Source organism: Pinus tabuliformis, chromosome 1_1 (genome assembly GCF_031772625.1).
Source record: "Pinus tabuliformis cultivar Carrire ecotype Pingquan chromosome 1_1, CPIR1, whole genome shotgun sequence".
Lineage (NCBI taxonomy): Eukaryota > Viridiplantae > Streptophyta > Pinopsida > Pinales > Pinaceae > Pinus > Pinus tabuliformis.
The window spans coordinates 889,359,945-889,432,033 of NC_142297.1; positions in this window are offsets into that span (position 1 = coordinate 889,359,945).

Here is a 72,089-nt window from a genome sequence, read left to right on the forward strand (position 1 = left end):
CCCACATCACGTGGTAATTCAATCTCATAAGCATTTGCAGAGAATCTCCATAGTATTCTGCACGGTCCAATTTTCTTGGATTTTAACTTATTATACTCCCCCTTTGGAAATCTCTCCTTTATGAGATGTGCTAAAACCAAATTCCCAACTTCAAAGTTTACCTCTCTTCTCCTCATATCTGCTCTGGTTTTGTACTTTATGTTGCTATCCTGCAGCTGTTGTTTCACTTGTTCATGTATCACTTGCATTCTTGAAGCAAAGTCTTCACCCTCTGCACTTCTCATTTCTTCTTTTCCCAAATTCCTTAATTCAGATATTCCTCTAGGATGCATTCCATAAAAAATATGGAATGGGCTCTGTCCTGTGCTCCTGTTCAGTGAGTCGTTATATGTATACTCAACTTGTGCTAACACTTGATCCCATTGCTTTGGATGTTCTGCAATAAGGCTCCTCAAAAGATTGCCTAAACTTATGTTCACAACTTCAGTATGTCCATCAGTTTGTGGATGATAGGTAGAACTGAAACTTAATTTAGTCCCCAGCTTCTTCCATAGTGTTCTCCTGAAATGTCCATTGAATTTTGAATCCCTGTCTGAGACAATGCTTTTGGGAAACCCATGCAATCTTACAATCTCTTTAAAAAACAAATTAGCAATGTGAGAAGCATCACTAGTTTTATAACATGGAATAAAGTGTGCCATTTTTGAAAATCTATCCACTACAACAAAAATTTAATCATAACCTCTTTGAGTCTTTGGTAATCCCAGCACAAAATCCATACTTACCATATCCCAAGGCCTATCTGGAATTGGCAATGGAATATACAACCTTGTGTTCTGGCTCCTTCCTTTTGCATATTGGCAGACTTTACAATTTCTTACGTACTTCTCTACTTCAGATTTCATCCTTGGCCAGAAATAAAATCTGTTGAGTTGTTCAAAGGTCTTCTCTACACCAAAATGTCCTGCAAGTCCTCCACTATGTTTCTCTTTGATTAAATTCTCTCTCATTGAACAGTTTGGTATGCACAGCTGATTTTTCTTAAATAACAGTCCATCTTGTAGGAAGTAGTCCAGCCACTTGCTCCTATCCGCCAAGACAGGATTTTTACAAGCCTCAAATGCCTCTTTAAAATCTGAATCGGTCTCATATAATTCCTTAAGAAAATCAAAACCCAACACTTGGATTTGACTTTCCTGAAGCAATACATTTCTCCTACTTAAGGCATCTGCAACTTTGTTTGACTGCCCAGTTATATGCTTCAACACAAAATGGAAACCTTGAAGATATTCTACCCATTTAGCATGTTTCTGGCTGAGCTTTGGCTGCTGCATTATAAACTGTAATGCATGGTTATCTGAATAAAGAATAAATTCTTTTGACATTAAATAATGCCTCCATTTCTTTAATGACTGTACAACTGCGTAGAACTCCTTATCATAAGAAGAATACTTCCTTTTTGCATCATTTAGCCTTTCACTGAAATAAGCTATTGGTCTATCTTCTTGGCTTAAGACTCCTCCAATTGCTTCTGCGCTGGCATCACACTTTACTTGAAAAGGTTTGTTAAAATCAGGAAGAACCAAAACAGGCTTTTCAGTGATTTTCTTCTTTAACAGCTGAAAATTTTTCTCTACTTCAGCAGTCCATTTAAATGGTTGTTTATCCTTCTTTATGGTCTCAATAATAGGTGCATTAATCTTACTAAAATTCTTAATGAATTCCTTGTAAAAATGAGCAAGACCATGAAAACTCCTTACCTCAAAAACACTCTTTGGTGAAGGCCACTCCATAATTTCCTTGATCTTCTCTGGATCCATCTTCAACCCTTCAGCAGAAATAACAAATCCCAAGTACACCAGCTCCTCTTTCATGAATGAACACTTCTTCAGATTCAGCAATAGTTTTTCTTGCTGTAGCTTCTGTAAGACATAATTTAAATGCCTCAAGTGCTCCTCCTTGGACCTGCTATAAACTAATATATCGTCCAAATATACTATTACAAATTTACCAATGAACTCTTTAAGAACTTCATTCATGAGTCTCATGAATGTACTTGGTGCATTTGACAACCCAAAAGGCATCACTCTCCATTCATATAGTCCTTCATTGGTCTTAAAAGCGGTTTTCCACTCATCCCCCTCTCTTATCCTTATCTGATGATACCCACTTTTAAGATCTAGTTTTGAAAAATATTTTGCTCCAAACAAGCAATCCTTTAAATCTTCAATCCTAGGTAACAGAAATCTGTACCTGATTGTGATTTTATTGATGGCTCTTGAATCTGTACACATTCTCTAGCCTCCATCTTTCTTTGGGCTCAGTACTGTTGGCACTGCGCAAGGACTCAAGCTTTCTCTGATCAGCCCCTTGTCAAGCAATTCTTGCACCTGTTTCTTAACTTCTTCATTTTTTGTAGGAGTCATTCTATATGCTACTTTGTTAGGTAGGCTTGCTCCAGGAATCAAATCTATATGATGACTGATTCTTCGAATGGGTGGTAATTCATTAGGCAAATCATCAATAATAATATCACAATATTTCTCCAGCATTTCTTGAATTTCAATGGGTAAATCAGAAACTTTAGTAGAAGTCATTATTACCTTGGGCTTGAAAATTATAGAAAAATTTACCTCATTTTCTTCAATCTGCTTCAGGTATTCCTTTCCTCCAAGTAACAGAGTTTTTGGATCAGTCTTCTGTCCCAGTACATCTTCTTCCTGCAGAGGTAGTAAAGTATGGTTGACACCATCCTTTCCAAACTTGTATGTGTTTCTTTTTCCATCATGTGTGGCTCCTCTGTCATATTGCCAAGGTCTTCCAAGCAATATGACACACATACATAGGCATCACATCACAAATAATTTTATCTTTATACTTGCCCACTTGAAATTCCACTTCACACTGTTCATTTACTAACAGTTGATGCCCCTTTTGCAACCATGACACTTTATAAGGTGTTGGATGCTTCATTGTCTTCAGGTTCAATTTCTCCACTACTTCTGTAAAGACCAAATTATCAGTGCTGCCACTATCAATGATCATCTGGAAACATTTCCCTTGAACTTTACACACTGTCCTGAATAAAGTCTTCCTTTGTGGTGGTTCAACCACCTCATTTGCTCGCTTAAGTAGGACTTTATTAACTACCAAGGATTCTCCTCTTTCTGGTGTATTTTCTTCTTCTACTACTGCTACCACTGGTGCTTCTCCCTCAACTGGAGCAACAATTTCATTCCTCTACTTTGTTTCTACATTCTCTGGGCACTCAAAAGCTCTGTCTCCCAGCTTGTTACATCTGTAACATCTTATTTCTCTACCTCTTCCTCTACCTCCTCTTCCTCTAGAAAAACTCCCTCTGCCTCTTGCATCACCTCCTATGGGTGCATGCTGGGTTGAGCTACTGCTAGCTCCATCTTTAGGTGCTGTAGATCTTCCTCTACCACCTTGACTTCCTTTTCCTCTGAAAGTCCCTCTCCCTCTGGCAGACTGCTTCCTCATGAGTTTTTCTTCAGCTTTCAGTGCTATCTGATAAACTTCCTCTACTGTTTTTGGAGACAACAGACTTATCTCGTCTTGAATGTCCACCCTGAGGCCATTCATATATCTAGCCACCTTCTCATCTGTATCTTGGGATTCTCCAGCTCTTATGCTCACCTTATAGAACTCTTCTATGTATTCTTTTACTGTCAAAGATCTCTGTCTAAGATTTTGCATTTGTCTAAACAATGTTTGCTGATAATTACTTGGCAAAAACTTACCTCTTAACTTTGTTACCATCCTGCTCCAATTCTTGATTGGTTGCTTACCAAGTCTCTTCCTTTCTGCCTGCACACCATCCCACCAGAGCGTTGCATGCCCTTTTAACTTGGTGACAGCAAACTTCACTTTCTTCTCATCTTCCGTTTCTTCATAATCAAAGAATTTCTCCATGCTATTAATCCAGTCTATCAATTCTTCTGGATTCAGTCCTCCTTGGTATACCAGTACCTTGGTCTTTGGCCTGGCTGTGGATCTCAACACTGACTGAAAGAACCTCATCTCAGGAGTAACCTGTACAGCTTCCTCCTCTGTAGCTTCAACCTCAGGTTCGCTAACATCTCCATCATCTATGTTTCTATCTGAAGTTAATGCATCCAATCTAGCTTGCAGGTGTTGCACTGTTTCCATTATTTCCGCATTTGCAACAGGCCGTCCTCTTCCACCACGTCCTCATCCTCTTCCAAATCTAAAAGCCATCCTTCTCCTGCTTCTGAGATTCAATTCAATGTCAGTTGACGGCTCTGATACCACTAATGATGGCGTGGGTGTAGGCGTTAGGGATAACCTTCCAAATCTGGCAGTAATTTCTTCTATGTCAGGGTCAACTTCCCTTTCCCTTTCTATATGCGTATCAGTCATTAAACTGATAGCTTCATCTTTTTTCCCCGAACCCCATAAACCTTGCTAATTGATAGAAATAGGGGCTTTATTCCTATCGGGCAGTAATTCTAAACGAATTACTTTATAACACTATCGACAATTTAAAGAGGAATAACACTATCGGTGGCTTTATGCTATCGGGCTGTAATTCTGAAATAATTATTTTAAATACAATTGGTGCTTTATGTTTCCCCTTGCCCTTTTCCCCGATGCGATATCGAAAATCGCTATCGGCGGACTCTATGGTACCAATGCCTCCAATATGCGATGCGAACACCCCGCGGACCTGACGCACCTTATGCTCCCTTCTATATATAGATTTCGGGTCCGGAATATCGGCGGTCCTTATCGGCGGGTTTGTAATCCGACGCCCCTTTATGCTCCGCTCTATAATGTTTCGGATCTGGGTGTCCGCACAGTTCCAAAGGCCCTTGCAGACCCGACGACCTTTTATACTGCGATTTATATTACTTCGACTCTAGGATATCGGAGCGCACACATTCCACAGTTATAAAGGCCCTCTCCGATGCGATATTGGTTTCGGACCGATAAGGGTAAGAACCAATATTGATAAAGCTTCACGTCCGCCCACTGTTCCGCTTAAGAGAAATATCGTAATTACTCTGTGTAAACGGAGTTCTCCTCTGACTTTATAAAAAAGAATTTAAAGAGTCGGCAGCCGCCAAAATGAAAAGAAAACGACCCAAAATTCTTAAATACACAGTAAATGCATCATGCGGGGAACAGTAAGGCAATTCAACACTTTCAATACATAGTGAAATAAGCTATGCATACATATTAACATAAACCATTGATTTAGAAACGCCGAGAGAAAAGTTTTCAATAATAATGCTTCCGGCACCGCTCCTCTCTCCCATGCGAGTCTCGGTTGCCTCTTTATTTATAATTAAAGGATAGGTCTTCTCGAACCTTATCCGTTACAAAAGCATGCGTTACAGGAATGATTTAAAGTGTAATAGCTTTATTACAGCTTATCCATCTGTGATATAAATAGCATTTTTTATTCTCTATTTTATCCTATCTTGAACTAAAAACATGGAAATTGTAGGCTAAAGGACCCCACTCTCTTTCCTATAGATTTTTCTTGGATTTTTTGGAATATGTTGGAAGACTTTTTCCCTCTGAGTCACATGCTCCTGCATCAGTTTATAATATTGAGTTTATTGTATTATGGTTTAATATATTTGGTTTTATAATGTTATTCTTTGATATTAGGGCTTAATAATGTGACATTGGAATGGTATAAAAATCTTTCCCACATCACATTGTGACAAATATTATCTCAATACAAAAATCAATCTGATAATCATTGTTTCAATATTATGTTAGATTGCAAGTTATTCAATGTTGCATTATTACATTACAAAATTGGTGCTTAATATTAGGTTTATAGTATTAGGGATTCTAAATATTTGGTTTTTAATATCATGATTTAGCATTGGGTTTACAATTTATAATATTGTGGTTTTTATGAGGGTTTATAATATTAATTTTAGATATTATAATATCGACCATAGGGTTTAATATCATTTGTAGGGTTTATAATATTAATCAATCTAACAATCATTGTCACAATGTTTATAATCCCTTAAGTTTATAACATTAATCCTTTGGATTTATTAATCCATTCTATTTATAATATTAATCGCTTGCATTTATAATATTAATATTAATCCATTTGTTTTATAATATTAATAACAGGGTTTATAATATTAATCAATCTAACAATCATTCTCAAAATGTTTATAGTTCCTTGGGTTTACAATATTAATATTAGGTATGATATATTAATCTTAGAGTTTATAATATTAATCCTAGGGTTTACTATTAGTCCTACCATTTATAATCCCAAGGAATTAATATTATAGACCCAACATTTTAATATTATAAAACCAAGGTATAAATGTGGTTGACTATGTTAGGATTTATATTATTTATACATTAAGAGATGTTGACTATGATTGATTATTGTTGACATTGTCAACTGATGGCGGGGGTGCAGGCGTTAGGGACAATCTCCCTAATCTGCCAACAAGCTCTTCAACGTCTTCGTCAAATTCCTTTTCTTCAGGCCTGAGCGCATCAGTCATCAAACTTATATTTCATTTCAAACCGTGGCTTTTGAGGGAATTCTTAAAAGAGATACCCCATTGGAGGACCTATGCGCACAACATATATATATCCACTTTATACATATATGTCCACGGCATGTTTATTATTAATAAAGACTCGTGTATATATATTACACCGACCTTACTATAGGCAAGACTCACGCCATACATATATCCCCTGTTCTCTTTACCACTCTCGGTCAGTATACACGTATACAGTGCTTTATATATATCGCACCTCAATTGGGGTTGGCCAATGTATACCAATTCTGCATCGCCTTATATAATTCCGCACTTAATTTGTGCTTGGCCGATGTATAATCGAACCGGCGATCGATCAACCATGGGCTTCTACTTCCGGACCCGATCCACCTATAATCAATGTTTAAGACTTCGACAGTTCCGTTGTTCGCAATCACTCCAGTGATGGTCTTCCGCTCCTTCGGACCCAATACTATTATATGCAATGTTTTAATACTTCGGCGGCTCCACTATTCGGTGGTTGTCTTACTTAACAATTGTTCCACCTCCGAATGTTGGACCTGGCGATACATTGAATGGAAATTTATGTTAATTCGCTTTCGATTCCAGAATTCGTCCCTATCACGCCAAGGCTCCCCTTGAATCGAACCGAAAGACTTCGTAACAGTCTCAATTGACCTCCAACGCCGATATGCTTACGTGGATAAAGTTTGAAATGCAATACGGCCACTCATGAGAAATTTGCAAGAATACTTATGATATCAAATCAAAACCGCGTGAAACTTGTAAATACATTATGTTCCGTTAATAAAGCCACAAGAACTCTTGGTATAGATAAAGGCATATGCGCAATCGGAGTTCAAGCCTATAACAACATAAAAGGAAAGGAAAATTGATTTCTATAATTAATATAAAGTATTGCAGCGTGAGGAAATCTAGTCACCCATTCAATCATATAAAGGCGCCACACCATAATCTACGCATGCATTTTACAGAGTCATGAAATGAGAGACATCAAGAGAACAAAATTTCCAAAGTAAAACTAAGGCACTCGCCCCTCTCCTCTGTCTGATGAGAGCTTTGCTGCCATTTTATTTATAATTAAGGATAGGCCCTCTCGTCCTTATCCAATACAAGAAAAGCATGCTTTACAGGTGATTTAAAGCTTGAAAGCTCTGTTACAAATAGCATGATTTATTGCTAGAATTTATTCTAATTTTAACTAAAAAAGCCTAGAAATTGCAGGCTAAAGGACCCCACTCCCTTGCCTGTAAATTTTTTTGGATTTTTGGAATAATTTGGAAGATTCTTCCCCTCTGAGTCACATGCTCCTGCATCAGACTCCTGAGGACAAAATTCTTCATGGGCTCCTGTCCATGAGCTCATCTACAGATTTGCCCAATTTCTGTAGAATGTCTTCTGTAACCCAAGTAGCTTCAGTAATCGGCTGTCCCTTCCATTTTACCAGATACTGGAGATATTCTCGTGCTCTTGTCTTCTTATACAATTTCCTGTCCAGAATTCTTTCTGTCTGTAAATTCTTGGCTGTGGGTAACTGTTTTACCCAGTCAATCTCCAGAGTCTCTTGATCCTGTGCTATACCATCTGCAGCTTCATTCTCATACTTGTACAGGTCTGCAACATTAAAAATTGGTGATATTCCCACACCAGATGGTAATTCAATCTCATAAGCATTTGCTGAGAATTTCCTCAGTATCCTACATGGTCCAATTTTCTTGGATTTTAATTTATTATACTCTCCCTTTGGAAATCTCTCTTTTCTGAGGTGTGCTAAAACCAAGTCTCCAACTTCAAAATTCATTTCTCTTCTCCTCATGTCTGCTCTGGTTTTATATTTGATGTTGCTGTCTTGTAGCTGTTGTTTCACCTGCTCATGTATTGCCTGCATTCTTGAAGCAAAGTCTTCACCTTCTGCACTTCTTATTTCTTCTTTTCCCAGATTTCTTAATTCAAATATTCCCCTTCGGTGCATTCCATAAACAATATGGAATGGGCTCTGTCCTGTGCTCCTGTTTGGTGAATCATTATATGCATATTCAACTTGTGGTAACACTTGATCCCACTGCTTTGGATGCTCTGCAGTAAAGCTCCTCAAAAGATTACCTAAACTTCTATTCACAACCTCAGTCTGTTCATCAGTTTGTGGATGATAGGCAGAACTGAAATTTAATTTAGTTCCTAGCTTCTTCCATAGTGTTCTCCAGAAATGTCCAACGAACTTTGAATCCCTGTCTGACACAATACTTTTGGGAAATCCATGTAATCTTACAATTTCTTTAAAAAACAAGTTAGCAATATGAGAAGCATCACTAGTTTTATAACATGGAATAAAGTGTGCCATTTTTGAAAATCTGTCCACTAACACAAAAATTGAATCATAGCCTCTTTGAGTCTTTGGCAATCCTAGCACAAAATCCATACTTACCATATCCCAAGGCCTATCTGGAATTGGCAATAGAATGTACAACCCTGTGTTCTGGCTCCTTCCTTTTGCATACTGACAGACTTTACAATTTATGACATACTTTTCTACTTCAGATTTCATTTTCGGCCAGAAGTAGAATCTGTTGAGCTGTTCAAAGGTCTTTTCTCTACCAAAATGTCCTGCAAGTCCTCCACTATGCTTCTCTTTGATTAAATTTTCTCTCATTGAACAGTTGGGTATGCACAGCTGATTTTTCTTAAATAACAGTCCATCTTGTATAAAATAATCTAGCCACTTGCTCCTATCCGCCAAAACAGGATTCTTACAAGCCTCATATGCCTCCTTAAAATCTGAATCGGTCTCATATAATTCCTTAAGAAAATCAAAACCCAATACTTGGATTTGACTTTCTTGCAGCAATATATTCCTCCTACTTAAGGCATCTGCAGCTTTGTTTGACTGTCCAGTTATATGTTTCAACACAAAATGAAAGCCTTGAAGATATTCTACCCATTTGGCATGTCTCTGGCTGAGTTTTGGCTGCTGCATTATAAACTGCAATGCATGATTATCTGAGTAAAGAATAAATTCCTTTGACATTAAATAATGCCTCTAGTTCTTTAGTGCCTGTACAACTGCATAAAACTCTTTATCATAAGAAGAATACTTTTTTTTTGCCTCATTTAGCTTTTCACTGAAGTAAGTTATTGGTCTATCTTCTTGGCTCAAAACTCCTCCAATTTCTTCTGCGCTGGCATCACACTTAACTTGAAAAGTCTTGTTAAAATCAGGAAGAACCAAAACAGGCTTTTCAGTTATTTCCCTCTTTAACAGCTGAAAATTTCTCTCTGCTTCAGCAGTCCACTTGAATGGCTGTTTATCTTTCTTTATGGTCTCAATAATAGGTGCATTAATCTTACTGAAATTCTTAATGAATTTTCTGTAAAAACTAGCAAGACCGTGAAAACTCCTTACCTCAAAAATACTCTTGGGTGAAGGCCACTCCACAATTGCTTTGATCTTTTCTGGATCCATCTTCAATCCTTCAGCTGAGATAACAAATCCCATGTACACCAGCTCTTCTTTCATAAATAAACACTTCTTCAGATTCAACAATAATTTTTCTTGCTGCAGCTTCAGTAGAACATAATTTAAATGCCTCAAGTGTTCCTCCTTGGATCTGCTATAGAATAATATATCATCCAGATATACTATTACAAATTTACCAATGAATTCTTTAAGGACTTCATTCATGAGCCTCATGAATGTACTTGGTGCATTGGACAGCCCAAAAGGCATTACTCTCCATTCATATAATCCCTCATTGGTCTTAAAAGCGGTTTTCCATTCATCCCCTTCTCTTATCCTTATCTTATGATAACCACTCTTAAGATCTAACTTTGAAAAATATTTTGCGCCAGATAAACAATCCAGTAAACCTTCAATTCTAGGTAATGGAAATATGTACCTGATTGTAATCTTATTAATGGCTCTTGAATCTGTACACATTCTCCATCCTCCATCTTTCTTCGGGCTCAGCACTGTTGGCACCGCACAAGGACTCAGGCTTTCTTTAATCAACCCCTTGTCAAGCAATTCTTGCACCTGTTTCTTAACTTCCTCATTTTCTACAGGAGTCATTCTATGCGCTGCTTTGTTAGGTAGACTTGCTCCAGGAATCAAGTCTATATGGTGACTGATTTTTCGAATTGGCGGTAATTCATTAGGCAAATTATCAACAATAATATCTCAATAATTCTCCAGCATTTCTTGAATTTCAATGGGTAATTCCGAAATTTTATTAGAAGTCAATATTACCTTGGGCTTGCAAATCACAGCAAAGTTTACCTCATTTTCTTCAATCTGCTTCAAGTATTCTTTCCCTCCAAGAAACAGAGTTTTTGGATCAGTCTTTTGTTCCGGTACATCTTCTTCTTGCAAGGGCAACAATGTATGATTAACACCATCTTTCCCAAACTTGTAGGTGTTTCGCTTCCCGTCATGTATGGCTCCTCTATCATATTGCCAAGGCCTCCCAAGCAATATATGACACACGTCCATAGGCATCACATCACAAACAATTTTATCCTTCTACTTGCCCACTTGAAATTCCACTTCACACAGTTCACTTTCCAACAGTTGATGCCCCTTTTGTAACCATGACACCTTATAACGTGTTGGATGCTTCATTGTCTTCAGCTTCAATTTCTCCACTACCTCTATAGAGACCAAATTATCAGTGCTGCCACTATCAATGATCATCTGGCAACATTTCCCTTGGACTTTGCACATTGTCCTGAACAAAGTTTTCCTTTGTGGCGGTTCAGCAGCCACCTCTTTCATTGGCTTAAGTAGAACTTTATTTACCACCAGAGATTCTCCCCTTTCTGTTGTGTTTTCTTCTTCTACTACTGCTGTCGCTGGTGCTTCTACTTTAGCTGGAGCAACAATTGCATTCCTCTGCTTTGTGTCAGCATTCTCTGGGCACTCAAAAGCTCTGTGTTCCAATTTGTTACACCTGTAACATCTTATTTCTCTGCCTCTTCCTCTGCCTCCTCTTCCTCTGGAAAAACTCCCTCTGCCTCTTGCATCATCTTCTCTAGGTGCATGCGGGGTTGAGCTGCTGCTAGCTCCATCTCTAGGTGTTGTAGATCTACCTCTACCACCTTGACTTCCTTTTCCTCTGAAAGTCCCTCTCCCTTTTGTAGACTACTTCCTTATGAGCTTCTCCTCCGCTTTCAGCGCTATCTGATAAGCTTCCTCTACTATTTTAGGAGACAACAGGCTTATTTCATCCTGAATGTCCATTCTGAGGCCATTCATATACCTAGCCACCTTCTCATCTATGTCTTGGGCTTCTCCAGCTCTTATGCTTACTTTATAAAACTCTTCTGTATACTCTTTTACTGTTAAAGCTCTCTGTCTAAGATTTTTCATTTGTATAAAAAATGTTTGCTGATAATTACTTGGCAAGAACTTACCTCTTAACTTTGCTACCATTCGGCTCTAGTTCTTGATTGGCTGCTTACCAAGTCTCTTCCTTTCTGCCTGCACACCATCCCACCAGAGTGCTGCATGGCCTTTTAACTTGGTGACAGCAAACTTTACTTTCTTCTCATCCTTTGTTTCCTCGTAATCGAAGAATTTCTCCATGTTGTTAGTCCAGTCGATTAATTCTTCTGGATTCAATCCTCCTTGATATACTGGTACTAATTGGTTCCATGGCCTGGCTGTGGATTTTAACACTGACTGAAAGAATCTCATCTCAGGAGTAACCTGTACAGCTTCCTCTTCTTCAGCAGCTTCCATTTCAGGCTCACTGACATCTCCATCATCTATATTTCGATCTGAAGTTAAAGCATCCACTCTAGCTCGCAGCTCCTCCACTGTTTCCAATAATTCAGCATTTGTAGCAGGTCGTCCTCTTCCACCACGTCCTCGTCCTCTTCCAACTCTGAAAGCCATCCTTCTTCTGCTCCTGAGATTCAATTAAATGTCAGTTGTGGGCTCTGATACCACTAATGATGGCAGGGGTGCAGTCGTTAGGGACAATCTCCCTAATCTGCCAATAAGCTCTTCAACGTCTTCGTCAATTTCCTTTTCTTCAGGTCTGAGCGCATCAGTCATCAAACTTATATTTTATTTCAAAAAAAAACCCACCGTTGAGCCTTACCGTCAAACTGTGGCTTTTGAGGGAATTCTTAAAAGAGATACCCCATTGGAGGACCTATGCGCACAACATATATACATCCACTTTATACATATATGTCCACGGCACGTTTATTATTAACAAAGACTCGTGTATATATTACACCGACCTTACTATAGGCAAGACTCACGCCATACATATATCCCCTGTTCTCTTTACCACTCTCGGTCAGTATACATGTATACAGCGCTTTATATATATCGCACCTCAATTGGGGTTGGCCAATGTATACCAAATCTGCATCGCCTTATATAATTCCGCACTTAATTTGAGCTTGAAAGATGTATAATCGAACCGGCGATCGATCAACCATGGGATTCTACTTCCGGACCCGATCCACCTATAATCAATGTTTAAGACTTCGCCAGTTCCGTTGTTCGCAATCACTCCAGCGATGGTCTTCTGCTCCTCCGGACCCGATACTATTATATGCAATGTTTTAATACTTCGGCGGCTCCACTATTCGGTGGTTGTCTTACTTAACAATTGTTCCACCTCCGAATGCCGGACCTGGCGATACATTGAATGGCAATTTATGTTAATTTGCTTTCGATTCCAGAATTCGTCCCTATCACGCCAAGGCTCCCCTTGAATCGAACCGAAAGACTTCGTAACAGTCTCAATTGACCTCCGACGCCGATATGCTTACGGTGATAAAGTTTGAAATGCAATACGGCCACTCATGAGAAATTTGCAAGAATACTTATGATATCAAATCAAAACCGCGTTAAACTTGTAAATACATTACGTTCCGTTAATAAAGCCACAAGGACTCTTGGTATAGATAAAGGCATATGCGCAGTCGGAGTTCAAGCCTATAACAACATAAAAGGAAAGGAAAATTGATTTCTATAATTAATATAAAGTATTGCAGCGTGAGGAAATCTAGTCACCCATTCAATCATATAAAGGCGCCACACCATAATCTACGCATGCATTTTACAGAGTCATGAAATGAGAGACATCAAGAGAACAAAATTTCCAAGGTAAAACTAAGGCACTCGCCCCTCTCCTCAGTTTGATGAGAGCTTTGCTGCCATTTTATTTATAATTAAGGATAGGCCCTCTCGTCCTTATCCAATACAAGAAAAGCATGCTTTACAGGTGATTTAAATCTTGAAAGCTCTGTTACAAATAGCATGATTTATTGCTAGAATTTATTCTAATTTTAACTAAAAAAGCCTAGAAATTGCAGGCTAAAGGACCCCACTCCCTTGCCTGTAATTTTTTTTGGATTTTTGGAATATTTTGGAAGATTCTTCCCCTCTGAATCACATGTTCCCGCATCAGACTCCTGAGGACAAAATTCTTCATGGGCTCCTGTCCATGAGCTCATCTACAGATTTGCCCAATTTCTGTAGAATGTCTTCTGTAACCCAAGTAGCTTCAGTAATCGACTGTCCCTTCCATTTTACCTGTTACTGGAAATATTCTCGTGCTCTTGTCTTCTTATACAATTTCCTGTCCAGAATTCTTTTTGGCTGTAAATTCTTGGCTGTGGGTAACTGTTTTACCCAGTCAATCTCCGGAGTCTCTTGATCCTGTGCTATATCATCTGCAGCTTCATTTTCATACTTGTACAGGTCTGCAACATTAAAAATTGGTGATATTCCCACACCAGGTGGTAATTCAATCTCATAAGCATTTGCTGAGAATTTCCTCAGTATCCTGCATGGTCCAATTTTCTTGGATTTTAATTTATTATACTCTCCCTTTGGAAATCTCTCTTTTCTGAGGTGTGCTAAAACCAAGTCTCCAACTTCAAAATTCATTTCTCTTCTCCTCATGTCTGCTCTAGTTTTATATTTGATGTTGCTGTCCTGTAGCTGTTGTTTCACCTGCTCATGTATTGCCTGCATTCTTCAAGAAAAGTCTTCACCTTCTGCACTTCTTATTTCTTCTTTTCCCAGATTTCTTAATTCAGATATTCCCCTTGGGTGCATTCCATAAACAATATGGAATGGGCTCTGTCCTGTGCTCCTGTTTGGTGAATCATTATATGCATATTCAACTTGTGGTAACACTTGATCCCACTGCTTTGGATGCTCTGCAGTAAAGCTCCTCAAAAGATTGCCTAAACTTCTATTCACAACCTAATTCTGTCCATCAGTTTGTGGATGATGGGCAGAACTGAAATTTAATTTAGTTCCTAGCTTCTTCCATAGTGTTCTCCAGAAATGTCCAATGAACTTTGAATCCCTTTCTGACACAATACTTTTGGGCAATCCATGTAATCTTACAATTTCTTTAAAAAACAAGTTAGCAATATGAGAAGCATCACTAGTTTTATAACATGGAATAAAGTGTGCAATTTTTGAAAATCTTTCCACTACCACAAAAATTGAATCATAGCCTCTTTGAGTCTTTGGCAATCCTAGCACAAAATCCATACTTAAAATATCCCAAGGCCTATCTGGAATTGGCAATGGAATGTACAACCCTGTGTTCTAGCTCCTTCCTTTTGCATACTGACAGACTTTAAAATTTATTACATACTTTTCTACTTCTGATTTCATTTTCGGCCAGAAGTAGAATCTGTTGAGTTGTTCAAAGGTCTTTTCTCTACCAAAATGTCCTGCAAGTCCTCCACTATGCTTCTCTTTGATTAAATTTTCTCTCATTGAACAGTTGGGTATGCACAACTGATTTTTCTTAAATAACAGTCCATCTTGTATAAAATAATCCAGCCACTTGCTCCTGTCCACCAAAACAGGATTCTTACAAGCCTCATATGCCTCCTTAAAATCTGAATCGGTCTCATATAATTCCTTAAGAAAATCAAAACCCAATACTTGCATTTGACTTTCTTGCAGCAATATATTCCTCCTACTTAAGGCATCTGCAAATTTGTTTGACTGTCCAGTTATATGTTTCAACACAAAATGAAAGCCTTGAAGATATTCTACCCATTTAGCATGTCTCTGGCTGAGTTTTGGCTGCTGCATTATAAACTGCAATGCATGATTATCTGAGTAAAGAATAAATTCCTTCGACATTAAATAATGCCTCCACTTCTTTAGTGCCTATACAACTGCATAAAACTCTTTATCATAAGAAGAATACTTTCTTTTTGCCTCATTTAGCTTTTCACTGAAGTAAGCTATTGGTCTATCTTCTTGGCTCAAAACTCCTCCAATTGCTTCTGCGTTGGCATCACACTTAACTTGAAAAGTCTTGTTAAAATCAGGAAGAACCAAAACAGGCTTTTCAGTTATTTTCCTCTTTAACAACTGAAAATTTCTCTCTGCTTCAGCAGTCATCTTTAATGGCTGTTTATCTTTCTTTATGGTCTCAATAATAGGTGCATTAATCTTACTAAAATTCTTAATGAATTTTCTGTAAAAACTAGCAAGACCATGAAAACTCCTTACCTCAAAAATACTCTTGGGTGAAGGCCACTCCACAATTGCTTTGATCTTTTTTGGATCCATCTTCAATCCTTCAGCTGAGATAACAAATCCCAAGTACACCAGCTCTTCTTTCATAAATAAACACTTCTTCAGATTCAACAATATTTTTTCTTGCTGTAGCTTCAGTAGAACATAATTTAAATGCCTCAAGTGTTCCTCCTTGGATGTGCTATAGAATAATATATCATCCAGATATACTATTACAAATTTACCAATGAATTCTTTAAGGACTTCATTCATAAGCCTCATGAACGTACTTGGTGCATTGGACAGCCCAAAAGGAATTACTCTCCATTCATATAATCCCTCATTGGTCTTAAAAGCGGTTTTCCATTCATCCCCTTCTCTTATCCTTATCTGATGATAACCACTCTTAAGATCTAACTTTGAAAAATATTTTGTGCCAGATAAACAATCCAGTAGATCTTCAATTCTGGGTAATGGAAATCTGTACCTGATTGTAATCTTATTAATGGCTCTTGAATCTGTACACATTCTCCAGCCTCCATCTTTCTTCGGGCTCAGCACTGTTGGCACCGCACAAGGACTCAGGCTTTCTTTAATCAACCCCTTGTCAAGCAATTCTTGCACTTGTTTCTTAACTTCCTCATTTTCTGCAGGAGTTATTCTATACGCTGCTTTATTAGGTAGACTTGCTCCAGGAATCAAGTCTATATGGTGACTGATTTTTCGAATTGGCGGTAATTCATTAGGCAAATCATCAACAATAATATCACAATAATTCTCCATCATTTCTTGCATTTCAATGGGTAATTCAGAAATTTTAGTAGAAGTCAATATTACCTTGGGCTTGCAAATCATAGCAAAGTTTACCTCATTTTCTTCAATCTGCTTCAAGTATTCTTTCCTTCCAAGCAACAGAGTTTTTGGATCAGTCTTCTTTTCCGGTACATCTTCTTCTTGCAAGGGCAACAATGTATGATTAACACCATCTTTCCCAAACTTGTAGGTGTTTCGCTTCCCGTCATGTCTGGCTCCTCTATCATATTGCCAACGCCTCTCAAGCAATATATGACACACGTCCATAGGCATCACATCACAAACAATTTTATCCTCGTACTTGCCCACTTGAAATTCCACTTCACAATGTTCACTTACCAACAGTTGATGCCCCTTTTGTAACCATGATACCTTATAAGGTGTTGGATGCTTCATTGTCTTCAGCTTCAATTTCTCCACTACCTCTGTAGAGACCAAATTATCAGTGCTGCCACTATCAATGATCATCTGGCAACATTTCCCTTGGACTTTGCACACTGTCCTGAACAAAGTTTTCCTTTGTGGCGATTCAGCAGCCACCTCTTTCATTGGCTTAAGTATAACTTTATTTACCACTAGAGATTCTCCCCTTTCTGGTGTGTTTTCTTCTTCTACTACCGCTGCCGCTGGTGCTTCTACTTCAGCTGGAGCAACAATTGCATTCCTCTGCTTTGTGTCAGCATTCTCTGGGCACTCAAAAGCTCTGTGTCCCAGTTTGTTACACCTGTAACATCTTATTTCTCTGCCTCTTCCTCTGCCTCCTCTTCCTCTGGAAAAACTCCCTCTGCCTCTTGCATCACCTTCTCTGGGTGCATGCGGGGTTGAGCTGCTGCTAGTTCCATCTCTAGGTGCTGTAGATCTACCTCTACCACCTTGACTTCCTTTTCCTCTAAAATTCCCTCTCCCTTTGGCATACTACTTCCTTATGAGCTTTTCCTCCGCTTTCAGCGCTATCTGATAAGCTTTCTCTACTGTTTTAGGAGACAGCAGGCTTATTTCATCCTGAATGTCCATTCTGAGGCCATTCATATACCTAGCCACCTTCTCATCTGTGTCTTGGGCTTCTCCAGCTCTTATGCTTACTTTATAAAACTCTTTTGTATACTCTTTTACTGTTAAAGCTCTCTGTCTAAGATTTTGCATTTGTCTAAACAATGTTTTCTGATAATTAATTGGCAAGAACTTACCTCTTAACTTTGCTACCATTCGGCTCTAGTTCTTGATTGGCTGCTTACGAAGTCTCTTCCTTTCTGCCTGCACACCATCCCACCAGAGTGCTGCATGTCCTTTTAACTTGGTGACAACAAACTTTACTTTCTTCTGATCCTCTGTTTCCTCGTAATCGAAGAATTTCTCCATGCTGTTAATCCAGTCGATTAATTCTTCTGGATTCAATCCTCCTTGATATACTGGTACTAATTGGTTCCATGGCCTGGCTGTGGATTTTAACACTGACTGAAAGAATCTCATCTCAGGAGTAACCTGTACAGCTTCCTCTTCTTCAGTAGCTTCCATTTCAAGCTCACTGACATCTCCATCATCTATATTTCGATCTGAAGTTAAAGCATCCACTCTAGATCGCAGCTCCTCTACTGTTTCCAATAATTCAACATTTGCAGCAGGTCGTCCTCTTCCACCACGTCCTCGTCCTCTTCCAACTCTGAAAGCCATCCTTCTTCTGCTCCTGAGATTCAATTCAATGTCAGTTGTGGGCTCTGATACCACTAATGATGGCGGGGGTGCAGGCGTTAGGGACAATCTCCCTAATCTGCCAACAAGCTCTTCAACGTCTTCGTCAATTTCCTTTTCTTCAGGCCTGAGCGCATCAGTCATCAAACTTATATTTCATTTCAAAAAAAAACCCACCGTTGAGCCTTACTGTCAAACCGTGGCTTTTGAGGGAATTCTTAAAAGAGATACCCCATTGGAGGACCTATGCGCACAACATATATATATCCACTTTATACATATATGTCCACGGCACGTTTATTATCAACAAAGGCTCGTGTATATATATTACACCGACCTTACTATAGGCAAGACTCACGCCATACATATATCCCCTGTTCTCTTTACCACTCTCGGTCAGTATACACGTATACAGCGCTTTATATATATCGCACCTCAATTGGGGTTGGCCAATGTATACCAAATCTGCATCGCCTTATATAATTCCGCACTTAATTTGAGCTTGGCCGATGTATAATCGAACCGGCGATCGATCAACAATGGGCTTCTACTTCCGGACCCGATCCACCTATAATCAATGTTTAAGACTTCGCCAGTTCCGTTGTTCGCAATCACTCCAGCGATGGTCTTCCGCTCCTCCGGACCCGATACTATTATATGCAATGTTTTAATACTTCGGCGGCTCCACTATTCGGTGGTTGTCTTACTTAACAATTGTTCCACCTCCGAATGCCGGACTTGGCGATACATTGAATGGAAATTTATGTTAATTCGCTTTCTATTCTAGAATTTGTCCCTATCACGCCAAGGCTCCCCTTGAATCGAACCGAAAGTCTTCGTAACAGTCTCAATTGACCTCCAACGCCGATATGCTTACGGTGATAAAGTTTGAAATGCAATACGGCCACTCATGAGAAATTTGCAAGAATACTTATGATATCAAATCAAAAATGTGTTAAACTTGTAAATACATTACGTTCCGTTAATAAAGCCACAAGGACTCTTGGTATAGATAAAGGCATATGCGCAGTCGGAGTTCAAGCCTATAACAACATAAAAGGAAAGGAAAATTGATTTCTATAATTAATATAAAGTATTGCAACGTGAGGAAATCTAGTCACTCATTCAATCATATAAAGGTGCCACACCATAATCTATGCATGCATTTTACAGAGTCATGAAATGAGAGACATCAAGAGAACAAAATTTCCAAGGTAAAACTAAGGCACTCGCCCCTCTCCTGTGTCTGATGAGAGATTTGCTGCCATTTTATTTATAATTAAGGATAGGCCCTCTCGTCCTTATCCAATACAAGAAAAGCATGCTTTACAGGTGATTTAAAGCTTGAAAGCTCTGTTACAAATAGCATGATTTATTGCTAGAATTTATTCCAATTTTAACTAAAAAAGCCTAGAAATTGCAGGCTAAAGGACCCCACTCCCTTGCCTGTAAATTTTTTTGGATTTTTGGAATAATTTGGAAGATTCTTCCCCTCTGAGTCACATGCTCCCGCATCATCAACTATAGTTAACATGGCCATCATAGTCAACATTAGTCAACATGATTATCATGGTGAACCATAATTAAGCCCTGAATCATGGTCAATCTATAGGCGACATATAGTGAACCATAATGGATGGTCGTCGTTGACCATGGAGGCTTAGAATGGATGGATGGGGTTAAGAATATTAATCTTGGGGTTTATAATCTTAATCCTAGGTTTTAATATATTAAACTTAGGGCTTATAATAATAATGAAGGTTTATTATATTATTTTTTATAATGTTAGGGTTTTGTATTATGGTCTAATATTGTGACATTGGAATGGTACACAAATATATCCAGCATCTCATTGCGACAAGCATTGTATCAATGTGACAATCAATCTGAAAATCGTTGTCAGAATGTTACATTGCCTTGCAATTTATTCAACATCGCATTGTGACATTACAAAAATGACCTTTAATATTAGAGTTTATAATATTCAGTTTATGCTACAAGGGTTTAATATTGGGTTTATAATTTATAATATTGAGATTTAATATTAGGTTTAAAATATTAATATGAGGGTTTATTATATTGGATTTTATAATTTTAGTATTTTATATTAGGGTTTAATATTGTGGCATTAGAATGGTAGAAAAATTATCCAATGCCACATTGTGACAAACATTATCTCAATACAAGAATCAATATGATAATCATTATTGCAATGTTATATTACATTCTAATTTATTCAATGTCACATTATTACATTGCTAAATTTGTGTTTAATATTAGGTTTATAGTATTATGGCTTTCATATATTGGGCTTTTAATATCACAATTTAACATTGGATTTATAATTTATAATATTAAGGTTTAATATTAGGGTTTATAATATTACTTAATCTAACAATCATTGTTGCAATGTTTATAATACGTTGGGTTTATAATATTAATCTTAGAATTTATATTCTTAGGGTTTAATATTTAGCCTAGGGTATATAATATTGATCCTAGGGTTTAATATTAATCCATTGGCTTTATTAATCTCTTTTGTTTTTAATATCAATCCCTTTGTTTTATAATATTAATCATAAGGTTTATAATATTAATGAGTATAACAACCATTATCACAATGTTTATAATCCCTTGGGTTTATAATATTAATCTTAGGGTTTATTGTCCTATGGTTTAATATTAATCCTAGGGTTTATAATATTAATCATAAGGTTTTGTTTTAATCCCTTGTGTTTATAATATTAATATTAGGATTTATAATCATAAGGTTTATAATAACTTGGTTTTATAATGTTAAGCCCATGGGTTTATAATATCAATAATATCTTTTGTTTATAATATTATTAATCCCCTCAGTTTATAATATTAATAATCTCTTGGGCTTATAATATTAACCCTAGGGCTTAATATTAATAATGAAGGTATATAATCCCACAGGATTAATATTACATACCGAAGGGATAAATGTGGTTCACTATGTTAGGGTTTATTTTATTTATACATTAACACATGTTGACTATGGTTGTTTATTGTTGACATGGTCAATTATATTCAACATGGCATCATAGTCGACAATAGTCTACATGACTATCATGATGAACCATACTTACCCCATGAATCATGGTCTATCAATAGGTAACCTATAGTGAACCATAGTCTATGGCCTTGGTTTACCATGGAGGCTTTGATTGGATGGATAGGGTTAATAGTATTAAGTCTGGGGTTTATAATATTTATTCTAGGGTATAATCTATTAAAATTAGGGTTTATAAATCTTAGGGCTTATAATAATAATCAAGTGTTTATTATATTAGGTTTGATAATATTATGGTTTAATATTGTGACATTGGAAAGGTACAAAAATCTATCCAATGTCGCATTACAATAAACATTGTCTGAATATGACAATCAATCTAACACTCATTGTCACAATGTTACATTTCCTTGCAATTTATTCAATGTCGCATTGTGACATTACAAAATTGGGTTTTAGTAGTAGGGTTTATAATATTTGGGTTATACTATTAGGGTTTAATATTGAGTTTATAATTTATAATAATTAACGTTAATATTAGGCTTTATAATATTAATCTTAGATTTTAATATATTGGGTTTTATAATGTTTGGATTTTATATTATGGTTTAATAATGTGACATTGTGATGGTAGCAAAATTGATCCACTGTCGCATTGTGACAAATATTGTCTAAATAGGAAAATAAATCTGATAATTATTGTTGCAATGTTACATTACATTGTATTTTATTCAATTTCACATTGTTACACTGAAAAACTAGGGTTTAGTACCAGGTTTGTCATATTAAATCTTTTAAATATTGTGTTTTTAATCTCATGATTTAACATTCGGTTTATAATTTATAATATTATGCGTTAATATAAAGGTCTATAATACTAGGCTTAGAGTTTATAATATTAATATTAATGTTTATATTCTGACGGTTTAATATTAACCCCTAGTATTTAAATTATTAATCACTTGGGTTTATGATATCAATCACTCCTTGGGTTTATAATATTAATATTGGGGTTTATAATCCCTTGGGTTTATAATATTAATCCTAAGGTTTAATATTATTCTATCGGGTTTATAATATAAATATATTAGGTATATAGTATTAATATTTATTTAGGTATATTAATCATTTTATTTTATAATATTATTAATCTATTGTATTTATAATATTAATCCATAGGATCTATAATATTAGTAATCCCTTGGGTTTAAAATATTAATTTCTAATATGTATAATAATATATTAGGGTTTATATTAGTAGTCTTATGTATAATATATTAATCTCACAGATTATAATATTAATCTTAGGCTTTGTATTCATAGGATTTAATATCAATACTAGGGTTTTGAATATTAATCCATGGGGTTTAGTATTAGGTTCATAGTATTAGGGTTTTATAATATTGGGTTTATAATAGTAATCCTTGGGTTCAATACTAATCATAGAGTTTATAATATTAATCAATCTAACCATCATTGTCACAATGTTTATAATCGATTGGGTTTATAAAATTAATTTAGGGTTTATATTCCCATAGTTTAATATTAATCATAGGGTTTATAATATTGATCCTAGGGTTTAATATCAATACCTTGGGTTTACAATATTAATCCATTGGGCTTATAATACTAGTCCTAGGGTTTATAATTCCTTCAGTTTATGATATTAATATCTCGGCTTTATAATACCAAAAATCCCTTAAATTTATAATATTATTAATGCATTCAGTTTATAATATTAATCGCTTGAGTTTATAATATTAATCCCTCATATGTATAATAATATATTAGAGTTTATAACAATAATATTAGGTTTGATATACTAATCTTAGGGCTTATGGTATTAATCCTAGGGTTTATAATCCCTTGGGAATATAATAATTATATTAGGGTTTATATTCCTGGGGTTTAATATTAATACTAGGGTTTATAACATTAATCCTAGGGTTTAGTATTAATCCCTTGGATTTATAATATTAATAATCCCTTGGGTTTAAATAAAGAAAGGGTATTAATAATTAATATTAATCTCTTGGTTTTATAATATTAATAATCCATTGGGCTTGTTAATCTCCTTGGTTTATAATATCACTAATCCCTTGAGTTTATGATATTATGGATAATATAAATAATATTATCATATTATTATAATAAAATAATAATTTTATAATTTGTTATTTTAATTATTATAATTATTATCACAACTATAACAAAAAGAAATATTATAATATAGGAATAATTCTTTAATATTATTATTGAAATTATATATTTATTACTATCAATATTAATATTAATATTACATACATACCATTGATTCTCATATGTCTATCAACCTCATTTATTGATATGCTTGTGTATATACTTATGTGTGTATATCAACCACATTTATAACAAAAAAATATTATAATATAGTAATTATTTTTTAATATTATTATTGAAATTATATATTTATTACTATCAATATTAATATTAATATTAAATCCATACCATTGATTCCTATCTGTCTATCAATCTCATTTATTGATATACTTGTGTATACACTTATGAGTGTATATCAACCACATTTATTAACGTGGTTGAGTTAGTAATAATAATAATAAGTGCATTATTTATGTGGATAAGTGTGGTCTATATTAGAATTAAGATTAGAGAATTTTGATTTTTAATTAAATAGAGATTTAAAATTTGTTGTCGCATAAATATTCTTTACCTTACACATCTCTAACAAAATATAGATATAGTTTTTCACTACTTAATACGCTATAGAATTTTAAAATATAATTAAAACCATTATAAAACACTTCACTATGAAATTTTAAAATATAATTAAAACCCTTATAAAACACTTCACTATCTCTTGCATTCATTTCATTCCATTATTTTTATCTATCCATTTCATTCCCATACATAAGATCTATTCGTTTCATTCCACTCTGTCCATTTATCCCTTTCATTCTCCATCTTACAGTTTTCTATTTCATTTGTAAAAGATTTGAAAGAAAAAAAAATTAAGAATATTTGTTGCATGCCATCAATCTTATCTATCCTATTGAGTGTTTTGCTGAAAGTTATTGTCATGTCACAATCCAAGATATTCTTTACACTTACCAAAAATGGTTTGGTTAGAAGTGCAGCAACCACTCGCTGACATTATTCCTGTTTCAAAATTGTTGAGTTTCATGTAAGTCTCATCAATCATGAAGTTTGAACACAATGCCACTCATACTCGTGATTTATAGCACTTATAATGTCTACTGTAACGGAAACTTTCCGTTATTATGAGTATAGTTGTAAACTAATACAATATGGTTGTGAGGGTTTATAAAACACTTTAAAGTGCGGGAACTTAGAATAATTATTCTTCATTAGTTATTTGGTTAAAATTGGGTAATTTACAAAATTTAAATTGACGATGAAAATATTTTAGAAAATATTTTGTATTATTAAATTTGAAAATATAATTTCGTTATTTACCTCTTAAGAAAATATATTGTATTATTAAATTTGAAAATATAATTTCATTATTTAAAATATAAGGTAAAAATGTTATTTAAAATATTATGTAAAATATTATGTAAAATCACTTATTTTTATATTATTACTTAAGGAATTCTTTACCCTTAATATTAATTTTTGTTTGTTTTTGTTTGTTTTTCGAGATTCTAGTTTTATGGTGTTTATCAAAAAACAATGCATAGTGTTAGTTTCAAACAATAGTAAGCCATCTACAATCTTAAAGATCTAGAGCTATATGTAGGTTGCATTGTAAGTTAAATATAAAAGTAATATAAGATCTAGAGCTATATGTAGGATTCATTTTAAGTATTACAAGTGAATATATGTTCTTGTTTTACTAACAAAAGATTTTGTCTTTCTCTTTTTCTGAATATTGGTGCATTTGTTTATAATATTAAGATTTAGTATTAGGTTTAAAATATCAAGATTTATGGTGATCCAGTTTTTTCTTAAGACACTCCGTGATGTGAAGTCACTAGTTCGATTCCCAACCTTGATTGAAGTGATATATTAGACATGATGAAAATATAATTTTACCAATATTAAAATTATTAAAATTAAATAATTTTAATAATATTTAATTTCTAGTAATTAATAATATAATTATTAATAAAAATTATTAAATTATATATTTATTTATATATTAATTACATCTACTAATATAATTATGCTAATAATATATAAAATTTCTCAAAACATGAGATTTAATAACAACGTAACTATTTATCACGTATGTTTGTCAGAATCTATAATAATTATAAAAAACGCCAATCAATTACAATAATCATTATATTTATCCATTACAATAATCATTGTAAGAAACATATGTCAGTCAGTTATAACGACAGACCATTTTGTGAAAGCATGAAGATTATAATAACAATGATGAGCACAATGATTAAGTTTGAAACTCTGCGGGACACCCAAAATTCCCAAAAAAAAAAAAAAAGTCCCCACCCAAAATTCCATTTTTTTTATCTCTTTTCTAAACGTTGTTAATTAAAAACAGAAATGTCCAAAAATACAGCAATAAAAACTATTAATTATAAATTTAAGCAATTAATTATAAATTTTAGATATTAATATCACTGGTCAAAATCAAAATTAGGGGTAATTCATAATTCTGGAAAATAATAAATAAAAAAAAAAGGAATTTGAAATTCCAAGCATCATCGGAAAATGTTTGACCGGCCATGAACAAATATCTGAAAATTCGATGATATTAATGTGGCGGAATTTTGTGTTGCCCCGGCCTAATGTGATTGAGACAAAATCAAGATTTTATAAAAATATTCAGTAAATGTCTCTATACCACGAAAAAATCGACTAACATGTCGGTGGGACGTGGACTTCCCTAACATGTCACTTGCCCTAGAGGGAATAAAGTCATGATGAAAGAACTGCATAATTGATTTTTTACTATAAACCGAAAACGACATCCTCCTACTTCATTAGATAAGACGAATTTAGACAAGGTAAATATTTATGACTTATCTCCATTTGAAAATATATATATATCAAATAAATAATAATAATTTGAATTTATTGTTCATATTTTGTTCATAGGATGAGAAATAAAGAATTTTTTTTGGTTGAAGGTCGATTTGAAATTATAATTAAAAATAAAAATTTGAAACAATTATTATGGATTTGAAAATGTTTTAAATTAATTGATTTTTGAATATAGAATCAGGAAAAAATCATATTCAAGATTTTTCTATGCAAAGTTTGTATATGCAATACCATGATAGAGTTGTTCCAAATAATTTTATAGTTTATAATTTCACTATTAAATGATATACTTTGCTATATAGATGCAAAGTTTGTGCATTCAATATCTCAAGAAAGTTGTGCAAAAGAATTTTATAATCTATAATTAAATTATATACTTCTCATCTTATCCTCAAGACATAACAAGTCTTTCCTATATTGAGAATACATACCAAATATCTGTTTTTCCTATATTAAGAATATAGATCAAATATCATTGCATCAAAATTTATGGAGATAATGAAGCACTATAAAGTTGAGAAGGAAATATATATAAATATATATATATATATATATATATATATATATATATATATAAAGTGATGATCAGCCCTAATCTAGAAGGTCAAAAGTCTCTCTCTTTCAATGATGATAAAAAAGAAAGAAGTATTGCTAATGTAATAACTAATTCGCATGAGATCCACAGTGAAATTGGGTGTATGGAAAATATTTTCTATTAAAATGTCCTACATATACTGACGTTAGATCTCAATTTTGAATTATGTGTCAAATGACCAACTTTCCTAACCTTTTAACTCAACAAAGTTATGGTCATCTTGTAAAGCTTGTTTTAAGAATTGTTAAATAAAATTAAAATTAAAAAATATCAAATAATATATTTTTTTGTTTGAAGATTTATGTAATAAGGTTTTAATACGTGAGGATTTAGAGAAATATACATAATAGTTAGTTTTATATTTACATTTGGAGTCTCAAACATGACTCATCATCAAGAAATGATGTGAGATAAAAAAAGAAAAGAAAAAGAAACAAATAAATATAAATTAAAAATTAATAATCAAGGGAAAAAGAGTGAAGGCTAACATAACAAATCAAAAAGAAATAAAGAGAAAACATTAATAAAAGATTAAGATGAAATACATAAAATAAATGAAATGAGAAAGAATAAGACAAAAAACAAAATAGAATAAATAATATAATATGAAGAAAAGATACTATTAGAAAAAAATAGAAAATAAAGAGAAGGAAGAAAAATGAAGAATGACAAACAAAAGGAATGAGGAAAATAAAGAAAGAAATTAATAAAAAGGAAAAACAAAGAGAAAAATAATAAAAAAAAAGAAAAGAAAAGAAAAAATAATAACAAAAAAAGATATAGAATAGAATAGGAAAATGATAAAAATAAAGCATTATAAAATAAGAAATTGGAATAATGATAAAGATAAAGGAAAAAAGAAAATAACAGGAGAGAACAAACAAGAAGAAAGGGAGGCCTATAGGGATAAAAGGACCCTAAGAAAAGAAGAAGAAGAATAAGATCAGAAAAGAATAAATGAATAAAATAAGAAAGGAAATGAATGAAATAAAAGGAAGGGATAGAGGAGAGTAAAAATAAAATAAAATAAAGAGACGAAGAAAAGTAATAATATAAAATAATACAATAAATAATAATGAAAGAAGAATGACAAATAAAATAAAATAAAATAGGAATAATTAAACAAAATAAAATAAAATAAACAACAATGTTTTTTTTAAATAAAGGAAAACAAAGGAGAGAGCAAGGGAAGAGAGGAAAGGAAGGAAACAATCATTGGATATGTGAGATTAAAGGAATCCAACAAGTGCTTACCTAAGTACCAGCATCTCTGTTTATATTGTTAGGGTATTTGATGATCTCCAATGCTTCTCAAATTTTGCATTTGAAATAATGATCTTCTTGAGTGATGATGTTAGAATCTTCAAGGAATAGGTGGTGCTTTGTTTTGGATGAATGCTCAGCAAGATCCGAGGATTGTATTATTTTATTCTTAATTCTAGCCCCATGTTATTTGAATCTAATCTTAAATGATCGATTGATCTCCCCAGTGTAGCACTTTCCACAGGAACGATTGATCTTTTAGACCCCCTTGAAATGAAGTTGATCAACCTTATCTTTAACTAATCTCATTTTGTGTCTTATGGTCTCAAGGGGCTTAAATGATGTAGTAATACCATTCTTCTTGAGGACCTTAAAAATATTTTCAATACTACCATGAATTTAGGGGAGGAATGCTCTCATATTGGGGGGCGAAGGAGGGGAATCTCGAGAAGGAGGGCCCTTTTTGGTTCTTAGTGGAAAGGAGAATTACCAAGAATGGTTTTGAAAAGTAAAATATACTCTTATTTTTAATTATTTATGGGAAGGTATTTGTGAAAGTAAGGATGATAGGAAACGAAAACATCATACATATGACAAGCAACTTGCAGTTTAGAATAGTAAAGATAAAAGGGCATATGCCTTGATTTATGCTTTTGTAACATAATAGGTAAGTTGACATGTTCTTTTCAGAACCACTGCATTTGAGGCATTAAAGAACTTAAAATATATTTGTGACTCCCATCCAGAGATGGAAATAATATAAGTATTAATGAAATTATTTAACTTGTAATTGGAAGATAATGATCCAATAAAGTTAGCCTCAAAAATTAAATCCATTTATCATGATATTAATTCCACTAGTGTTAAAGTTGATCTGCAACTCACTACATTCATTAAAGCCTTATGCGCTACCTATTCACACTAATTGGAGACTCTTCAATATAGTGAACAAATGAAAGCTATGACATTTGATAAACTTGTACAAAAAACTCTAGAGAGAGAGAAATCCATTGGGAAGAAGGAGTCACTTCCCAATTCCATTATTGAAACATTATGTCTTGTACATAAAGAACGTAAGTATGAAGGAGAGTCTGCTAGAAATGGAAAAAGTAGCAGAGGTCATGGTAAGAAACAGTCTAGAGGTAGGGGGTAATAATGATCAAGTTGACAGGCACCAGAATAATTTTCATAATGATATACAACTCTTTAAGTTATATAAATGTGGTAAACTTGATCATACTACCACCTCTAGACAAAGGAAAACCACCTAAATATGACCATTATATTACTACACATTGTAATTTTAGTATAAATTATGTTTTGGCACTACATTTTCCTCTTGATAATACACTTGAATATTAGACACTAGAATGTATTGTCATATAACCTTCAAAAGATATTTATTTGAGACATTTAGTGATAGTTTCTTTTGTTGATAAATAACAAATAAAGCCTTCAAGAATTGGATCTATTCGACTAAAAATAACAAGAATTTTTTAACATGATGTTCTTGTTGGGAATCACGATTATCATTAGACTAAAACCCACAGGTTTTAGTTAATGATCAAATCGCCAGAGATAAGGATCCATGAGACGCGGTTAGTCCATGTCGCCAAGCACACGGGGGTTTATCCAATGTCCTACAATATTCCCCCCAACAAAACTCGGGTGTGTATTGAACTCATGACCTACTCTCTTGATTAAACAGTTAGTTATTTGGACACATTCACTTTCAAAAAGATTTATTATGAATGGGGTAATCATATTCCACATCCTTAAGCGGGGATTCACATTCTAAATAAATCTGTGGATTTTCCTTCAATAAATTTTCCATATTCAATAGAGAATGAAGGAAAATTGGATGACGATAATGTTTTTGCAGGATCATAAGCTTCTCTCGAAGAGCCAGTTCTTCAAGGTGAGCAACCACTGTGAAGATAAACATGGATTAGAACATTTCCAAAAAGGTACGATGAATTTGTTGCACAAATTTCTACAAAATAGAATGATTGTGAATTTAATTTTTCTACTCTTAATGAACCTACTACCTTTGAAGAAGCTACTAGTTGAAATAAATGGATATATGCAATGCAAAGGGAGTATGATGCTCTCATTAAAAATGGCGCGTGGAGGTTAGTGGGTCCTATTGTTGGCATCAAACCCATTGGGTGTGAGTGGGCTTGCAAAATTAAATATAAGGTAGATGGTTCACTTGACAAGCACAAATAGAGGATTTTAGTGAAGGGGTATGCACAAAAAGAAAATGTTGATTATACAGAAATATTTTCTCCTATAGCCTAATGGGGCACTATTAGAACTTTATTTTCTCTTTCAACTAAAAAATGCATCATATGGATGTAAAAACAACCTTTTAAAATGGAGATTTAAAAGAAGATGTCTATATGTTTTATCCAGAAGGTTTTTCCATTAAAGGAAAAGAGCAAGAGGTATCTAAATTGATGAAAGCTTTGTATAGTTTGAAACAAGAATCCCATGCATGGTATGAGAAGTTAAATAAAAATCTTCTAAAATTAAATTATAATCATTTCGACCTAGATGATGCAACTTTATTGTTAGAAAGTTGGAAGATCAGTTGTATATCTAGTTGTCTATGTTGATGATTTACTTATCACATGAAACAATGATGATTATATAGCATATGTTAAAAGGGAGATACAAAAGGATTTTGATATGACATATCTTGGTTTACTTCATTATTAATTAGGAATTGAAGTTGATCAGAAACCTAAGCATAATTTTATTTCTAAGAAAAAAATATATTAAAAATTATTGAATAAATTTGGCATACATGATTGTAAACATGTTTCTACTCTAATGGAGCAAATGATAAAGCTTACGAACTAAATTTGAATATCCAACAAACTACAAGAAACTTGTTTGAATTTCAAATTTATTACTACTATTCATCTTGACATAACTTTTGTTGTAGGAATACTTTCCAAGTTTGTGCATCAACCTTGTCAAGCTCACTGGATTGCAGCAAAACGAGTGCTCAAATATTTAAAAGGAACTCAGTCATATGGCTTCAAATATTCCTAAGTTTCAAACTTCCATCTCACTGGTTATTCAAATTCTTATTTTCATGGACATAACAAGCATGGGGTGTCTATTTATGGTTATTTGATGAATCTTGGATCAACATTTATCACCTGGAGATCACGAAAACAGTATGTTCATGTTGATTCTACTACTGAAACCTAATTTATTGCAGTAGCACAAGCTACAAATGAAATGATTTGGCTTTGCAAAATACTTGAATATTTGTAGGAGAAACAAAATACCTCAACCCCTCTATTCATTGAGAAATATTTTGCAATTCAATTGTCCAAGAATCCTAAATTTCATGATCGAAGAAAACATATTAGCACCAAATATCACTTGATTCAACATTATGTAGAGGCCAAAGTCAGTCACCTCACACATTGTCCTACTTTAGAGAAAATTGCAAATATTTTTACCAAAGCATTGGGACGTGAAAATTTTGAAAAATCTATAATCTTACTTGGTATGTCAAATCTCCCTTTGGATTAATGGGGAATGTAAGTTAATCCTTTCGGATCACTTTGTATATTATTCATTAGATGATAGTTTCTCTTTTCGTTAATAAGTTACCGATACGTTATTGAGATATAACTTTCTCCTAATTACTTCTCCTTTGTATAAATAAATGATTTCAATATCAATACATCAATTTTTGTTGTGGATTTTCTTCATGGGCTTGTCTACAAAATAGAGATTAAAGTAGAAGGTGAGAGGAATGCATAATGATTTATGATCATTGAATATGTAAAATAATTGAAAATACCAAGGAGAACATGGAACTCAACATTATTATATTTCTAGATAGTAATTAAATAGATGAAGGAAAACATGGAACTTGATATAGTTTTATGTCTACATATTTCCTTCTTTGTATGTGCATAAAATGTGTAAACTTGTTTACATTTTTCATTTTTTATTTTAAGCATTTGGATGGTAGTTTAAATAACAAACTAATTCATTTAAGTAGCATGTGAATTGCACTTTAATCCTCAATTCCTATTTTTTCTTTTCTTTTTCAATTTTAATTATTGCAATTTATATTCATAATCAAAGGAAGATTCATAATGAAAAGAAGGTTACATAAGTTTCTAGAGTTCACATGGAGGTGGACTAACCCAATCAGCAGGTAACTTAGGTTTATAATATTAATCCTTGGTTTTAGTATATTAAACTTAGGGTATACAATAATAATGAACGATTTATTATACTATGTTTTATAACGTTAGGTTTTTGTATTAGTGTTTAATATTATGACATTAGAATGGTATGAAAATATATCCAACATCTCATTGCGACAAGCATTGTATCAATGTGATAATCAATATGAAAATCACTGTCATAATGTTACATTACCATGGAATTTATTCAACATCACATTGCAACAGTACAAAATTGGGATTTAATATTAGAGTTTATAATATTTGGTTTATGCTTTTAGGGTTTAATATTGCTTTTATAATTTATAATAGTGAGGTTTAATATTAGTGTTTAAAATATTAATCTTAGGCTTTCTTATGTTGAATTTTATAATGTTAGGATTTATATTAGGGTTCAATAATGTGGCATTGGAATGGTAGAAAAATCTATCCATCGTCACATTGTGACAAACATTATCTCAATATGGGAATCAATATGATAATCATTGTTGCAATGTTACATTACATACCAATATTCAATGTCACATTATTACATTGGTAAATTGGGGTTTAATATTAGGTTTATATTATTAGGGCTTTCATATATTGGGGTTTTAATATCACGATTTAACATTGGGTTTATAATTTATAATATTAAGGTTTGATATTAGGATTTATAATATTAATCTTAGAGTTTATAATTTTAGTCTTAGAGTTTATAATACTAATCCTAGGGTTTAATATTATTTGTAGGGTTTATAATATTAATCAATGTAACAACCATTCTTGCAATGTTTATAATACCTTAGGTTTATAATATTAATCTTAGAATTTATATTTTTAGGGTTTAATATTTATCCTAGGGCATATAATATTGATCCTAGGGTTTAATATTAGTTAATAGGGTTTAATATTAATCACTTGGCTTTATTGTTCTCTTTTGTTTTTAATATTAATCCCTTGAGTTTATAATATTAATATTAATATCTTGGTTTTATAATATTAATCATAAGGTTTATAATATTAATCAATATTATCACAATCATTATTTCAATGTTTATAATCCATTGGGCTTATAATATTAATCTTAGGTTTTACATTCCTGTGGTTAATATTAATCCTAGGGTTTATAATATTGATCCTAGGGTTTAGTTTTAATCCCTTCGGATTATAATATTAATATTACGATTTATAATCATAAGGTTTATAATAAGTTGGTTTTATAATGTGAAGCCCATGGGCTTATAATATCAATAATCCTTTTGGTTTATTAATCCCTTGAGTTTATAATATTATTAATCCCTTGCGTTTATAACATTAATAATCTCTTGGGATTATAATATTAATCATAGGGATTAATATTAATCGTGAAGGTTTATAATCCCAAGGGATTAATATTACAAACTTGAGGGATAAATGTGGTTGACTATGTTAGGGTTTATATTATTTATACATTAACACATGTTGACTATTGTTGACATTGTCAACTATATTCAACTTGGCATCATAGTCAACAATAGTCAACATGACTATCATGGTGAACCATACTTACCTTGTGAATCATGGTCTATCTATAGGTGACCTATAGTGAACAATATTGGATGGCCTTGGTTGACCATGTAGGCTTAGATTGGATGGATAGGGTTAATAATATTAAGTCTAGGGTCTATAATATTTATTCTAAGGTATAATATATTAAACTTAGTGTTTATAATAATAATCAAGGGTTTATTCTATTGGGTTTTATATCGTTAGAGTTTTTTATTAGGGTTTAATATTGTGACATTGGAAAGGTACAAAAATCTATCCAATATCACACTACAATAATTATTGTCTCAATACGACAATCAATTTGACAGCCATTATTACAATGTTACATTCCCTTGCAATTTATTCAATGTCGCATTATGACATTACAGAATTGAGTTTTAGTATTAGGGTTTATAATATTTGGGTTATACTATTAGGCTTTAATATTGAGTTTATAATTTATAATAATGACCTTTAATATTAGGCCTTATAATATTAATCTTTAAGTTTATTACATTGGGTTTTATAATCTCTAAAGGCGAGAAGCATTGCTGCTATTACAGATGACAAAGTAGAGGTACAAAGAATCTCAATGGCAGAAAAGTAATAGGCGCATACACCTAGACAAGAAAAGAAGTTAGGGTCCGATATTTAGGGTAGCTTATCTACAGTGGATAACAAGCGAGCCAAAAGAGACAAAGACAATAAATTATTTGAAAATTCAATATAGGAACATTGTGGAAGATAATAAATTATAGATATCCTATGAGAACACATATGCTGCTGAATTTTAGGTTCAATTGAATGACAAGAAATCTAAGGGTAGTGTTCTACATTCATCTAGGAATAGGCCTGGAAAGACTGATAGAAGTAATGTTTTGATAGAGTAAAAAGTCAAGAATGACTTTGGAGGAGAACTCTTTGGTGGATTAGTTATCAGTTATAAGGTCTTTACAAGGTATCCATGAATTATGAGTCCATGTATTTGTTTGGAATAGGTGTGAAATTCCTTTGTTTTACTTGTTTGATAAACTCACATATATGTATTTTTTCGGATTATGACATGTTGTAGGTAAGTATGACGATGGTGGTAGTGAATAGCTTACATCGAAAGAATTGGAGTCTATATTACTATCAGAGGAATTCTTTGTAAATTCATCAGTTTGGTTGTTTTTATGTCAAGAAATCCATAGGAACTGTGTTCTACTGTCAATAATAAATTATACAATGTAGCAAATGAAAAGAGGTTCCTTCGAGGGCCAAAAAAAAACATAATATGATCTGAATCCTCTTAAACTTTGTTCTTCAAAATTGAAGGCTACTTTTAGTATACATGTGAGTTACTACAATGAATCTCACATATTCACTCAATCGAATGCATGATTCCTATACATACTACATATTTGAATTGTGGAACACTAAATTTTCATAGTAACCCTCGCATTTACTCTAACAAAAATCTAAAAATTAAACAACTCATATCAAAATAAAAAACAACTAAACTTCATGGAAATTAGAAAACGAGCCTTAATTTGTGAATGGTCATAATTTTCAGAGATGAATGATAACAATAGATAAAGACAAAATAATTCCAGTTAGGTCAGCAACAACTATGATATTGCAAGCTGATGAATGAACACAAGTAACATTAAAACAAGATTTCCTTCAAGATTTGGTATTTCAAGTGGAATACACAGAAAATTAATCATGCTATTTCACAAAGTTTTAACTATATGGTAAGAACATCATAAATTTTTATAATTTCTTCCATTTTGAGTGAAAGAAATAATGCAACCAACACAGAGACCCTTAATACCTTGAATGAAAAAACTATGCCTCCATTTGGAAATCATGCTATAGGCATGGTACAAACATGAAAACTCTACTAATTTTTTTGTTGCGAACTAGACTATTGTTGGAACTGTACCTAAAACATGGCATTGGCACAAAATGAGGTGTGAAAATAATCATTACAATCTATTATAAAAAAAAGTTCCAAAGAAGGCAAACAAACAATATCAATCCTCAATCCCCTTTGTTTCACAATGAAACCAATTGCTAATCAGTTAGTTTACACACTCGAATAAACCAACCTTACAAACATTTTCTAGTCAAAATCCAAATGGTATAACTCCAAAACAAAACAAGGCATTTTTCAATAGATTTTGTACAAATACAAATACAAGAATTGGCCAAGTTTTCAACGAGATGTATAAGCGCGTCAGAGATATTGCTATGCCAAAACATGTATTTCATGTTCATATATGTTAAGTTGTTGACTGACATGCTAGAAAAGAAAATACCAAAGGTTATTCCATCCCTTAAATTTGAGTTTTTCTTGAGTATATTAATGTCTCAATTATTTTAGTTTATGTTTAGTAAGGATATTTTTTTTCAAATCTAAATGTGAAACTATGTTAATTGAATCCTCATGTTGTCAATAATCATAGGCTTGGTGTTAAATCATTGGTGCTTGATAAAGTAGATTCCCTAAAGAGATGGAACTTATTTGACTCTTTTTAAGAATGGATGGCAGGTTCTGGATTTTCTAGGAGTGGTCGATGACATTTTAAAAGAGCACAAGGAAATAATTGGGTGTGTTTCTGGATTAAAAAAATAAAATAAAATCATGTCTTCGAGTTGAATAACTTTAACAATGATATTTACTTGGGTGTTCTTGTAATTTGTGTAGATGTATCTCCTATATATATATTTGAATGGAGTCATCAAATGAGATGCTCAAAATTGACAGCTTTGTTTCTCCTTTAGGTTTGGTTTTCATAGTCTCTAAATAGTGTAGGGAAAGGTACAATAATGAGATATTCATAAACGATACTAATCCCAACATGTCACAATCAGGATATCTAGGAAGGTAGTAAGCATAAACCTTATAGTTGTCAAATTAGGGCTTAAAAGAGTATTGGAATTGCTAAGGCCTTCTATCAAAGCTTGTGCCATAACAAAGTTGCAACGAATCATAAGTTATGTGAAGCACTCCATCGAAACAAACTAATCTCAATCAGGAAATCACAATCTATATATTATTCAATTATGCATCTATGATGTAATTATCTTAAGAAATAAAATAGAATTTACACGTCACCATATTGAACCCTTAGTTTTGTTTGGTAGGAGGAAGCAACAAATAAGTTGGAGGAGTATTTCTTAATCGTCAAGAGTTGAGATCACATAAACATGGAAAGTGAACAAATCCAACAAGGAACCATGAAGGAATAAATTCAATCGAAGTAAACCCTCATGGAATGCAATCATATCATAACTTCAACATAAGTTGTGTCCATGAAATGAGAATATGGCTTCTAAACCATGAAATAATTGTGGTAGAAATAAGGTGTTTTGTAGATCCGAAAAGTCCTATTTAGGAGAAGACTATATACTTAAAAGGATCTAAATATGCCTTGGAAAATCAGGGTTTGAAAGCAAAAACCATATAATAAAGAAAAAAGAGTCTCGAGCTTGCCCCGGTCTACATGGATAACATAAAGTTTATGGAAAACACATCCTAGTCCAATTTAGGAGAATCCTTTCTCGTTAAAAGGATCCAAAGATGAATTAAAAACTTAGGCTTTTAAAGCATAAAACATATAGTTGAGACAAAAAAATACCAGGGCTTGCCCCAATCTGCATGGATATTATAAAGCTGCTAGGAAACACATCGTAGTTCTATTTAGGAGAAGATTCTGCTCTTAAAAGGATACATATATTCCTTAAAAAATCATGCCTTAAAAGCAAAAAATATATAATTGAGAAAAAAGGGTTTATTGAAGACAAACATGATAACTCTATTATTTCTTTTGCTGCTAACTAGACTATAGTGGGCACTATACCTAGAACATGGAATTGGCAGAAAATGAAGTGCCAAAAAAATCAGTACAATATATTATAGAAAAAGTTTCCAAAGAAAGAAAGAAGACAACATCAATCTCTTATCTGCTTTGTTTCACAATGAAACAAATTGGCAAGCAGATAGTTTATACTCAAATAAACGAACGTTATAGACATTTTCTAGGGAAAATCCAAATGGAATAATTGAAAAACAAAATAAACCAAGTTTCAATAGATTATATACAAATACAATAATTTGGGAAGTGGATTTGGCCGGCCATTATGGCTTTGCCATATAAATCGAACAATTTTAGATATCCCTTGGGGGCATGGTTAATATATATAATAGAGATGGTTATATTTTGTATAAAAAAGTGTCTTTTCCATAGTAGTCAAACAATTTTAGCTAACCTTGGAGCCTGGTTAATGGTTAATATATATAACAAATATAGTTATCTTTTGTGTAAAAAAGTGCATTGTGGCCATGCCATATAATGAATTAGTAGAAAGTCTGAAACCAGTCCTTCAAAAAAGGACAAGTTTCCAAATTGTTGCTTATTGGCTGAGCTATTGTTTCTTTCCTAAAGATATTTATATAGAGAGATATAGCTATATATCCAATTAGTGTAATTCCTACTAGAGCTAGTAAAAATACTAATTTGCAATAACTAAAAAACTTTAACTTAGGTGAATTCATTCCCACTGAGGGCTTCCAGCTTGATTACTCTGTTTTCAGTATGAAAAATGTATTGAATCACATAAATATGTTAATACACTACAAAGGAAATTGGTGTTTATGAGTCTAGATTTCATCTTTGAAATATCATTACATGATCTATGGGAGGAACGAAAATATACAATTTTGTACATTCTATATTTTTGGGTTGGGTTCCTCATTCATAGTTACAGTTGTTTTTTCCCTTCAAATAAAGTTTGATAATCATCTGATTTCTTGTGAACTGAACTACATATTTATGGATTTTTTCCCTTAACAAAAAGTTTAATAATCGCCAGATTTCTTGTGACCTAAACGACAACACTGTGGATTTTCAACCTTAACATGAAATTTTATAATCATCTTTGGATTTTGTTATGAGATAAACCACACATCAATGGCTTGACGTGTTTATTGACCACAAGGTATACAATATTTGGTATATTTACAAATAACGATGTATTTATATAGTAGAAAAAATATTTATATAGTAAAAATAATTTTAAGATATGCCCATGACTTTATAAATGTATTGCAAAGGTGTGTTTCACAATGGCGTTAGTTTTCACTATACAACATTTGGCATCGTTGATATTTATTTTATTCCAAAAGGTTATCTTTTACATGGTCTCTAGCTCTTCAGAAGGTCAACCTTCATTGTTTTTTATTGGGGAAGCCCTAGTTCTTTCTAAATAAAGAATTGATATTAAGGTGCTTATGTATTGCAAGAGAAGATCTTGTTTAAGTGAGGATATACCACAATATGCCTGTTGGAGAAAATATTAGAGAAAATAATCATAAGATAATTCCTATGCATATTTACCAACAACAATGCAAATAAAGTGAGCAACATATGCTAGAGTATGTGTATATGACAAGGGACAAAACTCTCGAAAGGAGACCTATGGTGGAAAATTGCCTTCTATTTAGATGTAAGCCATATTTCCAGAAGATGAGAAGATGAGAAGAAAATGTATCCCTCACAATTACTTCTTCCTAGGAAGATAAAAAACAATAAACTAAGATAGCATAATAACAACTAATTGTAAACTATCATAGAGATATTAATATATTATTGAACATTCGATCAAATAAGGGAAAAGCTATTAAAGTTGTGAATTTTAAATAGAGACAAGAGCTAAAGTCCATTTTCTAGTTCATACAATCTCAAATACACACAAAATGTTAGCATAATTCCAAATTGTTATGATTCTAGTGGTATCCTATGGTATCTATGTACCAACCATTTGATTACAAGTAAAAAAGTATGGATGTCAATCTGAGTAAGATTAAATTGATTGAGCCTTTAGAGTGATTGATGAAACCACAAATTTTTTATAGTGCTATGAGTATCAAGGATTTGGATTTTAATGAGAATTCAAATGCCAACGCCACACAACACTTCATTTTCTTTTCTCACACGTCATTGATTTTCTTGGAACAGTAAATGGATGGAGGATGAAAGAAACACATTGGTTCCGTGAAGGAGGTCATGTTCACAGCTCACACTTCATATATATTTTTATTATAATTATTATATGATCTATTATTTATTTTATAGGATTTTTTTATAATTTAAAAATTAATAAAATTATAAATTATAAATAAGAGTAAAAGTCATAGCTAAAATTATTTTTATGTGCATGAAGCCCACTTGTTTGATAATTGAATGAGTACTAAGGGAGTCCATGCAGAAGTCAGCATCACAGCTTCACATTTAGCTGAAAGAGTTGCCACTGGCTAATTGCAGCAACAATCATTTGGTTCTGTGAAAGCCATTTTTCTAGTTACAAGGTTTTAATTATCCATTTCATACAGGCTTGAACCTAGGTATTAGTCTAAATACTTGCTAATCTATCAGTGGCTTCAATCCTAGCGACTTTTATTTGAGAGTTAGCTCTCAAAGAGAATAGAACTCTATCTAAACATTGGAGAAGGGTAGACTACGAGGCATGGGGGGGACTAAAACATTGGTTGAAGGTGCTTCCTGCATTTGTAGTGGTGGTTGTATGAATCAGTCTTCAATTGGCTATATGTATATGACCATACCATAAACTATTGTAATTCAGGTTAATGCCATAACTAATATGTATGAGCCTAGTAGATGAAAGTATGTCCATAACCTGTTACATTGACTTATGAACAAAACATGGTAAATCATACTTCAATTAGCTCATACAAACTAAGTACCAAGTTTGTGCTCTGACCTACAAGATTAGTAGATTCATAAGCCTATTAGCCAACTACATGATCTTGTTATTGGTACTATTGTTTTCAATTACCATGTTCAGTTTAAGAAATACAAGGATTCATCATATTCAATAGATTACAACAATTCAACCTTTTTTATATGCATCTTAAATGACTGGATTAGATCTCTATATCAAGTTTATACATCTAACACTTATATTATAGATAGCTTATAGACTTGATTCATAATATTTGTTTATATGCCTAACCTATAATGTTTGTCTTGCAATAGTCATTTGTGGTTTTGCAAAGCCTTATATAGCTTTGAAGATGCAGCAGTGTGGAAACCCTCATCAAAGGTAGTTTGATTCAGGATCTGTTGGTATTTAGGATGGGGATCTACCCTTTCTTCCCTAGGAACACCTGAAAGATAACTCACTAAAAGGAATACCTGAAAGTCACTAAAAATCCTGCAAGCACTGGAAGGAATACCTTAAACTCACTAAAACTCTTGTAAGTTTACTGTGATGCATAGATCTAACTTTGGCGATAGCTTTTATTTGGACAAGAGTTTTAGATCCATCAAAATTGTACAAAGAATCCCCTCATCCCCACATATGATGTTATCCTCTTGTTTTCCCAGCTCTTGTTTGTAGACACCATAGTAACATGCATGGACCGCTTGGTGATTTATCAACCACCCCATTAAATGACTTTCATTTTCATGCAATGAACACCATAGAATTTAATACCTACATAATAATGCTAACATTAGTTTACATTTGTGAAATATGAACGAACCAAATCCAACATAGTATATAGTTATGGCCTCTCCACCTCGAGAAGAGGCCAAATAAGATGATGAATTTCTGCAATATAGTCACCACAACGCAAAACTATGGTTAGTACACAACAAAGGTAAACATTCTAAGTTAAACTAATGCTAAACAGAACATTATGATTCCTATACTCCCATGCCAGATGGAAGGGACTAATAAGATTATATTATTCACATCTATATGGTCTATTGGGCTCCTATCACCTACAATAAAATTCTTAGATAGCTTGCAGGAGTGTTAAGGATTTAGACCCTTTCTATTTAGTTATAAAGAGACAAAGTGGGAAATGTTTTAATATAGATGGAAGAAAAAAGGAGAGATTAATGTGGAGTTAGGAGTGATATTAAAGATTTCAAGATGTTTTAATAGATATGGTTTTTATAATAGACATGGAAGTGTAGAAAGTGAAAGGGAATAGAAGTGGATAATTTAGGTATGCTAGTATTATGAATATTTTTCTTTTATTTAAGAAGAAACAAAGTGTCGTTGATGGGGTTCCCACATGTTATAATTGAGATACTCAAGGATGTCACCCTCCACCATGCAATAGTCATGCTTATATTAATCATTGGTTTAATCATTCAGTATACCCACATGAATAACTCTCTAGGAAACACAATTGTTATGTTAAGAGAAAAGGGAGCATTCATCTCATGGTTGGAAGTTTGGGTGATAAATTTGGGAAGGAGGGAGCACTACTCAGCATGCGACAATGACCATGGAAGCTCACTACGATTTTGTCTCTAGATGAGCAGCGCAGTGGCATACCGTTCTACATTAGATTGGTATGAATTCGAATCTCAAACAAGTATCTGGGATCCCAGAACACCCCAGTGTGAAGAATTGGATCTTTGCTTAGCCTCAAGATGGAAGTTTCAATACCCATGCTCAATTCCACTTTGTTGGCTCCTAATGTTATTCTCCTCTATTGTTGAGCATGTAGCTTTCTCTTGTTGTCTCTTCCTAGCTAGGTGGTTTATTTTCTGCCATCGAGGTTGTCACTAGGGGTCTTGGGAAGGGGATTATTATGATTTCTGGTTATTGTGTCTGCAAGTCTCCAAAGTGTCCCATTGTGTCTTTTTTCTTAGCTATATTGATGGGCTTCATAAGTCTGGATTTTTCTATCAGCCTGTTTCTGGTTCGCCTTCAGAGGCCTTTTTTTTTTTGCTTGACCTCGGGTTCGTTCATTCTCCCTTTTGTGCCGTTAGTTGTTTGAATTGGTATTACCCTGGGGAAACAATTTTGTGGGTTTACTCTGAGCTCGTTGGGGTGGTGGTTGTCTGCATCAAAGGATTAGTGGAATGGTGGGAAAAGTATTTTTTGGTAAGCCATTGATATCCGGAGGAGTCACTCTCAGCCTATCCATGAACCTTCTCTGGTGGGGTTTCTATCATCTTCAGGACTGACAATTCATATTTTGTTTCTAGTGTTTGTTCTCTCCTTTTCTCTAGCAAGGGCTTTGAAGGGTACTCCAAGACCTCATCGGTCAACCATTTTGTAGTGAAAAAAATTCCACGTCAAAGAGGGAGGGTGTTACATGGAATTTGCATCTATGGATAAACACATCTTCCCTACGTGGGTGACTACACCTAGAACAACATAATGAAAGTAGTTTAACCTTTTCTTATAGAAGATAAATGAGATGGAGGAACTTACTTGTTTCCTTTTGCTTCCTAAATCTCTTTTGAATTTCTCCCGTCACTCTGACTTGAACTAAATCCACTCAAAAGGTACCTGCAACAAGAGAAACAGAAACAAGAAATGATTAAAGCATACATGAAATGTCAACTATAAAACATGGAATCGAATACATTGAAACACATAATGATCACATATATAAACAATCATATGAGAAAAGGAATAAGCTCTTTATTAATGTAGAAGGAAGAGTATTACCCAATACAGTTTGATTCTGTGCCACTCCTCCAGCTTCAGTTCTACTCTTGCCACATCAAAAGCTCAACACTCTAGCAGCATAACATTTCTTAACATAAATTCAATCCTCAAACCAACATAATTTCCTTACAAACTTCAGATTCTAGCACCTTGATCACTATGATGAGTGCTCAATTTATAGGAAATCGAGGTGGTTTTTTCATAAATGAGGGTATTGAATGGCTTTCCAATGTTGGAGTTATTTTCCATGGAGCAAGGGATGAGAGGATAGGAGGTTAATGGATCCTTATCCTATACAATTTTGACCTCATAGGAGGGGATAAGAGATGGGAACCTTTTAGATTCATCTAGAATGAAGGAATATTCCCAGAACCCTATGAAAATTTTGCTCAATCTCACCATGCGCAGGCTAAAGAGGGCTTAAGTGCGCTGTGGTGCAAGCCACAGTGGGCCCGCATGCTCTACAATGCACTGTATCAAGGCTTGAGCTATGCTAGTGTCCCAAGGAGGCATTTAAGGAAGGCTTCAGGCCATGAAACTTTCATAAAAGGAGGCAATCAATGAGTTGACTTCTTTAGGGCATGTAACAACTAAATTAGGGTTTGATGAGCCCTAAAACTACTGATCTGAATGTCGGGAGTGATGTACCCAAATATACATGTAACAGATGGCCCCTAAAGCATGAAGTCAAAAATGATAATGTCGAGTGATATGCTTTACGATGTGACGGAGAGGAACTGAAGCGGATGGTGACTTGCATTTATTACAATACACAACATCACGATATTTTGGATTTTTTCATGAATTGGTAAGGGAAGGAATACCCATACTCAAAATATAAACTTTTCATTACATGTACATAGATAGTCATCTACAGATATAGACCCATGATGGGATTACCATCAATGTAAAGCCATCGTACAGATGATTTAGTACTTTCCTAAAATCGCAACCCTGATGGATGAAACTAGATCCAATGTCTTCTATCTCATCCAATCATTCACTCAAGTACGAGTCCAACAATGAGAATATGTGATCTCAAGTCGAACATGGAAAGACACCATCTAATTGCCAACCAATGATGTAAGCCATTAACAAATGCGAGAGAGATCATCGATAATGATAATGATTCTCAAGTTACTATAGTACATTCCGCATGGTGTGAATAGATGTTTGATGTCAAACACCATACAAAGTCTTTCGATCAAAGGCCAATGATGTCAACCTGTTGTCAGAATTGAGAAACTGACCATTGATATATGTAATCCTCAAGGTACTGGAAGGGTGTTTCTAAGTCAACTTCCTGAATAATGTGCTGATGTCGACAAGAAGCGACTCGTCACAAGAAGGCCTTGATGTATCCCCCATCAATGACAGGAAATGAGTGTAGTGATTTTGAAGAGAGAATTTGACTGACGAAACAAGGTTCAGGAATGGCGGTCATGAAAATGAAGGTTTATGAGTATTGCAAAGTATGAATTTACTGAGTGACTTGTCTTGAACATGTTGGTGACACTAAATGAATTGGCAGCATTGACCCAAAACCAAAGTGATGGATGGTGTGGTAGACCATAGGCATGATAACCATCAAGCAGATAACCCAACCCAAATAGTCATAGAGATGAAGTGAATGTGCCATGTTCAAGAGCGACTTGATACCATAATGTGATTTATCCCTTTTCCCATTTTCCCTAGTCCTTGTTGACCAATACCTCTTTATTTTTTAACAAGCTTGAGGAGGATAACATATGCTAGTAGTATAATTCCACCCTTTGGGTGAATCCATTGCTATGTGATGTTTTAATGAATGCACAAGTTTGTCACTATTTAATGTTTTAACGAGTTTAACGACAATGAGAACTCGGTTCTTTTCATGTTTAGAGAGTTTCAAAAGGGAAAAAAATAAAACTCCATAAGTTATTTTTTGTAAATTTGTCTCTCAAGTCCAAAAAGGCATAAAATAATACAAGAGAGAACCTATTGACCATGTTCAATCAACGTATTCCTTTTTCGTAAGTAATCGATCTTAGTCTAGAAAAGGGTTAAACTTATACTGAGTAGATGTCATTTCCAATATATTTACGAGCTGAAAAGGACAAGCGCTCGACAATCTTTTCATATTTTGAGAGTCTGAAAAGAGCTCAAATAGGACTAAACTTAGAGTAACAAGTGGTGTCTAGGATAGCAACTGCTTCCGATGATGTTGGAACTTCACAAAACATGTTGATTTATGTGAAGAGGCTTGCTAATAAGACCACTCATTGCAACTATTCCTCAAAAAGGGTAAAGAAACCAAGTGAAATCGTATGATCGAACAAGAAGATAGTGATTTGGGAAGGAGAAAAACCAAGGCTCATCTGACGGAAGAGGTTGATAGAATGGCAATCACGAGGGTTAAAATGGCTATGGGTCCATTTTTACACAAGCTTGAACCATAGGGAACTATGCTTGGATTCAGTTTCATGTTTACACAAGCTTGAAATGAAAAACTATGCTTGGATTCAGTTTCATTTTTACACAACCTTGAAACAAGAAAAAACTATGCTTGAGATTTGTTTACATGCCCCTAGCATGACGAATCGATTCTAGGTGCATGCCCCCCAAGCTTTATATTGCATTCACCTAAGTAGACTACTCGTGGCTATGAGGTGGATGGAATGATGGTTCATTTACGAGATCAAATGAAAGTCTCGACTGAGATTTTACGAGATCTAATCAAAGAATCGAATTGGAACTTTGCTCCAGGGGACCTTGTTTCATTTTTTAATGAGATTTATACAAGACAAGGAACTTTGCTCAGATTCATTGTTTCATTTTTTAACGAGCTTGACATAATACAAGGAACTATGCTCTAGGACCTTTTTCATTTTTTAATGAGGTTGACACAGTAAAAGAACTATCCTCATATTACTTGTTTCATTTTTAACGAGCTTGACACAAAACAAGGAACTATGCTCATATTCCTTGTTTAATTTTTTAACGAGCTTAACACAAGACAAGGAACTATGCTCATATTCCTTGTTTCATTTTTTAACGAGCTTGACACAAGACAAGGAACTACACTCATATTCCTTGATCACGATCCATAAGAGGTCATGACTTCCAAGAGGTTCTCATCAGATGGGAGAACAATGCTCTAGAAGGGATACGTAGGAAGGAATCCATTAGAGAGATCGGGTTCCAATGCCCCGAGTACATAATGCACAACATCACGGAGTTGATCATCTTTTGATGTAGGCATGGATTGGGTTGCCACATAATTGACACATGGCGGGGAAGATACCATTGGGACAAGAGGACCTTTTAGGGAAGATGGTTGATTAGAAGCCATATTTGGGTTAGGAAATGAAGGCTGGCCAATGTTGACAATTATGCCTTCATGTGGGAAACACATCACTCAAAAGATTGTTGAAACAATAACTCCCATGTCATAAACATAGTCACGCCCAAGAAGTAAATTTTAATCTGAAGGGCCTGAAACTACCATCATATTGAGATAAACAAATTTACCTCCCAAAGTAATAGGAAACTGAGGAAGTATCCATAATGGTTCAATGGTTCCTCTGTTAAAAGCCAACAAATTTTGGGTAACAGGCAAAAGTGGCAGCGAACTGAGTGCCTGCCAAGAAGTGGAGGAAAGGATACTCACAGAGGCACCTTCATCTATAATAGTGCTAGATACAATCATATTATAAACCTATACTATGGTTTGGAAAGACACATAAGAAGGAAGACGACATCCTGCCAATCGATTCCAATCAAAGGAAGTGACAAGACTACTTGGAGGGGGTACCATAAGAACGAGAGAATTACCCCCTTGAGTTACAAGAATGGGAGGATTTCCCTCCTGTCTTGATGGAATAGGAGGCTTTCCTCCAAACTCATTGGAATCTAAAGAAACAAAAATAACTTGAGTGGTATCAAACACACTCTCTACGGGAAAGGTACGATTAACTGAATGTGAAATTGGATCAACTGTTTCCTCGACCTGTGATTGGTCAAGTATAGACTCATGGGATTCACATTCAAAGAGAGTGGGTTTGACCGATGGTTGATTTGGGTCAGTCACTTCATAAACTAGTGAAGGAATAAGGGAGAGTCTCTTGTAACTAGATGGAAGTCGCTACGGAGAAGTAGGATGATTATCCAACACTTTTTGGGCTTCATTCAGATAGGGAAAAAGGTGAATGGGGTGATTCCATTCGCATAAACTACAGGGAAACTTAACTTTACCCTTTTTTCCATGAGATTTACTACCATTAGTTGATGGTGTCTCAAAAACACAACCTCTAGAAGTTGATGACACAAGATGATGTGAACGAGAAGACCATTATTCTAATATCCGAGGAATACCATAACAATTTCAAAGAAGATGGTTTCCCATATAGATCTTGCAATGATATTGAAGTTTGTGAGGCTTACTGGATGATTTATCATCAGAAGTTGCATTCGAAGAAATGGTTGCTTGGTTGCCCCCCTACTGAATTTTCTTCCCTTTCTTCTTCTTCTTATCCACCTAGTCATTAGTGTCAATACGTTCACCAGGCAAAGAGGAAAAAGGGGAAGAAGAAATAATTGACGAAGAAGGTAAAGGGTCAACTTTAGGATCAACTGGAGGTTGATTTTGTCTAGGTCGAGGAGTACTTGATTGCAGGAAAATCATGACATTTTGAACCAAGGAGGTTGAAAACAATCATACTGGAATGCCAATGGTAAATCCCGAAAGGGATAATGTAGCCATAGATGGAGCACCAATATTTCTTAAAGTAGGGAAAGGACTAGGATTCCCATTAAAAGGAATTCCTTGATTGGTGGACTCCAGAGTTGTTGCCATATGTCTCAAACTAATATCAACTAAGGAGTGACGTGGGGATGTTATCCATGGTAAAATAATTTTATTTTAATAAAAATAACATAACAAAACAAAAGATGGAGAATCTAGGCAAAAAGATTACCAAGTAACTTTAAACTGCAATATACTGCCTTAGTATACCAAGGACTTAACATACGTGTAGGCAATCTCCCCAAATGTTGTGTTCGGTGTATCATAGTGTACAAGGCGGCCGACTCGGTTACCTATGGATGGATAGAAACCTAATGTAGTCCTCCCATATATATCTGAAAGTAAGTGGAGGTTGAATCTGTGTTAGCGTTATATAATGTGAAACTGCACAGTGAGAGAATTACTTTATATTTTTTGTACTATAACACCACCCTATATACCCGAAGGTGTGTGGATGAGCTATGATCAGGGAAAATTTTAAGAACCCCCCCTAAATTTATAAATATAATAAATGGGCGAATCTCCATGGTATATAGGAAAAATGGAAGGTGATTTTATCAATAATATAATATGTATATATAATCTTTTGGCGAATCTCTCACCAGGCATGGCGAATATTTTACTCAATTATAAAATCTTGTAAGATCTTGGCGAATCTTTCACTAAATAATAAAACTTTGTAAATTCCTAGTGAATCTTAGCATAGGCTACATGCTGGTTTAATTCCCCCATTTAAATAGGCTACATTCCAGGTGAATACCATGGGTCAATACCATGTGCCATGTTGGTGAATACCATGGGTCAATACCATGTGCCATTTTTATTTTTATTAATTCTAATATTAGGGTTAATAATGGTTTTTTGCATGGTATAATAACAATCTTGTCCATGGTATTTGTCCCATAGTATTTTGGCCATAGGTTTCACCTAAATATAACCCATTTTTTGAGTGTTCCTAAATATAAGGTGACTTATGGAGTAAATATAAAAAAATGTTTTATTTGTTTACCATACCTCTAGTTTATTTATATTTTTATTAATTTACCATACCTCCTTTACAAATATGGTATTTGGCCCATAGGATTCACTTAAATAAAACCTCTTTCTTGAGCCTTCATAAACAGAACGAGGGTTATGGACTAAACATAAAAAGAGGTTTTATTATTTACGATACGTCTAGTTTATTTATATTTTTATTTATTTACCATACCTCTTTTACAAATATGGTATTTATTTATATTTTTATTAATTTACCATACCTCTTTTACAAATATGGTATTTGGCCCATAGGATTCACTTAAATAAAACCTCTTTCTTGAGCCTTCATAAATAGAACGAGGGTTATGGACTAAACATAAAAAGAGGTTTTATTTATTTACGATACGTCTAGTTTATTTATATTTTTATTTTTTTACCATACCTTTTGAGTAAGTATAAAAAACATTTTATTTATTTACCATACCTCCACTTTACTTATATTTTTATTTGTTTACACCCTTACATGTATATAAGGTGACTTATGGAGTAAATATAAAAAATGTTTTATTTATTTACCATACCTCTCATTTATTTATATTTTTATTAATTTACCATACCTCTTTTATAAATATGGTATTGGCCCATAGGATTCACTTAAATAAAACCTATTCTTGTAAATGGGCGAATGGATTCACTTAAATAAAACCTATTCTTGAAAATGGGCGAATGGAAGGTTGTAAGTCCTAATTTCAAGGGCTAAATTTACCTTTTTTACCCTCTCCCTTAAAATAAGGTGGGCTATTTGAGGTGATTTGTAAAAATGTACTATGATACAAAATATTCGCCCACTAAAAATTTAAAACCCCTTAATTTCGCCAAAGGGCGAACATTCGCCCCTAAAATTATCCTTGGCTATGATATACTTATGTACGTGGAATGAGGTATCACACTCGGAATGTATCATGGAAAATTAATGACAACTACTATGTTTTATGATGCCGGAACACGTCTCTAGCCTAGAACCTCTAAATGTTATTTGTTGGGTGAAAATGCTCCAATAGGTTAATTGAGATAACTTTTAAGTTGATCTTGATTAAGAGTTTGTCTTTCAAGGTTCACCAAGTGATGTCTTTGAAATTCCTAGAATGCAACTATAATGAGAAACATTCTTTCCATTTGATTTTGAACAATGAAAACCTTAACTACAAGGAATAGAGCAATCAAAACTTTTAATGAAAGAGAAAAGAGCACATCTAATGCAATTTCCCTAAACTATTCCTACAAGCACACACAAAAACTATAATTTCATATTACAAGTTTTTCTTTTCAATTCCCTTAGTGTTAAGACAAACAAAAGGAAACTAATGCACATACAATCAATCAATCTTTTGCAAAAGCGATTACTTTATGATAGTTGCTTTTCGAAAGAAATGAAGACATTATGAAACTTTCTTTTCAGAAAAGATTAATTGACTATAAGCTAACTTTGACAATGAATTGATAATGACAAAGAAATAATTTAAGGAACACTAAAAAATCAAGGCCAAAGTAGGGCTAGGAAGAGAAATACAAGCTGATTTCAGAACCACAAACATCATTGATCTTTCAACAAACAATAAGAGAAGCAACTTTGGAAAAATCATACCAAAGGTGGGTTTTTTTGCCTAAGAGGGATCAGTGTGGGCCAAAGAGGGATAAAATGAATTGCAATGCACTATCTCTAAGGTAGGGGCTATTGTGTAGAGCATTGTGTCAGAACAAACACTGCGTTGGTGCCAAAGAGTCAATTCAAGGGACATTCAAGCACAATTTTTGACTAAAAACACTTCAAGAAGAATGAAATAAGATCAATAAACTTAAGCAAAGTCTACTAGGGTGTAATATGATGAGGGTAAGCCACCAAGAATGACAGTAGTTCCCCGGTATGGTCGCCAATTTGTTACATGGAATTTGCATCTACAGATAAACACATCTTCCCTAGGTGGGTGAATACACCTAGAACAACATAATGAAAGTAGTTTAACATTTTCTTATAGAAGATAGATGAGGTGGAGGAACTTATTTGTTGCCTTTCACTTCCTAAATCTCTTTTGAATCACTCCCGTCACTCCCACTTGAACTAAATCTTCTCAAAAGGTACATGCATCAAGAGAAACAGAAACAAGAAATGATCAAAGCATACATGAACTATCAACTATAAAACAATGGAATCGAATACATTGAAACACATAATGATCATAGATATGAACAAATATATGAGAAAAGGAATAAGCTCTTTATTAATGTAGAAGGAAAAGTATCACCCAATACAGTACGATTTTGAGCCACTCCTCCAGCTTTAGTTCAACCCTCGCCACATCAAAAGCTCAACACTCCAGCAGCTTAACATTGTTTAACGTAAAATCAATCCTCAAAACAACAGAATTTCCTTACAAAATTAAGATTCTATCCCCTTGATCACTATGATGAGTGCTAAATTTATAGGAAACGGAGGTGGTTTTGTCATAAATGAGGGTATTGAATGGATTTCCAATCTTGGAGTTATTTTCCATGGGGTAAGGGATGATAGGATAGGAGGTTAATGGATCCTTAGCCTATCCAATTTCAAGCTCATAGGAGGGGATAAAAGATGGGAACCTTCTAGAGTGATTTAGAATGAAGGAATATTCCCATAACCCTATGCAAATTTTTATCAATCTCGCTCAACGCAGGCTAAAGAGTGCTTAAGTGCACTACAATCTAGGTCACAGTGGGCCTGCCTACTCTGCAGCACACTGTCTCAAGGTTTGAGTTGCACTGGTGTCCCAAGGAGGCATTTCAGGAAGGCTTCAGGCCATTAAAATTTCATAGAAGGAGGCATTCAATGAGTTGACTTCCTTAGGGCATGTAACAACTAAATTAGGGTTTGATGAGCCCTAAAAGTACTGATCTAAATGTCGGGAGTGATGTGCCCAAATATACCTGTAACAGAGGGCTTGTCATTTGGGGGGGATCATCACATCAATGAAGTTCATCCAACTTATAGTATAAAGTCATATTCAGGGAGCTCAGCCAACCTGGAACATGAGGGCAAAGTGTCAAACTCTCGAGGTTGCTCTCCAGGTCATATCGTGGCTCTAGCAACCATGGATTCCATAACAGAACAAATTCAAGATATCCAAGTTAATATGGATATTATTCGTGACCGCATGTATGAAGACCGCAAAGAATTAGTTTCATGTATGGATAGAATCCAATTCAATCAGAGTGAGATATTGGAGCAGTTGGATAGCCTCTATCGAAGCCATCAAAGAATAAATGACCACCTTCGCATCGTAGAAGCTCGGGTGGAACATATTGATTTTCATATGCATGAACATGTTGGATATTTTGTATCTGCCCCTGTACTCCATCTCCATCCCCCTCCTTGATATGATGTTATCCATTTTTTTAATCTCTTTGTCCACCTTAAGCATTGTGTGGCTACTAATCCTGACAGAAATAAAGTATGTAAAGACTTATCTATGGCATCCTGTAGCACCCAATTCAACAAGTCCGATAGGAATAAGGAAAAAGAGATCATTGAGACATCTTATGTAATCACTATTTTTATGGAAATATAATGAAAGAATTTTGACCGACAAAAAAAAAACAAATAAATTGCGAAAAGAAATTGAAAATATGAAGTAGAACACAAAACTGGATATAGTTTTATTTTTACATATACCAAAGAGAATATGGAACTTTATGAGAAATAAAGTGGGAAAAAGTTTAAATATGTTAACTAAATTTGTATATCAATAATTAGATGATAGTTTCTATTTTTGTTAATAAGTTACCGAGAGGTTATTGAGACATATTTGTGTCCTACTTCTCATTTGTAGAAATAAATTATTTCAATATCAATAGATTAATTTTTGTGGTGGATTTTATTCATGGGCCTCTCTACAGTGGTATCAGATCATTGATGAATTTATAAACTCCATGTTTTGAAGCTTTGATTGGATTAGTGTGGCTATTAGGATTTAAACCTACTCAATCAAGACTTGCAAAATTTTCTATGCATTTTGTACAAGTTTATAACGAGACACCCAAAGCTCATGTTTCCATGGGTTCATGCCCACACCATAATCAAGATGGTGACACTTTTCGATTTCATCATGATTTTGATGACACATTGTTAGGCTCCTTAGACAGATGATAATTTCCTCTTGCTCATTAGGACTATATTAGTATCGAAATTTTCTCGAAGGAGGAGCTTGGCATCAAAGGGGAAAATGAACTAGCCATTGTAGTTGATGGATTTGGTGTCTATGAGTAACTTGTCATTAAAAAATTTGGGTTGTGTGTGTGTGTAGTGAGGTGTGGAGGGAGGTACATGATAAAGTCATCAAATCCATAATCCATTCTCCCCACCACATAGAAAAATAATTCAGAAGGTATTGAATGTTTCCATTGGAGTGTAAGTTCCCTATGTATGCCATGCTTCGTATCTTCTAATTCCTACAATTTGAAAGCCATTACTATGTTTTTTTAGACATTTAGATACATAGGTAGTTATGGATAAGGTTTCGTTTTTAAATATGGGCCTGTTGTGAGGTGCAAAAGGGGTAGACATCTACTACCACTTATCCTCGTGGCACTTCCTTTTCCTGAATTTATGGTGTTGTTAATAAAACTAAATGTTAAAGCTCTGGACATTTGTCTTTCAATAAAGGGAATATCTATTGTTTGGATTTTTTGGTTAATAAAAGCTTAGGAAATCGATAAGAAGATCTAAGCCATGGTGCTGAAAAAAATTGATTAATTCCAAGAAAATTGGAGGAATTTTGAATAGACTTATTTCATTTTGGTTAAGGCCAAGTGAATGAAGTGCCCTTTAAGACATAAGAAGGTAGCAAAAATTCTTGAGGGGTCTTTATGATATTTACTAAGTTAGTTTTGGATACCAAATATTTTTTCAAATATAAATTCTTTGATCTCCATAGTAGGCGAAGTTCTTTGTGGAAAGGAAAATTACCAAGAATGGTTTTCAAAAATAAAAAATACTCTTATTTTTAATGATTTATGGGAAGGTGTTTTTGAAAGTAAGGAAAACATTGAACCAGAACAACCTACATATGAAAAACAACTTGCAGTTTAGAAGAGTAAAGATAAAATGGCATATTCTTTGATTTATGATTTTGTAATGAAAGAGGTAAGTCGACATATTATTTCCAACACCATTGCATTTGAAGCATTAAAGAAATTCAAAGATATTTATGACTCCCATTCAAAGCTGGAGATCATACAATTCTTGATGAAATTATTTAATTTGCAATTGAAAGGTAATGATTCAATAAACTTAGACTAAAAAATTAAAGCCATTTATCATGATATTCATACCACTCGTGTTAAATTTAATCTACAACTCATTGCATTCATTAAATCCCTATACGCCACTTATTCACACTACATGGAGACCCTTCAAGCTAGTGAACGATTGAAAGCTATGACATTTCATAAAATTGTAGAGAAAATTGTAGACAGAGAGAAATCCTTTGGGAAGAAGGAGTCACTTCCCAATTCTAATGTTGAAATTTTGTGTTGTGTACAAAAAGAAAAAAAGTATCAAGGAGAATATACTAGAAATAGAAAAATTAGCAGAGGTCATGGTAAGAAAAAGTCTAGAAGAAGGGGGTAATAATCATCAAGGTGATAGGCAGAAAAAGAATTTTCATAATTATAAACAACCTTTAAAGCGTTATAGATGTGGTAAACTTGATCATATTACCCCTCATTGTCGCACTCCTTGGGATAAGAAGAGTGAAGAAAAAGAGAAACCACCTCCATATAAAGGAAAACCACCTGAATCTGCCCACTATATTCTTGCACATTGTAATTTTAGTATAAATGATATTTTTGGCACTACATTTTCCTCTTGTTTGAAAGACACTTAGATATTAGACACTAGAGTGTCTTGTCATATGACCTTCAAAAGATATTTATTTGAAACATTTAGTGATCATATTGATCGAGTAGTTTATTTTGTTGATAAATCACAAATAAAGCCTTCAAGAATTGGATCTATTTGACTAAAAATATCAGGATTGGTAGAGCATGATCTTCTTTACATTCCTCAATTTCAAATAAGTTTGATGTCACTCATACATCAAGAAACAAAAGAATCGTATACTTATGTCTCATGGTATAGTTGAATCCATAGTTCATCTAATAACGTGATTGTTATGACTGGTGTTGAAGACGACAAAATTTTGAAATTCAAAGGAACATCATCTTCTACATTCAATATTCCTCATTTGACTCAACAAAGTGATGCTTTTTATTTTAGTTTGTTTCTACATGCTCGTTTTGGTCATAAAAATTATGATAGTATCAAGATTATGAATCAAAAAGGAAATAAAGGGATTCCTACTATTCCAAGAAAACTTACTCGATGTGATGCTTGTATTTTAGGGAAGCATTGCAAGAAACCTTTTCACATCTCTAATTCTAGAGCTTACAGGTAGTTAGGTCTCATACATTCTAGTTTATCTAGCCTCATGCTTGTTCCATATGTTAATGGTAAAAAATATTTGTAGACTTTCATTGATGAATACAAGAGGATATCTTGGGTTTATTTGTTAGAAAGAAAAATCTCAAGCTTTTTCAACTTTTAATAATTTACATTTATGGATTAAAAATGAAACTCAACTTAACATTGGCACTCTACAATCTAATAATATTGATGAATACACATCTCATGATTTTGAAAAGTATTTTCAAGGTAGTGGCATTAAACATAAAACTACAATTCCTTTGAATCCACAGCAAAATGGTGTTGCAAAGCATGTAAACAAAACATTTCTAATTATGGTGAGATTAATGATTTTTTTCAAGAATGTTAGTTTGATGTTCTCGGGAGAAGTAATACTTTTTTATAGTCTATATTCACAATCATTTTCCTTATTATGCCTTCAATAATAAGTCTAATTATGAAATGTGGTATAATCTTCTTCTTGTTGTTCATCATTTTAATGTTTTTGGTTCTCTATGCTATGCATATTCCTAAACATCAATGCAACAAAGTGGGTGCCAAGAGTCACAAATGTTTTCTTGGGATATTTTAATATTTCCTTAGCTTACCAATTGTATGATGAGGAGAACAAGAAAGATATTGTTTCAAAAGATGTAATTTTTCTTCAATTTGTAAAGATGCTTCCATTGTTGATTAATCACTTAGTTATTTGGATAAATTCACTTCCAATTTTTTTTATTATTATGAATGGGATAATGATACTCCACATCCTGAAGGGGGGATTGAAATTCTAGATCAGTTTGTGGATTTTCCTTCAATAAATTTGGCATATTCAATAGAGAATGAAGGAAAATTGGATGATGATAATGTTTTTACAAGATTAGAAACTGCTCTTGAAGATCTAGTTCTTCAAGATGAGCAACCATCAGAGAAACCAATATGAAGATAAACATGGATAAGAATTTATATGAAGTTCTACTAAACAATACGATTGTGAATTTAATTTTTCTACTCCTAATGAAAAAAAGGCACATGGAGTTTAGTGGGTTCTCCAGTTCGCATTAAACCCGTTGGATATAAGTGGGTTTTTAAAATTAAATATAAGGTAGAGTCTTCACTTAAAAAGCACAAAGAAAGGATTTTAGCAAAGGCGTATGCACAAAAATAAAATATTGATTATACAGAAACATTTGCTCCTCCAAAATAATGGGGCACTATTAGAACTTTATTTTCTCTTGAAACTAAAAATGTTTCATATGGATGTAAAAACAACTTTTTAAAATGGAGATTTAAAGAAGATGTATATATGTTTTAGCCAGAAGGTTTTTCCGTTAAAGAAAAATAGAAAGAGGTATGTAAATTGATAAATGCTTTGTATAGTTTGAAACAAGCATCTCATGCATGATATGAGAATTTAAATGAACATCTCAAATTGAATTCTAAGCATTTCGACCTAGATGACACAACTTTATTTGTTAAAAAAGTTGGAAGATCAGTTGTATATTTAGTTGTCCATGTTGATGATTTACTTATCACATGAAACAATGATGATTATATAGCATATGTTGAAAGGGAGCTACAAAAGGTTTTTGATATGACATGTTTTGGTTTACTTTATTATTAATTAGGAATTAAATTTGATGAGAAACCTTAGCATAATTTTATTTCTCTGAAAAAATATACAGTTATTAAATAAATTTGGAATACATGATTATAATCTTTTTTCTACTCCAATGGAGAAAAATCTAAATCTTATGAAGTACATTTAATGATACAACAAAGTAATGACAACTTCTTTGAGTTTAAATTTTCTTACTACTATTCATCCTAACATACTTTTTGTTGTAGGAATACTTTCTAGTTCTATGCATCAAACCTATGAAGGTCATTGGATGGCAAAAAAATGAGTGCTCAAATATTTAAAAGGCACTTAGTCATATGGCTTCAAATATTCCAAATTTTCAAACTTCCATCTCACTGGTTATTCAAATTCTTATTTTGATTGAGATAAAGAGCATGGGGTGTCTACTTATGGTTATTTGATGAATCTTGGATCAACATTTATCATCTAGAGATAATGAAAACAATATGTTTATGCTGATTCTACCATCGAAACCTAATATATTGCATAAACACAAGCTATAAAAGAAATGATTTGGCTTTGCAAAATACTTGAATATTTGAAGGAGAAACAAAAGATCTCAACCCCTCTATTCATTGACAACTCTTCTGCAATTCAATTGGCCAAGAATCCTAAATTTCATGATTGAAGCAAACATATCAACACCATATATCACTTGATTCAACATTATGTAGAGGCCAAAGTCATTCCCCTGACACATTGTCCTACTTCAGAGAAAATTACAAATATCTTTACCAAACCATTGGGACGTGAAAAGTTTGAAAAATCCAAAATATTACCTAGTACATTAGATGTCCCATTGGATTAAGGGGGAATGTTAACTAATCCTTTGGGATCATTTTTTATATTATTCATTGGATGATAGTTTCTGTTTCTATTGATAAGTTACCGAGAGGACATCAGGATATAACTTTCGCCTACCTACTTCTTATTTGTATAAATAAATGATTTCAATATCAATACATCATTTTTTGTTGTGGAGTTTGAAAGTGAAGGTGAGAGGAATGCATAATGATTTATGGCCATTGAAGATGTAATATAATTGAAAAGACCAAAGAGAACATGGAACTTGATATAGCCTTATCTCTACATATTTCCTTTTTTATATGTGAATAAAATGTGTAAATTTGTTTAATTTTTTATTTTTTATTTTAAGTATTTGGGTGATAATTTAAATAACAAACTAATTCATTTAAATAATATGTAAATTGCACTTTAATCCTCAATTCTTATTTTATTTTTTTTAATTGCAATTTATATTCATAATCAAAATAAGATTTATAATAATTATTTTTTTTTTCAAATATTACAATTTATATTCCTAATCAAAATAAAATTTATAATAAAAAAATTGCATCCGTTCACATAGAGATGGACTAACCCAATCAACGTTAGTAAAGCAAAATTCCTCGCCATAAAAATTAACCCAACAAACCGTAATAGATAACTTGCCAAAATCCTCAATAACAATTAACCAACTAATCAACAAAATTAAACTAACAAACCGTAATAGAGCAAAACATCCCAAAATCGTCAATAACAATTAACCAACTAATCAACAAAACTATTAGTGCTGCTCATGGTGCTTTTTTTTACATAAATTACAACGCTACCATATTTTAACAAGAGAGCCACTGCTGTGGCGGTAGTCCCTGCCGGGGTCTGCCACAACCACAATGCAAACTCTTAAAATAAACAAGACATAGAATAATCAAGACATGTAGAAAAGAAGCCTAGAACCAGCAGTTTCAGAACAAGCAAGCCGTTGTTTCACCTTTCTTAACTATTTGTCGTTGGTGTCATTTGTCGATTGTATAAGCAGAAGAAAAATCGTACTTTAAGGCTTAAGCTTGTCGTGACATTATTATTATACAATAAATATTATGTTCATCAGGCGCATTGCCAAACTTATGGTTTAAACATTATATGATTTATGCTTACTCGCTTTCTCTCATATGATTTAAATATTTAACCCACGAAATAGAGATGGAACCAAATGTTTTTTTAAAAAGTGTAACCATCCGCAGGTCCGTTGTTCCTTGTGTTCTAGTTCTAATAGGGTTGGAAATGCGGAGGTAGAATCAATTAGTTATAGATACAAGCAGTGATTAAGCGATTTCCAACTCAGTTAAGCACATTGATAGCCAACTTAGATTCTAAACATTATGTTAGGAAGTCAAATCTCATAAGCTTGTGTAAAATATAATAATCTTTTAAATAATTGCAATATTTTAGGGAGGTGTAGCTAAAGACAGAGAATCACTGTGCATGACGGAAAACGTGGTTCAAGAAGTGTCGATTCTCGAGTAAGGAAAAATGTATGGCAACCCGAGGAAAAATGTATGACAACCGGGACAGTTCAGAGACGTGGCTAAATACAGAGAATTACAATGCATGACGGAAATGTGGTTGAACAAGTGTTGATTTTCGAGTGAGGAAAAATATATAGAAGGCAGAGGAAAAATGTACGACAATTGCGATAGTTCCTCATTGCAGAATTAAATACAGAGAATTACAATGCATGACGGAAATGTGGTTGAACAAGTGTTGATTTTCGAGTGAGGAAAAATATATAGAAGGCAGAGGAAAAATGTACGACAATTGCGATAGTTCCTCATTGCAGAATTATCTTCTGGGTGAGATATTTGAGCCAGAAAGAGAGCCGGGACATGCAAAAATAGATTTTTTTGTATGAAAGCGGATGAATAGCATTCAAAGTCTGAACAACACTCATAAACATGTTATAAAGAGATTCAAAGTATGGTTTGGCAGTACAGCAGTTCGTATATTTCATAATGGAGAGTGGAAATTGCACAACATGGCAACCCTCACAGATCTTTCCTTGTTTCTTTCTCTTGTTGTTGCTTCGGGTAAAGCTGGGCGTTGCGGTAAATATTTCAAAATTACAAATTAAATTATTTGAAGATTTTAGAAATATAATATTGATTTGATTAGTTTTAATTAGTTTAAAATATATTTGTGAAAGGGAAAAATTATTTCAAATAATAGAAAATTTTAAAATAATTTCTTAACTCCAAATTTCCAAGTGTTATTGAGTAATAAATATCCTGTCAACCTATTATTTAAAAAATTAATATTACTAACTTGTATTTTAATAAAATTCATTGCTGAATTAAATGCATATAAAAAGTTAATATTACTAACTTGTATTTTATAATAAAATTCATTGCTGAATTAAATGCATAATTCAATAGAAACGTTGATTAAAAGCATCTTTGTTAAATCTATTTGTTCCTGCGGCAACTACACTGTTAATATCATTTCGTTTTAGGAAAAGTAAAAAACAGCCGATGCCAGACAACACAGATAACATATTTTCATTTCAAGAAAGGTAAGAATCAGCCCGCTAATGTCTGATCGACCAGTTTGTACAGGATTAAATTCGGAAATTGAAAACACAATAACTTGAGATTAGCTTGTGATAGTGAGATCTTCAATTTAGACATTAGTTAAGATTAAACAATCTAGGATCTGTGAATGTGTTATTTGACCTCAATCAAAAAATTGAGGGCCGATAAAGAAGCTACGCCGGCGAGCCGCAGGCGGTATGTCTTTCCAGGTTTCAATGTAGGGCGAACATTGGCTGCTGGTAGCATTCCAAGTTTTACTGTTCTCTACCGAGCAGTTGTATTTTCCTCGGCCCTCTATCAGCAGAGACTGCAATATCAACCCACAAATTTGCGTTTGTTCGTTGAGTTTCAATCAATCGGGATTTCAAACAGGAGTAGCAGGGAGACAATATATATACTTAAGTTTCCCCAACCCAGACAAAAGGATTGGATGAGAGGCCCACAGCCTATTGGTACGTACTAGTATGCCACAGTCATCGAGGATGATGGTCAGTAATTTTATAATATATACATATTTACTAATTTTGAAAAAATAATAAAGAACTTTTAAATATATACATATATAAATTTTGAACAAATAATAAGGAAAAGTGGTCTTAAGAGAGTTACATTTTTCATTTTTAAACAAACTCAACCCTTTTATTACATTTCTTCGGATGCGCACACAGACCTTGATATTGAAAAAATAAGCACTCACAGACAATAATTTTGAAAAACAAAACTAACATGCGGTCTGACAGAGAAAGGTAGTTTTGAGAAAGGATGGAAGCCTCATGGAGAATCTACGTGAATAAATTTTATTTTATTGAATGAAAATACCAATGCAGAAATCAATCAAAGTTGTTCAATACAAGAGGCCGAAAGTTGTTCAGGTTTGTTTCTTGAAAACTTAAGTACAGACTGAATCAAAATCGTTAAGATTTGTTGGTTGAATTTCAACACTGCTATTTACTCTTACCTGTTCATTTGTCCGGAGACAATGCAAGTTTCTTTAAAGTTTCTCTATTATGGATTTCAGAGAGAAATCACACTGAATCTTTATTGATTCTTCTATAATCTATATTCATTTAGCGAGAAATTTAGAAGAGCTCTGGCGAAATATAGAAAACTACAACCCAAGCAATAATTGTGGTTGTTCAACTACAACCCAAGCAATAATTGTGGTTGTTTGAACTTTGATGTACCTTCATCCCTTCATAACGGACTTGATTATGAAGTTGACGCAATCATTTGCAAAAATTTCCAAATATGCATATGATCCAAAGATGAAATTAAAATATTATTAATTGTGAGCTGTGATGGTTCACCATCCAGATCAAAGTAAATAAATAGACCTACGTTCGTCACCGTGACGTAATGATCATAACTGTTTGCTGAAATTAATTTTGATCTTTTAAATATGTGAAAGTCATGATCAGGTCTAACCTCGAGAGCAGATGAATAAACAAAGAAATCAGACAAACTGTGTTTCATAAAATAAAAACATACAGGCTTACAGTAAGCCGGCCCTCTGGTCCCAGTGGATAAAGAATCCCACTGTCTACCGGTCCACATGCACAGAAATGACCATCATAAACTTTAGTGTTTTCATCATAATAGGAGCAATATCGTACTGGAAATCTTAGTAGGGAGGATAAAGATTCATGGAAAGCCCACCAGGGCGGAAGAATATTATTAAACAGTCACTCTTCTCGTTGGCAGGCTCCAAAGCTACCCGAATACAATGCCATAGGCAGATAAACTTAGACCCTGGTGCTGACTAGAGCCAGATCGGCTAACGGACACTCAGTGTAGTGTAAATATGCCGGTAGAGCTACATACTATACCTATATAAGTAAACAGGGGAGAGAAAAACGAATCCGATATACATGGACACAGATTTCGGAGAAAAACAGAGAAGCGGTTCAACCTTAAGCAACCATAAAATGAATGTTACAGATCATTATGTGCGTCCTTAATCAACCAACCTTAAAACCCAACACAAAATAGATGGAGATTTGAATTTGCAATTCAAATTGCCTGTTCTGGATCAGGTTCTTTAGCCTCGGCGGAGTAACACTAAAAGGAATAAATGACTCCGTTCCTTTCCCACGCTCCCTAATTTACATAAAGAACCCAGTTCTTATCTACGGGAATGGATTTTATATTATTTGGGGATATGAGAATATGCGGTATATTATCGGTTTGACTAAAAAACAGAGCAGTATCTTGAATTTCAAGACATCGAAATCGGCCTTATTTAATCTAATGTCTTTGTTGCCAGTCTCTTTCGAGTCTATCATCAAATAGGAATCACACACTATACTTGATTACAGAGAGGATGCGCGTCACTATACCAAAATGGAATATTAAGTAGCTTTTCGAACCCAGAAATTGTGGTTATGACTATTTGCACAAGAAAACTATTTGAACCTTAAACCAGCTATGAATGTATAAAAGCGTCAGAAATGGAAATACTACCATAGCCATCTGCATTCCCTAACACTACAAATTTTAATCCCGAAGTTCTCTGTAAATCCTTCATGAAATTAGGAACTATGGTCTATGATCTCATATCTTGCTGAATCAATCAACACGTAAGTAACTGAAACTCCCCCAAAGCGTGGTTAACACAACGATGCAGTTAATGAGTGGGTATCTGGGATTGTATTTTCATTATCCACTTTTAAACGTGATTCATAGCCATCATAATAATTCACAAAAATTAAAAGTATATTCACAATTAAAACTGATGTAAAACTCCCACCATCTACCTTCAATCATTACCATTCATTTATTTTCCAGTAAAAAAAAATTAATATGAATTTTTCGGAGTAATATTTCTTCGTTTACAAAAACGAAAAAGTTACAAAAATGAAAAAGTTATCGTATTAAGATCTTTTGTGGTCATTAATTTTGCCATAAGAGATTTGAAAAAAAAACTGGAATATGAGGATATTTTTTGCAATACCAACCGTTAAATCTGGAATATTTCTTTGGGTTTTTCTTGTCAACGATGCTAAGCATCTTCAAGACGAAACGCTAAAATGGGTAAATGAAAGATTATTTATTAAGCACACAAAGAAAGATAAATAGATACCGATATAGAGAAAGTAAATAGAATTCACTTCCTAATTCTGCTCTGAATAGTAAATTGAATTCACTTACTAATTCTGCTCTGAAATGTATTGCAGGTTTAATTTTCCTATAATTATCTGGTTCACTCAACTTCCCATGTCTCCATTTCAACTGGATTGAATGAAGCGAACCTGTGGATTATTCTCATGGTATCTGGCTCACTCAACTTCCCATGTCTCCATTTCAACTCCATTGAATAAAGTCAATGGAAGCGAACCTGTGGAGTATTCTACCATGCGAGGATCTTCTCTTACATATAGGGAGGCAAAACAAAGCATTCCTCATATAAGGGGCAGAACGAAGCATCGCTCATTCCCTCGGCAAGTGACTGAGTAGACATCCCTGCAACTACCAGGAGTTCAAAGTCAGTAAGGCAAAGCAAAGGCTTCACTTGAATAAAATGAAGGAATTCAAAGTCAGGAAGGCAAAGCAAAGGCTTCACTTGAATAACATGAAGATGTGAGGACGTGCTTGCCAGGTGTAAAACATGAAGTCCAGATGTCATAAAATTCACAGACGGTCGAAAGTTGGAGGCTTTACAGATTGAAACTTATATATAAGGTTGAATATTTTACATATGGCATTTTTGAAGTTTTAAACTTGTTATCCTATGTTTTATCAAAATTATACAGTCTCCCCTGCAACAAGTGGCATTAAGCAAATTGACATATAGATCAACTACGATACAGGCGATTAGGTATTGGGAAGGTACCTTAAGGGAATAATATTCCATAGCAGCAGTGCTCACTCTGCCCTTTCCAGTCGGTCCTCTGCACTCCGTATACTTGCGAGGACGCTGGAAGTAAGAGAGAAATTAACAAACAAAACGCCATTAACCAAGAAAATAATTAATGAACCATTGAAACAGATTACAATTGAAATCAAAATTACCCCAAAAGATAAGCACATCCCCAGAAGTGTTGGGACGGAGTTGCTAGGTACCTTGCAAATATGAATCAACTCTTTGCACTCAGTGCTCTGCCCAGGAAACAGGAAAGAATAAATAAATAAACGAAGAACTATTATTGCAGAAAATGTAGAAATATTCCATGAATTGTTTAAACTAAAACCGGAGAAATTAAAGATTTCAATCCATCCATCCAGCATAGCAATGGAAATTGTGTCGATCAATTTGGCTTACAGAATCACCTTTCCTTCAGAAATTAGGAAGGTACCTTAATGTGGTAGCGAGCTACTTGAGAGGTGGCACACGGTGGCAGACAGTGGTAGCCAGCTGCGTGAGAGGTGGCAGCTATATAATAAACTTTGCATGCACCTAAGTTTCATGTTTGTCATCATAATTTTCCAGACTTTGGATAAAATACAAATTGGAAATGGTATATAAAATGACATGGTATATAAAATGACAGAACTTTGGTTAAAATAGTATTGCCACAATTTTCTTGCATCGGGCCACGTGAAGCCTGCAATAAGAGGTACAATGCGCTTTCAGAGTTAAAACTTTGGATAAAATTTAAGTGAACAAAATTGCTACTATTAAACTTTGGTTAAAACACAAGAAAACATAAAAAAAACGGTCAACGGATGGATTAATAGGCGGTCAAACTTTCGATCGAACGCTATAGTCCGGGCAGGGACTAATAATGAAATTGTATAGTTTCATGTGAAATCTAATACCCTCACCCAACTAAGCTATCAATGGAGGCTAGGTCTTATAAATTGAAAAGCAAATCATCAAAGTTCAAATACCAAGAAACGTCATCAAATTCCTAATACCAAAGGAATCATTTTCCTACTACTTATTCATTGTTTCTCACATCCCAAAACTCTCTTTCAAAATTAAAAAAATATTAAATTTTAATAATAATTTTTTTTTTAATTTCTATTTTATATTATACTTGAAAATGATATATAAGTATGAAATAAAAAAATTTATTTAGTGAGTGTAAGCAAATATAGTAACTCATTACCTACCATTAAGAATTATATAAAGGGAGCCAAAGATATGTCTTATAAACTACCAATAACTTTAAGGAATATGATTTACTTTTAAACAATAATAAAAAAAATATTTTCATCAATTTATTTTTACAATAAACTTAAAATTGTATTAATAATTATTATTAAAATAAATTATTAATTTTATTCTATAGGTCGAATCAACCGCAAAACGTTCATCGAATGATCTTGTAAAATGTGGCATTGAGCGTCATACAACCTTTTCCATTATGTGTCATCAAAGTAACGTCATCCGGAGGAAGTGGTATCGAAAGTCATGAAAGTCTTTACTACAGGCTGGATAAAGGGTTTTTCTTCAGCGTACGTCAAACGACGTGATTATTAGGACTCGGGCGACACGGCAGCTGGGCTTTCACATGGTTTTTCACATGGTTGTTCATGGCCGTACCTGCACGCCGCTAAATGAATATATTCAATCCTACCTAAATCCTTCAGCCTCCCAGGCGCTTCTGGATTCGGTAGTGTCATGGAAACGTATAGCTAATTTTTAAAGTGAATTAGTTCTGGCTATTTACAATATTCCGTTCTTTCGTTTTACTTTCTCTCCATTCTTCGTTTCCATTCGGCGATAATTGTTTTTTTCTCAGTAAAGTAGCAAACAGTAATGGCCCTTTCGGACCAATATATCAAATGAATATATTCAATCCTGTCTGAGCAATATTGGTAAATCCTCATTCCTCACCATTGTCAGCCTCAAGTGTGCGTGTGGATTCCGCAGCGTCTTGGGGAGGTATAATTAACTTCTAAAATAAATTAGGTTTTTGCTATTTACAGTTGGCCATCCTTTTGTTTTACTTTTCCATTCTTTGTTTCCAACGGCCGATAATTGTTTTTGTTTCAGTAAAGTAGCACACTGTAATGGCTTCTTGCTCTCTTTTAACCTAAACAAAGGACCCCATACTGAGATGGAGTTAAACCCTAAATGTATTTAATTTGAATTGTATCTTCACAGGCCATGGAAGAACTGAAGCAACTCTTATACCGGTCGTTTCTGGTGCTGGAACAAGCTGAAGCCAGGCTGCTTCACCTACAAGAGCTCTTGATAGTCACTCGCAGAGACCGAGACGAAGCCCGAGAAGAGCTGTTGAAACTCGGGGCAGAATACTGGAATATGCTAACAAATAGGCAGCAACAAGTCGTCATGTCTATAGATCAATTCGGGGGGCCCATGGCCGGTGGAGACCTTAATGTGGACGATTATTCGGGCATGCATTCCGATTCCACTTTTCTTTCCCCTCCGGACCAATTCAGCTGGAATTCGACTCCCACCGACCCGTTCGATCTGGAACCAGGCGTCAATCTGCATCGAACTCCGACTTCACATTCAAATTTTGAGTGTTCGAGTCTCCTGGAGTTAAAAGATCAACCGTTATATCACCAAAACGAGCAGCCGCTAGGTTTAGTCGAACATCAACAATCCGAGAAGCCGCACCAGGTTGAATCCCATTTCCTCGGACCTCCTTCCGTTCTCGGCTGCATTCGGACAGCCATGCCAGAGCCCCCTAAGGACGACTTTGAGGTGAGGCAGGGAACTTTGCCCGAGAAAGGTAATCTGTTAGAGGCCGTTATACAGGCCGGGCCGCTGTTAGAGACCCTGCTCTTGACTGGCCCGCTGCCTCAGTGGAAACACCCACCCCCTGCCATGGATTTTGGGGAGATCCCCGGAATATCTTTGTGCTCATCTCCCGATTCTCCCCAACCCATTGGTCCCGTGCTACATCATGTGCCCTCTCCTCAAGGCCTTGCTAATCCTCTTCAGGTGAACTCTGCGGTTTCCTCTTCTCATGGTTGCCTCCGCCCGCGTAGCAGAATTTCAATTAACCAATCCCCGAATGCTGCGCTTATGACTTGTCCGCAATCCGGGACAGCAGCCACATCGGACTATTCTAAATTCCTGGTCGCCCCAGTCCTTAATTCACTGGACCCCGCCATCACAAGAGGCCGTATTTTAAAATTGCCGAGATGCATTAAACAATTATAATTGTTCGTTTCAAAAGGCAGCAGCGGGTCCTGCAGGTTAATGTTTCTAATAACGACGGCCAAATCAAAACAATATTCGTCATGTTCTAGATGGTTATGGTATTCCGAACATTTGCATTTCATGAAGCTAAGCCATTATTTCGTGGATCTACTCTATGCCATCTGATTAAATTTGCAGGGGTAATGTATGCAGTGATCTTCATTTGAAAAAATATGCAGTGCTATTGCAATATTGGTTATGTTTCTTTTTCATTGATCTAAGATATATTTTGATACGCTCTAAAATAAATCAGTCAAGGTTATATGTTGTAAACTCAGTTGGTCAGTGCAGGGCAGTATGTGAAGTCTCTGTTACCACTATCTAATGGTTAAAATTATGTAACTATATTTAATCTCTTAAAAGTTATGAATTTGTGGGAAAAAATTTGTGTTGTTTCATTTTAAAGTATAAGACAATTTCATTGATTTCGGTGATTTAATTTTAAAGTATAAGACTTAATTTAATTGTAAAGTATAAGACTTAATTTCAGAGAAATCAACATTATTAAATTTGAAAATATTATTTTCTTAATACATAGTAAAATTGTTGAATTTATTTAAAAAAAAAAGTATTCTTATTTTTTAGTTTTATAATATTTTCCCCTTTTAAATTACATGAATTAAATTTTAGTCATTCATTTAGTGATTTATCAAACTTCATGGTGTTTCTTAATTAGAGTAAAAAAGTTAAAATTTAGAGTTTTATAAGTTTATTTTGCAAACTTTTTTTTAGAATTATTGGAATTTTTAAGACTAATAATTTATTTAATTTAATAAGATTTGTATAAAAATGTTTGATGAAAAATTGTAGGTTTCATTTACCACTATATTTATAATTGAAACAAATTATGTTTTTCTTTAATAAAGTTTTAAGGGATTCAAATTTTTAATTTATTTCACCAATACATTTACATTTGAAATTAATCATTATTGTTTTCAAAAAAGTTTTAGAGGATTCAAACTCATAACCTTAATTGAATATTGAAGAATGTAAAATTTCTAAATATAAAATGGTATTAGAATTTTAATAGTAAATAGAGATATAAGGTTATTCTCCAGTGTAATATTTTTTATTCCATGAATAGTATAATGTACTTAGTACTTTATGTATTATATTGACGAAAATGCATTTGCTTGAAATCTTAAAATTTCCATATCCCTTGGTATGATACCTTTATATAACACACCTAAACTATAATTGAATCAAATTAAACATTCATAGCTATAATAGCATAATTTCTTCATTATCATATTAAGAATTGATTAATGTATAAAAACATAACAATGTTAACACACATAATCAGTCATATGTATAAAAATCTAATATCACTCAATTTATATTATAACAACATTGATTTAACATAATAATAAGTAAAGAAATAAAATTAACTTTTTGAAATTAATAACCAATACAAAAACTGAATTTTCTTATATTCCACTAGTCCCTAGCAATATATCATTTCTTTCATAAGCTTTGTTCCTAACTATATATCATTTTTTATGGAATATATTTGCGTTTTAATAATATACCAATTTTATTTCCCAGAACCAACTCATTTTCATTTCTTTAGTTTCTTTGAAGTTCATTTCTTTGAACTTGGGTGGAAATATAATTTTTTATATTTTTATCTTTTTATTTATTATCTGTTTTTTCAATTTTACCTATTATTTATTTTTCCAATTTTAAATAATTTATTATATAATTTCAAAATAAAAAACTAAAACTACTAATATTGAAACTATAAATTAAAAATACTAATACAGAAAAGTAGTATTTTTTTATTCCAAAAATAAATAACCCGAAAAATAATTTAACGATATAACATAAAGCAATAGAAGAAGGCAACTAATTTATGTGATTTATAGTAGCGACCCTTTTTATTTACTCTTAGTGTGTTCTTAACCATGCTCGGATTTACATTATACCGTTGAGAATGGAATAAACCAAGCACAATAGTATTTGTTGGATATCTTTCCTTATATTTTTTTATTTTTAAAGTAGAATCTTGTGTCTGGTATGTTTTATGGTGTCATTAAGGATTTACAATGGGACAAATTCATAAAACTTAATATTTTCTGAAAACAAGGAAATGTTAAAATGTTACATGTTAACTATCAATCAAGGGTTTCAAATTTTCATTACAAATTTTGAATTAGCAGTTTATGCATTAAGACTTTCAAGAGTTTCAACCAAAATTTTTTTTGAGCTACCACCACAAAACACATTTTTAGGACCACCACAAAACACATCTTTTGATGAAATAGTAAGAGTATTTTATTACTCACATTGTTGTATAAAAGTACATAGAAGACCTCCATTATATTGTAATGGAGGAAACCCAGTGTCATTTAAGGATAATTACGACAACGCGGCAAATACAAGTCCCTATGTGAATTCACAACTCACCATACTTAGCTCAAAGGAAAATGAAGTGTGTTCACAACTCACCATACTTAGCTCAAAGGAAAATGAAGTGTTGGAAAAGAAAAACTCGAACAACCCCGCTTAAGTGAAACATAGGGAGTAACTAAAGAAAAAAGGAAACAAAGAATGGGTCTCAACAATGAGGCCTAATTAGGTACCCAGTACAAACTCTCATATTCAAGGAAAGAGAGAAAAACTTGTAGGAGAAAACTCCACCCCCAAAAGAGAGAAAGATATCAGTGCTCAAATTATCATGGAGCTAAAATTGTAGATCTAATAACAATCCATTGAATGGAAAGAACATAGGCCTGCTCCAATGAAAAAGTACGAAATGTTGAAGTACTAAAAATTTGAAGATGAGAACTGTGAAACGTCAATGAGGTCAGTCGATCTTTGAAGTAGGATTATTGCAGAGGGACACAGGTGGCAAACACTGCCAACTTCTCACAGAAAAACATCAATGAAACTAGGTGTTGGTAAAGAGCCATGATAAGGACTTCAAACAAAAGCAACACCATCAACCAACAAACAAACAATGAGGTGTGTAAGAATGGAAAACTCAGCACAACCATTGTATAAAAACAATCCTGAAGTTATTTGAACACCATCACCATCACACAAAAAATGAAAATTGTCAACAAAGCAACGACAGCCATATCTGTCACCATCTAACTACCCCCCCCCAAAACTGAAAACAAAATTGCGGAAGAAGGAAGAATTAGTAGTCTTCATTGTCAGCAATTTTTCCTCCCTCAAACACAATTGAGGGAAAATGGCAATAAACAACGAACAACTAATGCAACATGATGATATGAACTATTTAAGAATTGGTTCAAATGACACCATGATCATCCATCAATCCATCCACAATTGATCCTGATGGTTGGCACTAGTCCACGATTCATTCTCTCACACCCTTTTTGTAACAATCTGAATATAGAACTAGTAATTGACCAAGAATGTTGATGCTTGGGTAATTTCTTCTGATGAGGATGTGCAAATACCTCATTTTGTGTTTTCTTAGACTCAAAGTTGGGTGACACAACATTTTTATCTGGAATGACATTAGCATCCATGTGATCAATATGTTTATCACAGTTAATAGGAGCATTTTCTTCAAGCACTCACAATTGGATGTAGGTGATGAGGAAACAGCAACATTATATCAAAGACCTACTCTTGATGTCTGCACTACAAGGTTAATAGGAGCAACAATTCCCTAACCATTCTTCCCATGTCCTCCTCCATTATATCCCATTTCTCCGAGCAATTGAGACACAATACCATCAATATGGTTTTCAAAATTGGGTGTGACAAAGGCATGTGATGAGTCAACATCAGGCTTCTAGAATTCAACATCATCAACTGTGGAAGAATGAGAGTTTGGAACCTTAACATCAATTGTCTCCATCTCAAATTTATGAAGATGATTAGCTTCCAATTCAAGTTCCTACTTAGACTCTTGCAGCTTTTGAATGACGTCATCCTTCTCAATCATTTTTTGCGACAATGTATCATATTTTTGTCTTAAAAGTTCATATTGTTCCAACATTGTTTCTTTTAAAAAATT